Source organism: Podarcis vaucheri (assembly GCF_965113315.1).
Source record: "Podarcis vaucheri genome assembly, chromosome: 13".
Taxonomy (NCBI): Eukaryota; Metazoa; Chordata; class Lepidosauria; order Squamata; family Lacertidae; genus Podarcis; species Podarcis vaucheri.
Genome location: NC_138751.1, coordinates 35,302,617 through 35,363,564, shown reverse-complemented (window position 1 = coordinate 35,363,564; position 60,948 = coordinate 35,302,617). Strand labels below are relative to the sequence as shown.

The window sequence follows — 60,948 nt, the reverse complement described above, 5'->3', positions numbered from 1 at the left end:
GGTTGCTAGATGATGGACAGACTAGTAAAAAATAGGGAGGGAGATTCTGGCAGAGAAGGGACAGAATGTCCCGTCTCTCTACCAGAGCTTGGCTTTTGTGCTGGTGGCAGAAGAAGGGACAGATGACCAATCCCTCTCACACCAGCCTGCTTGCCTGAATGGAATGCTTGGTCCCAAGTTGTGAAACAAAAATTTATGTTTTAATGATGATGATGATATATTATAATCCACCTTGTGAGGAAATCCTTCACAAAGCGCTTACAGTATTTTAAATTACAGGTTCATTTAATAAAACCTTTTTAAAGTACATAGTGAGCAATAATAACACTAAAACTACCAGCATAAAACAGTAACCTAGCCCACACCCCAGTTAACTGCCTTCATCCATGCACCCCATCAAAAACTTACGGAAGCATTTTAAAGCCACCTTTAAATGCAGGAGGTGGGACCTGCTTAATGTCTAACTTTTTAATATGGAGTTGTGGAGCCACAACCAAGAAGGCCCAGTTATGCATTCTCATCTGTGTCTCCAAAAATTTTTACACATCACTTGGGAAGACAGGTGAACTAATTCCCCCACTGGAAAGACATGTGGATCCAGAATTGGCCTCCACAGTCACTTACAGACTCAACTGTTAAGACTGTGTTTATGGAAGACAATCTTACTCGGCTACGAGTGATCGCCAAAGAAGAAGAATTATATCTCTAAACACTTGTGTGTTTGGCACTGGACCCTGAATGTTGTGTTGCTTTTGTGACTCCCTTGGTCAGGGCAACTGCAGTTAACAGTTTGCAAACATGGCCAAAAGGTTTCCTATTCCCCCCCCCCCAAAAAAAAAAATCACCCTAGGTAATTTAAGTGAAAAAGAAAAACAATTACACAGAACTTGTGAGAACATGGGGATGAAAACTCTTTGATTGAGTCTGAAAAATGGTAGGGGGTCAAGTTTGTCACAGTTGCGTGAGTGATCAGTTTAATAATGAGTTGCATTTCCTACTGGCCTGCCCTGGTATGGGTATAATTGGTGCCATTATGCCAGTGTGGAAACTTCTTAAATATAGGGAGACCTCAGGCATTCTTTGGTAGTTGGTAGAGACAACATCTGCAGCTTTCTGGTAGGCTAAAATAGTCCTTGCAAGGACCGCACCCTGTGCTTTAATGACCCGTTTCCCTTATCTCTCTCAAACATGTGGTGTTGAATTAGAAGGTTCTGCAAAACCAAAGATGCTTTAGGTGAGCTGTCCACAGTATTTTAGGGTGGTGGTAGGGTTGTTTAACATGCCACCCATTGCTTAGAACCCTGTAATCTAATGTTCTCTGTGGCACAGTTTGAAATCTATAGTTAGCCAGGAGCAGGGTGAGGTTTTCCAGCCGTGGCAACTTTATTTTTAAACATGTCTATTTTTGTTTCTTTCATTTCCAAGTCTTTTGCTGAGTAGTGAACTGGGAGCTGGCTATATGGTACAGGTGCTGAATCTGGCTTTTAAAAATCACATTTGTTTGAGGGGTGTGTGAGGACATTTGAGGAACTCTCTAGTTTGCCAGCCTCTTAATGGGAAATTGAATAATAGGACACAAATGTTATGAACTAAACTCTTCCAGAGTGAAAGGGTGAAAAACCTTAACACTTGTTGGTGATACACGTGCCCTTGGCTGCCTGGTTAATAATAATTTTATTTTTTATAATTTCAATCATTTTAGTTTTAATGTTTAAACATTCATAAAGGTAGGAGTTACTAGAGTCATGGAATATATTTGGCTTCGCTTTAACGTAAGGGAAATCTTAGGTCCCCCATCTAGAGTGTTAGAAGTGGGCAGAGATATGTTGGAAAAATCAGAGAACTAGCTCAGGAAAGGGTAACTTTTAAAATGACCCAGTTAATTAATGCTTGTAATGATGTCCCCATCAGATCCCTTCTCAATTTAAGTGGTATGTTTCATTTGCTTGACCAAATCGTTTTTCATAAACTAAAATCTGCAGGCTGGCCTGACTTCTGCCAAAACACTGATCTGCATCCAATTATTGATCTGACTCAGATCAGGCCTATTGAGGTTAATGTAGTGAAGTCAGCTGTGCCCATTCATTTCGGTGGGTCTTCTTTTGAGTATGACGAGCATTGCATGAAACCCTCTGTCTCTAGCAAACTCTGCCTTTGTCACTTTTGCAGATCGCCTCTGGCATTTATGAAACAGGTGACGCTGCAAATTTTATGGACTGAGAACGGGGGCGGGGATGATTTGGGGAGAGGAGGGATGCCAACTCAGGAGTGAACTCAGGAATGCAGTTCTCAGGGTTCTCTGGAAGGAGAAGGTGGTTTCTTAAACCAATGTCTGTCTTGTGGTTTTGATATGCCCTCTGATCACAAAAGGAGCACAGCAAATCCATATCGGATTTAGGCCAGTGACCTGAAGAAACCTAGGGAAGTTTTTTACCGTGTGGTTTTTGTACTGTGGTCTGAATAGCAGGAGTTGGGCTGCGGTGGGTGAGTTGGTCACATTGCAGCATAAGGCTTGACTTGATGTTCTTTCTTCCTTTTCAGCGTGATCTAGGGGTGCACAATTACGTAATTCTACTGCATGTACCGCAGTGGTAGAGAGTTTTCATTTTTGAATACTTTCTAGCTTTGTCTAATGGGACAGGGGCTGTGCATGACACCAGAGCCTTGTTCTGCACCAGTGTGGCACTTCAGCTTCCCATTCCACAGGGCTTATGTCTTCACACGCTTTCAAGTGTGCTGTTGTAAGCATCAGTTCTAGAAACTTGTTTGGAAAGCCGGGTGCTGTGGCTTTTTCCTTGTTCCGAGGCAGAATCCCAGCAGTTGTTCTGCGGGGAAGGGTTGTTTTGCATTTCACCTGACCAGATAGCGAGGCGGCGCCCTAATAACGCGGAAGGAGATAATTATCAGAAACATCTTCCTTCGCCCTGGGGGCGATTTCTGCTGGGAATGCGTGGCGTTGCCTTGTGCAGGTACCACTGAGAATAAAGGGCTAGCTCAGGGCAGGTGACGATGACTCAATTAGAGCACTTTTTGCACTCTGGTCCTACCCATTGCATGTGGCTTTCACCCTCAGGATGGCACAGGTACAGGTAGGTCTTCTGCTTCCCTCTTCCCCCTTTAAAACACGTTTGCCGGTACTTTCCTTTCGGAGGCCTTAGGCTCCAAGCGCCACCTCGGCCTCTTGAACCGGTTGCGCCACTTAAGTTAAAAAGAGTGATTGCAAAAAAAAAAAAAAAGCATGGGAGGGGCAGCTGCCCCACACTTAAATCAATCAAATACATAAAAATACTTCGCTAAAAGTAGAGATTGTAGAACGGTTTTGACAGATTTTTCTGAGCACTTGGGGTCAGAAGAAATGAATTTTAAACAACTGTTGTTGAGACATTTCATTCTGAATCTGCTAGACCAGTAGTTCCCAAAGTGGCTGTTACTACCTCCGGGGTGTTTGTGGACTACCTAGGAGGCACTAGGCACCAGGGGGGCGCTGGGGGTCGTGTAAATGACTATCGGGCTTTGAAAAGCTGGCATCAGTGGATCAACTTTTGTTGAATCAATTAAACAAAGCAGTTTTTAATGGATTTTGCATGAATGCGCTATGAATGGTTGCCGTTTCGAGTTTTATTGCGCTATCATTGGCTTCCTCGGTGGATCATGCAAACTGCCGTTCCGAATGCTTTCTAATGGGCCCCAGGGGATGAGTTTATGGAACCAAGGGGGCAGTGGGCTGAGAAAAGTTTGGGGACCACTGGATAGAGGATGGTGACAGGTGGGTGTCCTGCCAGCACCCATCTCCCCTTGCCAACATAAATCCTGGCTACGCCCATGAAACGGGGACCAGGGCGCAAACTTTACGGGGATACCCTCCCCCCTCTCTGCTTGCCCCGAAGTGTCTCCCCTCGGCGTGGAGGAGGGCGCGCGCGCTCCGGGATGCACTTTCTCCGTTGCGGCGTCTCCTCTTTTGATCTCTGCCCAGGAGCCGCTGCTATTGGCTACCTCTCTTGTGACGTGCGGGGACTGCGGTTGTCCTATGTAGCAAGCGCCGGGCTTAGTTTCCGTCTCTTTCCAGAGACCCGGGATTCTCTGCTGGGTTGGTGCGGGTGGGGAGGGGGGAGGGAGAAGCAAAAGGAGGAACCCGGGGGCCGCTTTCTCCCCCCAACCCCTCCACCCCAACCCTCCTTTAAAAAAAAAATAGGAGGGGAGGGGTGGAAGGATCAGCTCTCCGCCGGCCCTCGGCGTTCAAAAGGAAGCTGGCCAGGGAGAGAGAAGGGGAAAGCTGTTTTTTTTCCCCATGGAGAGCGATGCAGGGAGCAAAGTTGGAAGTGTGAAGCGAAACTAGGGATCTCCCGCTCCCCCGCTGCCGCTTGACGGCTGGGATCCGGTCCAAGAGCGCACGTGAGTCTGCCGCACTTGGGGAGAGGGAGAGAGAGCAGAGTTGAGCTGAGATCTGGCCAAGGGCAAAAGGGACACAAGAGAAAGTGGATGGGGCCCGGGACCCTGGGGTGGGGGGCAGGAGGGTGCTGATGGGGAGGCAGAATCCGAGTAGCGTTGAGTGGCAGAGGAGATCTTGGAAGCAGTAGACCTGGGGCGAGGGGGCAGCAGTTTTGCAGAAGTTTGGGGATGGGTAGGCTTATAGATGATAAATGTAGCTGTGAGATGTCATGTGGATAAGAAAGTGATGAAGAGTTAATTGGGGGGGGGCGTTGATCCCAGCTCTTTGATGGGATCAGAGGAAGGAGAGGTTATATATAACCTTAGCCATTAAAGATCTGTGGTCCATTTATGTTGTTCTGCCTTATAAAACAGCAGCCCATTGCACTTAGGAAGAATTTCCCCCTCCAGATGCTGATTACTGGAGTGTTAGACGAAAGGAGGGTTGTGGGAAGAGAGGTGGTGATGATCCAGGGAGGTCATTTAAGGATGTAAAGGTGTGCATTGTGCCCAAGGCAAGGGCACAGATATGCCTAGAAAAGTTGCCTTCCCTTTACACTGTCCTATTCCAAAAACCACGTGCCACCCATGCACCCACCACTTGTTTTGGTGGGGAAGAAGTGACTTGTCCTTGTAGTAGGTTTTTGATTTACAGTGGTACCTCAGGTTAAGTACTTAATTCGTTCCGGAGGTCTGTTCTTAACCTGAAACTGTTCTTAACCTGAAGCACCACTTTAGCTAATGGGTCCTCCTGCTGCTGTCGCACCGCCAGAGCACGATTTCTGTTCTCATCCTGAAGCAAAGTTCTTAACCTGAGGTACTATTTCTGGGTTAGCGGAGTCTGTAACCTGAAGCATACGTAACCCGAGGTACCACTGTATTTATTTTTTAATGCTGTTCTTGTTTTGCATTCTGTGAGTACATGAAAGCTGCAGCCTCTTTGATTCCACTGTCCCATTTGGGGTGGGGCGAGTGCATTATGCAGGATCTCAGAGATGGGGAAGGACTAGGCAAGTTGTCTTACCTAATAGGGAGCGAACTCCTAAAATATTTGAGCGGGCTGTCACCGCCGCCCCAAGTTGATGGGCATTGCCATTCAAATTGTGTGTGCACCACGTCATGTGATCGATAGTGGGGCTTACCTCCCCCCCCCCATATTTTATTCCAGGGCAGGAAGGGTCCCTGCAACTGCCAGCATTAGAATGGGAGGCCAGAAGTTGCTTATCACCCCAGGACATCGTCTGGAGGCTCATGACACAGCAGCCTTGCCAAAGATCTGGCTTGTCTGTGTTTGGTTGGAAGGCTGCCTGGGGACCCAACCTGGGCATAGGCTGATTTTTCCCCCCTATAGGAACAAAGACAGGATGTAACTGCAACAAATACACAGAAGATAGAGTGGTGGTCATAGCACCTTCTGATCTAGGCACTGAGATCTTTGCGGGCTCCAAAGATGCAAAGAGGCTTTGGGGGTTTTACTCCAAGAGAGCCAGGGTAGAAAGTTGTTTGAGGGGGGCCAAGGAGACAACATTGCTGCCAGTGCCAGTTTGAAGTGCCAGTCCGCGGGCTGTACTAGGGCAAGCAGATCCAGGAAGCTTCATACTTAATCCAAGGGACTTGGATGGATCTGGGATTTGAAGGAGTCTTTGAGAGGCTGAGCAGGAGTTCTGGCTCTCGGAATGCTTTTAAGGAAGCAAGGCAATGCCTTTTGATGTGACAGGCAGCTGAGGGTACTTTGCATGGATTGTACTGAGTTCAGTGGTTGAACATCTGTAGGCCAAAGTTTCAGCTTCAATCTCCAAGTAGGAGTGACTCGTGTCTGAAATACAGTGGTACTTAATTCATTCCGGAGGTCCATTCATAACCTGAAACTGTTCTTAACCTAAGGTACCACTTTAGCTAATGGGGCCTCCCGCTGCCACTGCGGCGCGATTTCTGTTCTCGTCCTGAAGCAAAGTTCTTACCCGAGGTACTATTTCTGGGTTAGCGGAGTCTGTAACCCGAGGTACGACTGTACTGGAGAATCCCTCGCAGTCAGAGCAGGCAAGTCGTGCATTAGACGGACACAATGATCTAACTTGGTACAAGGCAGTGTAAAATGCTCCTGCAAGGCAGATGGCTTGAATGCAGTTTACAATATAACCTCACCTTGGTTCTCGAACGGAATCCGTTCCGGAAGTCCATTCGACTTCCGAATACCAAGGCGTAGCTTCCTGCACTCAACTGGAAGCCACGTTGGACGTTCTGCTTCCAAAAAATGTTTGCAAACCGGAATACTTGCTTCTGGGTTTGCGGCGTTCAGGAGCCAAAATGTTCGAGTCACATGGCGTTTGAGAACCAAGGTATGACTGTATGTTACAAGCCTTGCCTGTCTCAGAAATGTGCTACACGGGAAGGTAAACGGTGTTTCCATGCGCTGCTCTGGTTTGCCAGAAGCAACTTACTCATGCTGGCCACATGACCCGGAAGCTGTACGCCGGCTCCCTCGGCCAATAAAGCGAGATGAGCGCTGCAACCCCAGAGTCGGCCATGACTGGACCTAATGGTCAGGGGTCCCTTTACCTTTACCTTTTACTCTAGTTTAAATTATTCTTTCTTGAGGCAGGATCTAAAGCCGATATGGGGAACCTGTGGCCCTCCAGGTAATGGCCAGGGATGATTAAAGCTGCAGTGCGGCAACATCTGGAGGGTCAGATGTTCTCCAGCCCTAAAGTTATACAAGGCACTGAAACCTAGGCTATTGGAAACCCCGCTCAGCCCCCCCCCCTGCCCTCCTTAAAAAATTCACCAATCATTGCCTCTGCATCTTCAGATCGTTCCCATTTTGAAAGCTTAGAAACTTGGGTTCTCAAAAATCAAAGTAACTGCAAGCAGTGTTAAGGAGGCGAGATTATAGGCTGTTGCATCAAAAGAGTTGTACCTCTTGGCAAAAGTCCCTGTCTTATCTTGAGCGCTCTTCCTCATTCCCGAATGCCCATGGACACAGCTGCTTTCCTCAAACCCTTCGCTGAAACGTTTATCCGCATGTACGCACCCACGCCACCCTTAAATGCTGTGTGTTCCTCATACCTCTTGCCCCTGCATACCGATAAAAGTTTGCACTCATCTTTCTGGTATCCCGGCTTTGACTTCCCCATTCGTCAGTTGCTCTTAAGCTTCTCGCCCAATTACCTTCCCCATTTTCCAGCCCTTCCCTTCTTCCTCCCCATGCAAAGTTCTCAACACCCACATTCCCTGAGCCTTCTGTTGCAAGGAGAGAGTAACTCCGAATGTAGGGCATGTTTGGAAATCGTGGTTTAGACGCCTTCAAATATAGCATCCCGGAGATCCTCTCCAAACAAGCGTGCTGTTTAATTTGCTGGATGTAGACCCTTCCAATACAAATAAGAGGTTTCTCCATACAGAGTTTTATTTCATTCCCTATTAATTTTCTTTTTTGTTTGTCCTTCTTGGCCTTCTCTCTTCCATCCCCCCCCCCAACCTCCTGGTCAGGTGTTTTTCCTTTCTGGGTGGACTCTTACAGACCAGCTGCCATTAGGCAAGCGATATGTTTATCCTGTCAGTGTGGAAAAGAAGGGATTTTAGAACAGACCAGCTTCTTCAAAGAAAAACAGAGAAGGCTAAATTTAGAATCTACCTAAATGCCTCTCCTCTAAATTAAAGGCATTCCGTTTAAAATAAAGCCTCTCCAAAGCTCAGTGCAGTTCTCCTTAACATGGAGGAATGCCTGAATTTTTTTGTTGTAACTGGATGGACGTGGCAACCCCGGTTGAGGATTGCGGGTGACACGGGGCAGAAGCTATTGCCTTTTTTGTCCTACCTCACAGGGTTATTGAGAACGATAAATTGGGCAACGATTGTAAGTTGCTTTATACGCAGAGAGGGGCTGTGCAGAAAGAAAAGACATTTAGCTATCGGGCCAGTTTTCAGTGTGTCATTACTCTGGTACAACCAAGGGCAGTTTTCTGACCATTTCTGGCACGAATTGGATGGATACTCCGCCGTACGCAAGTATTCCCTCCACATAGGAAGCTAGCACGGCAGAGAGGAAGTCTGGGAGTCCTGAAATGCTCGTTTTCTGCACGGAGGGAATGTTTTTGTATTGGGGGACAGCCTTTCATACAAACCCCCTTGTTCAGGGATGGTATGTCACCGAGTAACAGTTGCTGAGGATAAACATTGTGTCTCGTCTCCGTGCAGGTCATAGAGTTGGAAGGGACCCTGTGGATTATCTGGTCCTATCTGACCTAACTTAGCCATCGTTGTTGTACGTTGTTGTTGTTGTTGTTGTTGTTGTTGTTGTTGTTGTTTTATACCCCTCCCATCTGGCTGGGTTTCCCCAGCCACTCTGGGCAGCTTCCAATCAAATAATAAAAACAATAGAGCATCAGACATTAAAAACTTCCCTAAACAGGGCTGCCTTCAGTTGTCTTGTAAAAGTAAAATAGTTGTTTATTGCCTTGACTTCTGCTGGGAGGGCGTTCCACAGGGCAGGTGCCACTACCAAGAAGGCCCTCTGCCTGGTTCCCTGTAACCTCACTTCTCTCAGCGAGGAAACCGCCAGAAGGCAGAACGATGGAGGTGGAGATGCTCCTTCAGGTATACTGGGCTGAGGCCATTTAGGGCTTTAAAGGTCAGTACCAACACTTTGAATTGTGCTCGAAAATGTTGAGAGCCAGTGTGGTGTAGTGGTTAAGAGCGGTAGTCTCGTAATCTGGAAAACCGGGTTCGAGTCTCCGCTCCTCCACATGCAGCTGCTGGGTGACCTTGGGCCAGTCACACTTCTTTGAAGTCTCTCAGCCCCACTCACCTCACAGAGTGTTTGTTGTGGGGGAGGAAGGGAAAGGAGAATGTTAGCCGCTTTGAGACTCCTGAAGGGGAGTGAAAGGCGGGATATCAAATCCAAACTCTTCTTCTTCTTCTTCTACTGGGAGCCAATGAAGATCTTTCAGGACTGGTGTTATATGGTCTTGGTGGCCACTCCCAGTCACCAGTCTAGCTGCCGCATTCTGGATTAATTGTAGTTTCCGAGTCACCTTCAAAGGTAGCCCCACATAGAGCTAATCTCCTGCTCACATATTTTGGTAGCAGAGCTATCGTCATGCGGGGGGGAGGGGGGTTTGCGCACATCATGAATGGCTTGAAAGAAAACAAGGAAGACTTATTAAGCTCTGACCAGTTTTTGGAAGAGAGATGACAATCACTAAGATTGCCAGATTTGCTTTTCATTTTATTCCGCAGCTGAGCACAGAGGTTCCTTATATAGCCATGACTGATTACTTTATTTCATATATAAAAATATGTACATTCCACGTTTCAGACAAATACTGTTTCCCAAATTCAGGTAGGTAGCCGTGTTGGTCTGACGCAGTCGAAATAAATAAAAAATTGTCCAGTAGCACCTTAGAGACCAACTAAGTTTGTTCTGGGTACAGTGGTACCTCGGGTTAAGTACTTAATTTGTTCCGGAGGTCCGTTCTTAACCTGAAACTGTTCTTAACCTGAATCATAGAATCATAGAATCATAGAGTTGGAAGAGACCACAAGGGCCATCGAGTCCAACCCCCTGCCAAGCAGGAAACACCATCAGAGCACTCCTGACATATGGTTGTCAAGCCTCTGCTTAAAGACCTCCAAAGTAGGAGACTCCACCACACTCCTTGGCAGCAAATTCCACTGTCGAACAGCTCTTACTGTCAGGAAGTTCTTCCTAATGTTTAGGTGGAATCTTCTTTCTTGTAGTTTGGATCCATTGCTCCGTGTCCGCTTCTCTGGAGCAGCAGAAAACAACCTTTCTCCCTCCTCTATGTGACATCCTTTTATATATTTGAACATGGCTATCACTTTAGCTGAAGCACCACTTTAGCTAATGGGGCCTCCTGCTGCCGCCGCACCACCGGAGCACGATTTCTGTTCTCATCCTGAAGCAAAGTTCTTAACCTAAAGCACTGTTTCTGGGTGAGTGGAGTCTGTAACCTGAAGCATATGTAACCTGAAGCGTATGTAACCCGAGGTACCACTGTATAAGCTTTCGAAAGCTTATACCCAAAACAAATTTAGTTGGTCTCTAAGGTGGTACTGGACACTTTTTATTTATTTTGACTGTTTCCCAAAGTTTACTTAATATATTGCATTTATATCTCACCTCTCCTCCAAGGAGCTTGAGGTGGCATGCGCATTTCTCCTCCTCCCCATTTTGTCCTCACAACAACAACCACCACCCTGCTAGGTAGATTTAGGCAGAAAGTGAGTGACTGGCCCCAATATCAACCTAGTTGAGCTTAATCGCTGAGTGGGGATTTGAACCCTTCTCTTCCCCAGACCCTGATCCAATTCTCTATTACCCCTAGACCACACTGCTCACATCAGTCACAATAATAATAATAATAAAGTGAGAAGCAGGCCTCTGCCCTGAGATCTACAAACTTAAATAGATGAGTGATAAAGGGAAGAGGAGAAGTGGAGGCCAAAGGTGGAGGGAGATCAGTCTGACAATGTCAAGAGCAAAGGTGCGAGCTGTAAAACAGACGGTTGGCACCTGGTTGGCGCTAGGCTCCTCTTAAACTCCCCGGACGCTTTGCTTGGGTGGAAGCGACCCAGCAGCCTTGGCTCTTTCTAACCCAGGGGTGGGGAAGGGTTGTTTTCTGACCACAGGCTGCATTCCCTGCTGTGCCGCTGGAAAAAATGGGCAGACCAATAAAAGTACATGTATGTCGCAGCTGGTTTCCACACCCTCGCCGTGCCCTCTTTATCCTCCACCCACGACAGGCATCATTATCCTCCTTCGAGGACGCGCACAAGGCAAACAAAAAAGGGCTTGGCTTTGGGAGCAGGGCTGGTGAGGGGTGAGACCTTGGGAGAGTTCTGGGGGCCACACAGAGGCCTGGGGGGAGCCCCACATTTGGCCTGGGGTTCCCCACCTCTGCTCTGATTGGCAAAGGCCAGCACCTGCTTCCCTCTACTGGCTCTGCGGTCCCCAAGGACAGGGATGGAGATGTTGTTGAGCTGCCAACCCTTGGCCATACTGGCTGGGGCTGATGGGAACTGGAGTCGGCAGACCCTCCAAGCGTCCCTGTTTTCCAGGGACAGTCCTGGATGTACAGGAGCCGTCCCGTTAATATTCTGAATATATATTCTGTAAGCCACCCAGAGTAGCTGGGGAAACCTAGCCAGATGGGCGGGGTATAAATAATAAAATTGTATTGTTGTTGACTTGACCCCGGAATGTCCCGCTTTTCCTTAGGAGGTCCCTGTTTTCATTGGGGAATTGCTGGAGGGTATGGTAGAATGTTAAGTCCCTATTTTCATTGGAGGGTATGGAGTTAAGCGAGACACACACACACACACACACACACACACACACACACACACACACACGAGCCAAGGTGATAAGTGACTATAGAACCTTTAGAAGAGATCTGAAGGCAGCCCTACATGGGGGAGTTTTTAAATGTTTTCTTGTGTTTGTATATATGTTGGAAGCCGACCAGAGTGGCTGGGGCAACCCAGTCAGATGGGTGGGCTAATAAATAAGGAATAAAAAGGTAAAGGACCCCTGACAGTTAAGTCCAGTCGCAATCGTTTCTGGGGTTGCGGCGCTCATCTCGCTTTACAGGCCGAGGGAGCCGACGTTTGTCCGCAGACAGTTTTTCCGGGTCATGTGGCCAGCATGACTAAGCCGCTTCTGGCGAAACCAGAGCAGCACACGGAAACGCCATTTACCTTCCCGCCAGAGTGGTACCTATTTTTCTACTTGCACTTTGATGTGCTTTTGAACTGCTAGGTTGGCAGGAGCAGGGACTGAGCAACGGAAGCTCACCCCGTCGCAGGGATTTGAACCGCCAACCTTCTGATCAGCAAGCCCTAGGCTCAATGGTTTAGACCACAGCGCCACCCATGTGTCTAAATAAGGAATAGGGCACCCTATTTTCATCAGATTAATGTTGAAAGGTATGAGTTGGGGGCAGGGGCAGAGGTTCCCCATCGCTGCCCCAGGCTAGCTGAGAATTGGAACAGAGTATTTGTCCTGGCTCGTGTTTAGATATCCCCCCTTTCCTTCCCTTCCCATGCCCAGGGAATCGTTGATTCATTCTCTGGAAAACTCTGTTGTGATCTCTTATCTCCCTTCCCCCAGCCCCAGTGCTGCTGCTGCTGGATGTGCCAAATATTAGCATGACTCAGCTGTGCTCCAGAGAACAGTTCTCCGGTGTTTAGGCTGCGCTTGGAGTTTCTCAGCAGGGAGGTTAAGCGGGGACGCAAACATTGTATTCCTCTCCAGCCTTTCGCCAGCTACAGAGGTAGGGCGGCCGCAAATGCCTCTTTGGAGAGGAAGGTATTTTGAAATGTTCTGAGTGCTTTCGGCGGCATTGCCCAAGGAGAGGCACTCTTGTGTTATTTGCACACCGAATGGCCCTTTCCTTCTGCAAATCAATAAGACCTCGGTGCAGAGGCGTGTGGAGGAATCCCAAGGAAGGAAGGCTGCTTTAGGGCAGAGGCTGTCCCTGAGCTGCCTTTGCACTGGCTGGAAAGTTCAGATTTCACCATTGCAAGTGCAAAAGAAGATGGAGCAATTGCAGCTTTGGGTCTGGGTCATGGGAGACCTGTGTTCAAGTGCTGCCTCCACCGTAGCCTCCATGGGAGCATCGCGCACCCTCTGCCCAAACTTCCTGCATCTGCAGAGTTGGGAGTGTGATTGATTTTACTTCCCTTTGGGGAGTGTTGGCAGGGAACATAGTGTGCCATACACTTGTCCTACTTTTGTTGCAATCCTCACCACACCGGCTGGTAAACCTGTGGTCCTCTAGATCAGGGAGGGTCAACCTCTTAGACTAAGTGAGCCGCAAGAATGCTTTGACGCAGAACCCCGGGCCCACACAGCGCAATGACCCAGAATGCAACCTCTGTGCAAATGGGGAGTTGCCTTTATTTGGTTTTTAATATGTTGTAAACTGCTTTGAGATGTTATTCTTCAAAATATAAAGTGGTACAGAAATTAAAATAAATAAAATAATAATAATCTGATCCCAAAAAAGGCACTTAGACATTCCGTTGCGGTGACTGTAACTTAGGCTTAAGATGCCACTTCACAATTAGCCAAGTACAGTGGTACCTCAGGTTACATACGCTTCAGGTTACAGACTCCGCTAACCCAAAAATAGTACCTCGGGTTAAGAACTTTGCTTCAGGATGAGAACAGAAATCGTGCTCTGGTGAGGGGGCAGCAGCAGGAGGCCCCATTAGCTAAAGTGGTGCTTCAGGTTAAGAACAGTTTCAGGTTAAGAATGGACCTCCAGAACGAATTAAGTACTTAACCCGAGGTACCACTGTACATTTTCCCCCCAGCACAAGGGCTTGAGCAGTGGGTATGGCAAACTACTTGGGATTTGTTTTGCCAAGGTTGCTGAACAACAGGGTGTAGTTCCTTGCCACCAAAATTACTCCATGTAGACTTAAGAAGTAGCTCATCTTGGTTTTACAGAAATTGTGCTGCGGTGGCAGCGGGAGGCCCCATTAGCTAAAGTGGTGCTTCAGGTTAAGAACAGTTTCAGGTTAAGAACAGACCTCCAGAATGAATTAAGTACTTAACCCGAGGTACCACTGTATGAGTTTCCAACACTGGTTGCATCGTGAAATGAGGCCTTTCACAAATGCCCAATGCACATCCATAAAACCAAATGCATGCAAGTTAGAAATGAAATATTAGGCAGTGGCATGAAATTGGAAGCTATCTGAAATCTGCATCCCCAGAAATCTGCAAACCGAACAGAGAGGCTCTGGTTCTCTAATCATTTGCAGGACAAGGATTCCTGTAGTTGCTAGGCTCCTTTATCTCTTTACCTTGACCAACCAAATTCAGACTTGCTGGAATAGGCAAAGGGAGCAAGCTGACCTGCCTTAGCAAGGCTGCGGCGTGCTTGCCTGCTTTTTAACTCTGTGCTTTTGATGCTCCGTGAACGTGACTGGTCCTGTTTTGTCGTATGACAAGCCTTGCAGGTGCAAGAATGGGAAAAGGTCGCTGCAGGCCGAGCGTCAGAGTGGTGGTGCGGCTTTGATGGGGCTGGGTTTGCCTGTGAGAAGCTGTGTCCAACCCTCACCTTCAGTGGAACTTAAATGTTCAGTATCTGAGGGGCCTCCTGCTGCTGCTGTGTCGCCAGAGCACAATTTCTGTTCTCATTCTGAAGCAAAGTTCTTTTTTAAAAAATAATATTTTATTAGCTTTTATCAATAGAAAAGTTTAAAAGAATACATAAAACAAAAAAGATACAAAATTACAAAATACAAAAATACAGACATTAAACACAAAAATAGAAAGGAAAAAACACATATACAAAATAAAAAAGCAAAAATCCCTCTTTCCTAGTTTCTCATCTTTAGTTAACTTATTTTCCTGACTTCCTCGCGTCTCCCATTTTTGTATCCCTTTTAAAAATTGGTTCAGCAAATTCATGTCCTGTTAGTTTATCTATTATTAATCCCATCTTACATTTTACCTTGTTGCTAAAACCCCTTCAATTCATTTCAATGTCATCAGCATTCAAAAATTTTACAATATTTCTGCAAATAAGTTTTAAACTTCCTCCAATCTTCTTCCACCAACTCTTCTCCCTGGTCTCGGATTCTGCCAGTCATTTCCGTCATCTGAAGCAAAGTTCTTAACCTGAAGCACTATTCCTGGCTTAGCGGAGTCTGTAACCTGAAGCATATGTAACCCAAGGTACCAGTGTATAAGCAAATGCCTGCTATTCAGAAGCACTGCACTTGGGGGTGGGCGAGAGCATTAACCCTGGTCCACCTTCCCTTACTGCAGGGGTGTCCAAACATTTTTCAAATAGGGCCAGATTTGATGAAGTGAGAGCCGACTAAAGTTGTTGGGCTTTTTTTAGGATTGAAGTTGTTGACTTTTTTTCAATTTTACCCCAGGACATATACTGTTATCTAGCTCAGTAAAGGTATCCCTGACCGTTAGGTCCAGTCGCGGACGACTCTGGGGTTGCACGCTCATCTCGCTCTATAGGCCGAGGGAGCCGGCGTTTGTCCGCAGACAGCTTCCGGGTCATGTGGCCAGCATGACTAAGCCGCTTCTGGTGAACCAGAGCAGTACACGGAAACGGCGTTTACCTTCCCACCGGAGCGGTACCTATTTATCTACTTGCACTGGCGTGCTTTCAAACTGCTAGGTTGGCAGGAACAGGGACCGAGCAACGGGAGCTCACCCCGTCACAGGGATTCGAACCGCTGACCTTCTGATCAGCAAGCTCAAGAGGCTCAGTGGTTTAGACCACAGCGCCACCCGCGTCCCTTTTAGGATTGAAGTTTACCCCAAAGTTCTTGAGCTTTTTTAAGCATTGAAGTGGTTGAGCTTTTTAACAATTTTACCCCAGGACATATACTGCCACGGATTGGGCCCCTGAAACATACTTTTGGACATGCCTGCCTTACTGGCATCCTATGGAGCTGTGCAATATGGGCACCACACCCAAAAATGTTCCCGCATCGGAGCATTTGCTAGTTCTCTGAATTCTGCCTTCTCTTTGCAGCAAGGTATAAATGGATCTGGATACAGACGGCTGCCTGCCTGTGGCATAGCCCAGTCCCAAGAATCTGACCACCTTAGGTTGCCCCCAAAAATAAATTTTAAAAGCAAAACACAAGTCATGAGCCATTGCTTGAGAGGTGCCACGTCTCGCTGTGCTTAATTGGTAGCATGTGGCACTGCTGACTCGGCACATCCCACATGTTCCGCACCGCGCTTGCCAAGCCCGGGGGCAGCCTAGGACAGGGAACATCCTGTGAAAAGGAAAGTGCTCTCCGGCCCAGAGCAGCGCTAGGACTTTGCCATCTGCTGGAGCAGAGATTCACCGTCTGTGTGTCCCAGCAGTGGGATTTAAGCTAGCGATTTTTCAGAGGCTTCTGTGTGTTTGGGGTTTTGAACCGTAGCTTTGAGGGATGTGGCAGAAAAGCAGGGAACTGGGGACAAATGGATCCCATTCATTCATTCATTCATTCATTCATTCATACATTCATTCATAGAATTCAGCCCTCCTCACTCCAAACAGGCATTGCTTCATAGACTGGGCCGGAGAATAAGTTTACATTGCAGTGACCAGCAAAGCCTTTAAACTCTGTGGACTACCTGTTGCAAGACTTTACCTGAAGGAGCGTCTCCTCCCCCATCGTTCAGCCAGGACGCTGAGGTCCAGCTCCAAGGGCCTCAGTGTCCCTCAGACACCGAGAATTGAGGTTACAGGGTACCAGGCAGAGGGCCTTCTCAGTAGTGGCGCCCACCCTGTGGAACAGCCTCCCATCAGATGTCAAGGAAATAAACAACTATTTGACGTTTAGAAGACATCTGTAGGCAGCGCAGCCCTGTTTAGAGAAGTTTTTAATGTTTGATGTTTCATCATGTTTTTAATATTCTTTTGTGAGCCACCCAAAATATTATTACTATTTATTTATTTCAGATGAGAGCAGAGTCAGTTTCAGGTCTGCTCCAGACTACAGATTGGGCACAACGTATCTGTTAATCTGCTTGATGAGTTAATAGCATATGAATTTGAGGATTAAAAAATTAGTCATCCACTTCAGTTTTTCTTGCACAAATCTGGCATCCTCAGTATTGTTTATTAAATTAGCATTCTGCCCTTTCCAAGGAGCCCCCAAAGCACCTGTGATTTTTAAAAAATACAATGAAGAGAAAACACGACCTATTGTAAAAAGTGAAACACCTGAAAACTTTCAGACATTTAAAGCTGTTTAAAAACAGATGTAACCAAATCCCATTTCTGGATAGGCCCACCGGAAAAGGCAATTTTTCAGCAGACGTCTAATAGAGCCTGGTATCAAGTGGCAGGGAGTTCCGCAGCACAAGTCTGCCATCTGTGTACCAGGGAAACCAGTCCTGCCACTTTGCAGCAGAATTTGGCTGTGGGCAGCGCTGATTGGCTGGTCCATGAGACATCACAAACCCGCTCACCACCCCAGGGCAATTTTATGACACTTAAAATTTACTTTCCTTGTTTGTTTTCTTTTAAAAAAAGAATGTTTAAATGAATAAATGGCCGTGTAGGGCTTTTTAAAAAAAAGAACACAATGAAAACAGGCAGGCAGCTTTGCAGGGGACAGACTGACAATAACCAGCATTAAAACTGTTGTTCTGTACATCTGCCCCTCTGCTATTTTTATAAGTATGCTTGAGTGCTCTCAGTGGATCAAACTGCAGGTTTCGTTCCATGAGTTATCAAGCATTTTCTTAGAATTTCGCTCTTTTACCTTTTCTGGCCACATGGTGGCAGCGGAGCGAAAGAAGATGACGCTTTTCTCTTCTGCCAATTGCGCCCATCTCTTAAGACAGAGTTCATGGCTGAATCAGACCAGCAGCCCGTGCAGGTTTATATAGAATCTTAGCTGCCCCATGTGATGGTGAGGCAATATATTATGTGAGGCTACAATGTGATGTGAGGCTGCTCTGGAGGGTAGGACTCGAACCCAATGCCTTCAATGTGCAAAAAAGGAGATTCCGATTTCCGACTGAACCTCGGGAAGAACTTCCTGACGGTAAGAGCTGCTCGGCAGCGGAGGTTTCTTAAGCAGATGTTGGATGGCCATCTGTCATGGATGATTTAGCTGGGATTCCTGAATTGCAGGGGTTGGACTAGATGACCACTGGTGGTCCCTTCCAACTCTACAATTCTATGATTCTAGGCCTTATTCCATGTCCTCCCAGAGTGCCATTGCCTAGCCGGGATGTATCCTATGATGATACCTTGATTGACGGGTGTAGAGAGGTGTGAATGACTGTTATTTTGAATATGAATATTATTGATTTGTGTAGCCAAAGCCAGTACAGTGGTACCTCGGGTTACAGACGCTTCAGGTTACAGACTCCACTAACCCAGAAACAGTACCTCGGGTTAAGAACTTTACCTCAGGATGAGAACAGAAATTGCGCGGCGGCAGCAGGAGGCCCCATTAGCTAAAGTGGTACCTCAGGTTAAGAACAGTTTCAGGTTAAGAACGGACGTCCAGAACGAATTAAGTTCTTAACCTGAGGTACCACTGTAATAGGGTTGGGTGGGTGTAGAGACCCCTCTGGCTTCTGCATGTTTTTAATGTATCCTAGTACAGAGAGCCAGCAACTTCATCAATTGCTTCACCCCGTATCCCAAAGGTAGCCCACCCCCGACGGGAGTGCCGTCCTGGGGCTGCAAAATAAAAATAAAAAATGCCCTTGCAGTAGTCTCTGATGGCTACCAGGAACCAGTAGGGAGTGGGAAGTGTTTTGCATTGTGGGAGAAAGAGTTGAGGGCGGACCATTACTTCCTTACCTTGTAGGAAGTCACTTCCTCTCTTCCAAAATGGCTTTGCCAGGCGCAAGGGCGCCACTTTTCTAAAGAGATCCACAGAAGGCAGACTTTCTCCAGGATTTCTCTCAGTGATGGAGAAGCCAGACCTTCTCTGCATCCTGAGCTCCCATGCGCTTCAATTTGCACCAGATTTATGGCACGTACATGCCGTAGATTGAAGGCACATGACTCCCCCACCAAGAACCCTGGGAACCGCAGTTTGTTAAAGGTGCTGTATCTGGGGGGGAACTACAGTTCCCAGAATTATTCCGAGGAAGCCATGTGCTTTCCATGTGTGATGTGCAGGGAGCCTTATTGATTGATTGGACTGAAACAGAGATGTCGAAAGCAAGGCTGTCTTTTAAAGAAATAACTGGAGCTTATTCAGAAGAAATAACGGGACAGGCATGTTTCAGTGTGGGCCCTTGCAAAAATGGCAGTGTGTGGTTTCTCTGGCAGCAAAGAGACCTTTCTGTGGAGAGAAAGAGAGAGAGGCAGAGAGAGAGATAACCCCGGTTGATGCAGCGTGTTGGCTACTAAGGAACTGAAGATGAGAAGGTGCTTCGAAGGTGTCGGGCTGCAATGCTTTCTTAAGGTGAGCACGAACTCCAGAAATGGGCTGCAACTGCTGCAGGGAACCAGGATCTCAAAAAGCCTGGATGTCGCCATTGCACGGAGGGCTGCAAGCCAACGTGTGCCTCCATTGCTGGAAGGCAGGGCGAAGCGAGCTCCTTTCTCCAGGGTTGGCTCTGGTAGCAGCAGGGCCTCTGGAGGTGTATGTGTGTGTGTGTTTGTGTGGAGGGGGGGTAGCTTGGACTTCAGCGGCGAAAACGCCTTGGTCCGACTCTGGCTGAAGATGCCTCTGTCTGTTAGCTTAACCACTTTGCCTCTACCGCCCGCAACCTCTAGGCCACGCCTCCGTCTCTTCATTGGCTGGCATTCCTCATTTCTGATTGGCGGGCAGGATCTATATAAAGTAGTGTGATGGCAGAGCAAAGCGCGCAGGTAAGTCGATGAGGTAGGAGAAGCGAGGCTGGAGAGACGGTGTGGGAGGGGGGCGGTCAGTCCGGTGGGGCTCAGAGGCTCCACCACCTTGACACCAGGAAAGATTTGTTGACTCTGCTAGGGGTTTCAAAGCTCTGTGGGGACTAAAACCCTGCCATCGTCATTTCTTTGATTTTCACTGAGTTCTAAAAACTCAGTGAAAATCCAGATGGTGATAACTCCTGCTGAATTCTAGGAAATCCATTATCTTACACAGATCCTCACCCAACACAAAGATCCGCACACAGATTCAAGCCATCTTTCCACCCACCTCAAGTGTATTCATTCTCCAGTTTCCAAGCCTCACATCGGCTGTTCTTTTGGGGCACTGGCATGCAGGTTTCAAGGGCAAGTAATCGTCTTGCTCGCTAAGGAGCGCGGCCTGGATTAAGATGGACGCAAACCTCTGATCCCCTTTACTTGCAGGCTAAGCCTCTTAACGGTCAGAGTTGAAGATAACATGAGGGAAAAGATTATGGCTGGAAAGATATGCTCAAAGAGGCAACCGGGCTGTAGCGATTTCGTCTAAGTAGCTGACTCGGCAGGCCTGTGGGCCCCGTTTTCTTCCCCACTCAAATTTTTCGGCTTTTTCCATACTTGAGTTTCCATTGGGAAATGAAAGGTGACTCGCTGGTAGTCGGAGACATTGAATGTACAAGGCAGGGGGAGATTTAAAAAACCCTGCCCATGGCTAGGGGTTGCCGCTGGGTACTTAAGACTCAGTGGAACCAGTGTTCGAAATTAGCTAGGAGCCAGGCGCATTTTGCACCTGGCTTTTGAGCACTTGCGACCAAGTGAAGGCGCCCGGGCACCAGGATAGCATCTGACATCTCCACCCTCTGGGCATCATCGGTTCTAGACTGTTTTCACACACTTAATACCCCATCCCGTAGAATGCAATCAGCTATATCGCACAATCAGAATGAATTTCAGGGACCAAAATGCTTTTCCTGTGCAGCCTGAGCAAGAGCAGTCGCCATTAAGGAAAAGAGGTCGGGATAGGCCAGTCTATGTTTTAGACTGTCCCTGTAATCCGGTGACTTTTCTTCTTGTAAATTCTCCAAGTTCTTAACCTAGCTCAAGGTTGTCATCTGAACTAGCCAGAGGTTTAACTGATAATTAGTCACATTCAGCCCATCCTTTGAAAAATAAAGACTTTAGAGCCATATTCCCCCAAAATGGCAACCAGACTTTCTGTTTTGGCGACTGCAACCTTGGTTTAAGGAGCCATTTGGCACCTAGCTTACATATGAGTTTCTAACATTGAGTAGGACACACCCCCTCAGGTGGTGGATTCTCCTTTCTTGGAGGTGCTTTGAACGTACTACTGTGTCCGTTTGCTGTAACGAATGAAAGGCACACCCAGACAGGACTCCGCGTAATGGATCTCGCCTCTGTTCTTGCTGCAGGACAGGGCTATGGCCATAACACAGGGCCAGAAATACCTCCTCATCTTCGACTTTGACGAGACCATCGTGAACGAAAACAGCGACGAGTCCATCCTCCAGGCCGCTCCGGGGAAGCAGCTCCCGGAGTCGATCCGAAGCACGTACCGCGAGGGTTTCTACAACGAGTACATGCAGCGGGTCCTGCAGTACATGTGCGACCAAGGAGTCAAGATGGCCGACTTCAAAGCAGCCTACGAAAGGATCCCACTCTCCCCTGGCATGGGCGACCTCTTCCAGCTCCTCTTCAAGCAGCAAGACCACTTCGAGATCATCCTCATCTCCGACGCCAACATGTTTGGCATCGAGTGTGCCTTGAAGGCGGCCGGGGCCTATCCCCTCTTCCGTAAGATCTTCAGCAACCCCTCGAGCTTTGACAAGAGAGGCTACTTCACCTTGGGCCCTTACCACTCGCACAACTGCAAGCGTTGCCCAGCCAACATGTGTAAGCACAAGATCCTGACAGAATACCTGGCAGAGAGGGCACAGGAAGGGGCCAGGTTCGACCGCGTCTTCTACGTCGGGGACGGAGCCAATGACTTCTGCCCTTCCACTGCGCTGAAGTCGAGCGACGTCGCCTTCCCTAGGAAAGGCTACCCCATGCATCAGCTCATCCAGGAGACTGGGAAAAGCCAGCCTGGGACTTACCAGGCCACGGTCGTCCCCTGGGACTCTGCCGTAGAGATTTCTCGTCACCTTCAAGAAGTTCTCAAGAAGAAATGTTGAGGGCGGGGAAGACCTTTGGCGGGAGGAAACAGCTGCTCTCGTTTGGAAAGATCTGAACGATTATAGCATCACGGCTCTCTCACGCTTGGCTTAAGGCTCTATCTCGCTCTCTCTGGGCTTTCTCCACCTCAAAATCTCTTGTCTCTGGGTCTCCCCTTCCTTCAGCCGAGAGATAAGGGCTCACTATGCAGTTAGGAAATCCATTGAAGGAAGGGTGGGTGGATGACAGGCCACTTTAAATATTTTTGATTGCCTTTTTGGAAAGCAAAAGCAAAATACTTTTGCATTTGCTAAACCCACGCATCTCGTTTCGCTCGGGCTGGTTCTCAGTAGCGCTCTTAGCGCATGGGGAAATTCTGTCGTTACCAAAGCATTTTGACTGCTCACGGGTGTTGAATATAGTTCTCCTCACTTAACGAAACACCCTTTAAAAAAAATAATTACATTTCCAGATCCTACTCCATCTAACAGGATGTCAGAATTGTCTTTAATTGTTTATCTAAATCGGTTGGGGGGCACCTGGCATCTCCAGAAAAGAATGGGAGAGCCAGAAAGATTATCCCAGCTACATCTTCTGGTTGGACTTGATTCCTGGCATCATTGCTCATCTTGTGGCTGAGATGACCCACTCTGGTCAGGGACGGAGAACCTACAGCCTCTGGATATTTGCTGAACTACAACTCCCATAATCCCCGACCATTCGCAATGCTGGCTGGGGCTGATAGGAGCTGTGGTCCAACAACAACCGAAGGACTATAGCTCCATCCCCACTCCCTGACTTTGGCCGAGCACGTCGGGAACAAAAAGGGAAAGCACTTTTGCTGCAGCAGCCTATGAATGGTGTTTTCTACTCTCCCTTCCTTGCCTGGCAAGACAACCTCTTCAAGGAGTACAGTATTCCTGCTGCTCAGAAAAGGCTGGTGTCTAAAATGAAGGGGGAATGAACAGGGTCGGGAGGCCTGTAGGTTGCAATGAATAGCAAAACAAGCAGAGTCCAGTGTGTTGAGAACTGAATGGGTCGGAAGAAGAAGCCAGTCAGGAACGGTGTGCACTTGAGTTACAGAGTGGGCAAATGAGGACAAGCAAAGATACATTTGAGGCACCATTTTTCTCTAAGGGTGCATCATCCTGGTAAGCACCCAAGTTGTGCTCCCGTTGCACATTTTGGCTCTTGCTGGCCTGGGTTTCACCTTTGGGCATTTTCCCATTCCTACACAGCTCTTTTCCTTGCAGATTCAGGCTGGGTTTTTCTATTCCCCATATGCTGAATTTGTCAATTTGCAGCAGCTACGTCCTCCCAAACGAATGGCGGATTGGGGGCAGGGGTTGCGGAGTAGAAACGGATTGTTTGGCAAGGTGGGAAATCCACGTGGAGTTGGGTCTTGTGCTACAAATGCATCATTTTAAAGAAAAAGGTGGCTCTTTCTGCTACATTTATATGATGTTTTTTGTACCCACTTACCCACTTACCCATCAGCTCCCTCGGCCAGTAAAGCGAGATGAGCGTCGCAACCCCAGATTCGGCCACGACTTGACCTAATGGTCAGGGGTCCCTTTACTTTTTTACCCACTACTGACTTCGCACAAAGAACCCTAGGCATGGTAATTTGATAAGGGTGTTGACATTCTCTCTTCAGTATCCATGGATGCCTTTGCAGAACTGCATTCCCCTAGGAACATGAACATTTATGGAGAGGGGGGGGGTGTTCCTTCCACAGATAATCTCCCATTCTCTAGCCTTCATTTTTTTTTTAAAAAAAGAGCAAGTATTTAGCATTTGTAGAACCTGAGATACGGGGCAAAAATGCACATCTTCTAGTCTTACTTTTTTGGTGAGAACCAAACTTGCTTCTTCCACCCCTTGAGAACCCCATGCCTGGGAAGAAATCACATCTATTCAATCAATAGCTACAAAGACTTTAGCAATGGGGGAAACAGGTACCGGACAAAGTTTGGAAAAAGGGACCGTGCAAAACTTTTAATCCGAGCAAAGCCTGTATCTTTCTAAGTGAGATACATGCCGCTGCCGCAGAAATCCCAAGGGTGTGCTTAACGTAAACAATAAGTGATGGTCCATAAGATCATACGTGGGTCATACGGTCCTATGTGGATTGTGTGTCCTGCCCTTGTGTGCAATGATCATCAACAGATTGCTTCGAGAGACACTTCTGTGAGTGCAACCCAAGACCTGCCAGATTCTTCTCTATTTATGATATTTCTATTGCAGCCTTAAATTTCCCTCTCCTGTGCTGCTTTCCCTGAAACCAGCAAGATGTTCTTGTCCTTATGCTTGCCGCCTGCTCATCCACCGCAGATTGCACAACCAACCCATTTGTCAGTCTGTCTTGCTTCGCCTTCGCCTGCTCCTTAATTCTGTTTCCTCTGCAAACCTGCTTTGTTGTCAACAACTCCCTCCCTTTCCCCCACTGGTCTGTCAATGCTTGTCGGAACTTAAAAGCCATGGAAACTCTTTTTGTAAGCGTGCAAAAAAAGAAACAATTAGCAAACAATTTCGATTTATTTTGTCTTGCGTACACTTCAACAATAGCTGCATGCTCTGTGACTACATTTCCAAGTGTCCAAAGCGCCCTGTAGCCTGTTAATTTTGTTTTTTGTTTTGTCCTGCAATGTTGAATGTATGAATCTCTCTACTTGAGACCCTGGCAAGCATATTGAGGAGAGGGGGATATCCTTCCCTCCTGAGGAGTTGCCCTTTTTGTCCTAAACCAATCTCCCTAGACAGTGGAACCTTGGTTCTCAAACGGCTTAGTTGATGAACAAATTGGCTCCTGAATGCTGAAACCCTGGAAGTAAGTGTTCCGGTTTTCTTTAAACATTTTTCAGAAGCTGAACGTTTGACGCAGCTTCCGCTTGAGTGCAGGAAGCTCCTGCAGCCAATTGGAAGCCATGCCTTGGTTTTCAAACATTTCGGGTGTTGAACAGATTTCCAGAATGGATTAAGTTTGAGAACCAAGGTACCACTGTATCCGTTGGCCTGTGGGGTGAAGCCACTTATAGTTTGCAGTGAATGGTTTTATAAGCCATCTTTTCGACTGTATACCTCCCTCTTAATGTGCTTCCCTCCCTTCTCCAAGAAGAAAAGAAGAACTGAAGACCAGAGAAAATGAAACCATTCTCAGGCAGCTGCCACCCATCCTTGCCAGGACTGCTGGCAACTCCCAACAGTCCTCACCACCTTGGCTGCATTGCCTGAAGCTGATGGTACCTGGAGCCCAACATCACCTGTCTTAGCCCGGCACACATTGCTGTTTACTCTGGCTCCAGTGTGCTCCCACTGCTAGCGTACACATGACGTTAGCCACACAAGTCACCTGTATGCTGTAGTTTCTTGAGAAATGCTGCTGTTTGGTGGCATTTCCCCTCAAACTGGTTCGCATCCCATTTGAAAACATAAGCCACGTCCACTTCACCATGAAGCTGAGGTGTGTACATTTGGGACTGCCATTGCACATGCTCAGATGTCAAGATTCATGAATAGAGAGTTGTTGGGGGAGGATGCATGGGGGGAACAAACAGGTAACGTGCAGCTAGTGAAGGCCACCGACACCCCACCCCCAGCTGTGTACACACAATGTGCAAATATAGCTTGAAATGGGGAGGAGGAGGAAGAAACAACCTCACTGTGTTTGAAGCCACTGATGCGCACATAACCTTAACCAGCATCTTAAGCCACTTCTATATTTCCAGCCCTTCAGTTCCTCTCTTCATTCTCAGGCCCACAGCTTCCTTTTAATGGCATTGGTGGTTAAGTCATACATATTCTTGTCTCGTCACGTCGACAGATATTCATCCCTGTCCACAACACCTTTTTAACCACAGCGTGTGCGAAAAGCACAATTGCTAGGCCCTTCACAGCCCAGACCCTTAGAACCAGCTCCCCCTCCTCCTGTGAAGGCCTAGGACTACACAACATGGCACCCTTCAGATGTTGCTCAACTGCATCTCCCAGCATCCTTTGCCCCAGAACCTGGCCCACCCATGAGGCAAGCTGAAGCAGCTGCCTCAGGCAGCGGAAGCCTCAAAGGCAGTCCCTGCACTGCCTCCACCACACAACCCAGGTAAGGGGGGGCTGAGGTGGGGCAGGACTGCACTTTCTCATTTTGGCGAAAGGGGGCAAACTGCTTCTGCCTTGCCCCTGCTGACTCTGGTGACTGGGGCTGATGGGAGTTCCAACACCTGCAGTGCCCTTAGTTCTCTGTCTCTGCGTTAATGGGTTCAGGAGCGATGGACAAACCGCTCTGATGATCCATGAGCTGCAGTCAACATGGACTCTGTCAGGGAGCTGACAGGCAGAGCAGGTCATTTGCAGGTCTCAGAGAGAGAGAGAGAGAGAGAGAGAGACGCGCTTGGTGAACGTGCAGTTAGTTTCTTCATTAAGGAAAAGAAAGCACAGAGATTACTAAAGGCTGCTCCTGTATTAATGAAGCAGTTGTTCAGATGGGCTTGTAGCCCCTCCTTTACTCCCTAGCCCACTGTCAGGCCCCTCTCGCCAGTGGCGTAGCGTGGGGGGTGCAGGGGGGGGCGGCCGCACCGGGCGCAACATCTTGCCTTGCCCCGGGTGCTGACAACCCACGCTACGCCACTGCCTCTCGCTGTGATATTTGGCTACGGTGAGCTCCAATGGACTCCCTTTGTGTCTGCCTGGCTCGCCACTCTCTTGGCAACATGCAATAAACCAGGCATAGGCAAACTCGGCCCTCCAGGTGTTTTGGGACTACAACCCCCATGATCCCTAGCTAACAGGACCAGTGTTCAGGGATGATGGGAATTGTAGTTCCAAAGCATCTGGAGGGCCGAGTTTGCCTATGCCTGCAATAGACATCACGTTCTAGGATTGTAGGGGGGGGGGTTTGAAAGCTTTCAGCAAAGAAGCTGTCAGAATGGCCCCAAGAGAAAACTGCAAGGTCCGCCTCCCCTCTGTCATCGCTGTTGGTGCCTACATCCAAAATGGAAAACTCCTCGCTCTTTCTGGTCTCTTTGCTATCCCTCAAGCACCCTGTTTCTAGCACTTCCCAACTTGTCCCCTCCTCAGGTGTGTCCCGTGTCCCACTACCAGGCCCAGGTTCAAAATCCTCTTCCTCTGCGCCTTCCCCGGGGAGCTCTTGATTGGGCAGATTCCACCATTCTTCCTCATCCAACCAGTCCCTGACAGACATTTGGGTGCACAAATGCCACCCAACATCTCAAATGGGAATGACAGAAATTCAATGTTCACTACTGGAAGAGAATGTCTCTTTTGCGAGTATCTAGTCAAGTAGCTTCTACCTTCCCTCTAGAGCAGCCTTTCTCAACCTGTGGGTCCCCAGATGTTGTTGGACTACAACTCCCATCATCCCTGAGCTCTGGCCTTGCTAGCTAGGGGTGATGGGAGTTGTAGTCCAACAACATCTGGGGACCCACAGGTTGAGAAAGGCTGCTCTAGAACAGTGTTTCCCAACCTTTTTTGGGCAAAGGCACACTTGTTTCATGAAAAAAATCTCGAGGCACACCACCATTACAGCCCCATGACGTCAACGCGCAGCGTCACGCCGGGAGGGACATGAATTGCTAGCAAATTACATAATCACCTCCTTGAGGGCTGGCTCATCTTCTCCGAAGGCAGAACCCCATTAATTAACAGCACAGACTCACACCACAGCCAAGACGAGGGGGGAAAACCTCAGTCATGCACAGTCATGCACATGTGGGGGCTAAATGAGGACAAAGACCGGGCAGAGAGCAGGGTTCAAATCACCCCACCTGGCCAGGACAATCCCTGGGTGCTCCCTTGGGCCACTCGCCTGACCCACCTTGCAGGGCTGTTGTTGCGAGGATAACACGGGGAGAACCACGCGCGCCCCCGGGAGCTCCTTGGAGGAGAAAGTGGGCGATGAATGCAATGCACGAAATATATGAGAGGCGACCAGGTTTTGCAGGTGAGGGGCCCCCGCCAGCCTCCGCTTCCAACACCCGGCGCAACGACGCCGAAGTTTCCCCCCGGGCTCGGCTCGGGGAGCAGCGCTGCTCCCCCCGGCTCCCCTTCGCCCTCCCGGCTCTCTCTGCCGCCCACTGGGGACCCCCCTCACCTGCCAAGTCCGGAGCACTGGTGGAAGTTGCATGCATGCAGGGCGCCGCGTTGCCATTGCATTGCACTGCACTCCATGCAACGCCTGCACGCATGCATTGCCTTGCACGCCCGCCAAGGGGTCTCCCCGCGGTCCGATGCGTCCCCTCCGGCGCGGATGCAGCATTGCAAAAATAAAAAACCCCGATGCAGCCCTACCTGGGGGGCAGCCTCCGCCGCTCCGCCTCCGCGGGGATCCCCGTGCTCCATCCTGCCGCCCGATCTCCGCGGGGGCGCAGGAAGAGCCCCTGCCCGCCCGGCCACCGCCGCTGCGCTCATTCCATGGCCGGGAGAAGAGCGCTTCAAACAAAACGCCCGGCCCGCCAGGCCACGCTGGGAAACGTAGTTCGCGCACCCCGCGCGGGCGCGGAGCCCAAGGGCGAGGGGACTATGGATCCCGGCAGCCCCCGCGCCGGGGACGGAGGGGGAGAGGCCGGGTGCAGGGATGGAGGGACGGGTGGGCGAGCGAGTGAGTGGCAGCCGCCAAGCCTTGGCCGAGAGCCAGGAAGGGCCTCCCCGGAGGAGGAGGAGGGAGGCGCAGAGCGGGAGGGAGGGAGGTAACCCCAGGGGTCATCTAGTGACGGCGCCCCAATCGAAAATTTGACTTAAAAAAAACAAAACTTTCAAATTTTTTAATTTTTCCCGCGGCACACCAGGCAACATCTCGCGGCACACTGGTGTGCCGCAGAACAGTGGTTGGGAAACACTGCTCTAGAATCTAAACCAGGAGTCAGCCACAAGCGACCCACAGGGTCGTTTAACCGGCCCACGAACCACCCCCGAACCAAGCCGCCCACTCTGAGTCCCTGCGCACTGCACTAAACTGGCACAGCACGGTGCAGGGACTTGCTTTCGTGGCGCCGGAAATAGCATCTGCGCAGACACAGACACTGGAAATCGTGCAATCTGGCCTACAGAGGGGTCTCTGCTGGAGTGAACCGGCCCAGGCAAGGTAAACCTTGCTGACCCCTGGTCTAGACCATGAAATCCAAAGAGCGCCACCAGCTAGCAGGAGCAGGGCAGCGCAACATACCTAGCCTCCTCCAAAGCACTTTGCAGATGCTTTTCTCAATGCAGGGAGCTAAGCTTTCATTCATTTATGCTGTATCTCCCCCCCCCCCCATGCCCAACCTTTCCGTTGAACGTATATTACAGAACTGGCTTTTAAATCAATTAAAATAACAGCAGTATAACAATGACGCTATGGAAATATAAGAGTATCCACACATGGGATACTCAGGGCAGGCAGAGTGGATGCATCACAGTGTTACACTAAAACTGAGACGGTGTTAAGTGATGGTGTTGATGACGATGAGGCAATCGTTGCTTCGGAAACAGCTGCTGCGGGTTGCAATCCTGTACGTGTCAAATCGGAACTCGGCCCCTTGGTGTTCAACAGGACAATCTCCCGCCTAAGTGTGTATAGGATTGCACACACTTAGCACAGCTGTTGCACAGACTTTGTAGAGGAGGAGGAGAGAGAGGAACCACAGCAGATATTTAACCCGACATCTCTGCATTCCAATCAATTGAGGTGATGAGGATGCTCTGATATTCTTAAATGCCCCCCTCCTAGCTATTACTTCAGCCTGGCTAGCATGAAGTGGAGTGGGAGGGAAATATGGCTGTTGATATGCCAACACACCAACTTCCACCCAAGTTTCCTTCTATGAGACCAAGAACAGAGTAGTCGGTCTTCACCAGATCTCACATTTTAAGTATCTGCATTTTTTAAAAAAATATAATAATAATCTCCAGCATCCATTCTGCTTCCTTCATGGCAAAGGCTCCGCATAGTTCCCTGGGAACAATCCCTTTGCATCACTTGTCACCCCCTCACACCAGCCATCTGAGTATCTTCGTGTCACGTAAATAACAGTCCCCTCTGCGAACGAGAGTTCTTGTTCCTGCTGCTGAGTATAAGGGTAGAGGGTCACCACTGAAGGCAAAGGGGAAGAGAAGGGGGAAAGGAGGTCAGCAATGAAAAGCAAAAAAAAAAACACCAGTCCCGAAACGCATTTATGGAAGGAAGGGAACCTGGGAATGGCAATTTGGGGATCATCCGGTCAATAAGAAGAAGAAGAAGAAGAGTTTGGATTTGATATCCCGCCTTTCACTCCCCTTCAGGAGTCTCAAAGCTAACATTCTCCTTTCCCTTCCTCCCCCACAACAAACACTCTGTGAGGTGAGTGGGGCTGAGAGACTTCAGAGAAGTGTGACTGGCCCAAGGTCACCCAGCAGCTGCATGTGGAGGAGTGGAGACGCGAAGCCGGTTCACCAGATTACGAGTCTACCGCTCTTAGCCACTACACCACACTGGCTCTCTCAATAGGATACATGTCACCCATGGCATTCACTGAATGGCATAAACAGCAGAGGCTTGGTGCTGTTGAGGATGGCGGGTGGAAAGCCAAAGGCCAGTCCACTGGGAAGTTCTGCCGTGGCCCTGTGCAAATTAACAGGAGCTCCACGAGAAAAGTAATCAGATAGATGGATAGGTGTTTCTCAATGGGGCTCACGCATTAGAGCTTCCCAGCAGACCTGTTAGTACAGTTGTACCTCGGAAGTCAAACAGAATCCATTCTGGAAGTCTGTTCGACTTCTGAAACATTTGGAAACCAAAGCGCAGCTTCTGATTGGAAACCGCAGAAGCCCCGTCAGACGTTCGGCTTCCAAAAGAACATTCGAAGACCGGAACACTGACTTCCGCTTTACGATTGTTTAGGAGCTGGAATGTTAGACTCCCAGGAGCCGAGGTAAGACAGTATATACAAATTGGATTTTAAACCTCGGGGACTCAAATGTCTTTGTACAGCCCCAATATAAAGGTAAAGGTAAAGGACCCCTGACAGTTAAGTCCAGTCACGAACGACTCTGGGGTTGCAGCACTCATCTTGCTTTATTGTCCATTTACCTTCCCGCCAGAGTGGTAGCTATTTATCTACTTGGCAGGAGCTAGGACCGAGCAACAGGAGCTCACCCTGTCGCAGGGATTCGAACCGCCGACCTTCCGATCGGCAAGCCCTAGGCTCAGTGGCTTAGACCACAGCGCCACCCGCGTCCCCTATTTAGAAAGCCCCAATATAGGGCTTTCCAAACAGAAATGCAGATTGAAAAGGAACAGAGGAGAAATCCACTGCAGTGGTAAGCAGAGAAGCACAACATTTGTGCAGAACAGAGAAAATGCAGGCAAATAAAGAGTCTTGCAGAACTGCATAGTTCTCATTGCGGAACAGGGCTGGGCGATATATCAATACATGGTCCAAAAGCGGTTAGAAATCCATACTAAGATATCAGTTTCATAGTTTTTGACCTGACAATATATTACGAATCATGATGTCTGTGCTATGCAAAAAAATCACAATGCGGGGGAAACCCTGAAGCCAGTCAATGCCTCTACACAGTTCCATCCTTATTTCAGACATTGTGATATATCAGTATATCACAATGTTTAGCTGGCGATATATCACAACCAGATATTGCCCAGCCCTACTGCTGACTAGGTCAAAGGCTAGTCAAACACCTGGGATTACAGGTAAGTGTGTGCACAGCAGATGGTTTCAGGTGGTTTAGACCCCCAAACATATCAGTGCTCATTGTCAGAATGCGAACCGAATGCCCTGGTAGCCGACTCCAGGAGTTGTCTTATATTTAGCAAGGTACCTTTTTCCAGATAGGTGTCGGGGGCCCATGGCAATTTCTCTGGGGGTGGCGGAGGGGGAAGGAGCGGAGGCACCAGCTGCTCCAAATTAGAGGCGTCCAACGGTGGAGGGGTCATTGGAAAATCAAGGTCTGCAAGCAAACACACACACACACACTACTGACTCTTTCACAAACAAAGAAAATAAAAAATGTGTTCCTGTGTGCTTGGCCTTCTGTGCCTGCTTGCCATAATGGGAGAGAAGTGCATTGAAACGGCATCACACTCACTCAGAGGAATATGCTTAGTGAAGTGAAGTGTAGATGGGTTCCCACAAGGCAAGACATAGCGATAACAGCAAGAACCTTTTATTGAGCTACATAACTGGGAAACAGGGGCAAAGCAACTGCTTATATACATTCCTGAAAGCCTGGGCCACTCCCACTCCCAACGCGATTGGCTGTCTAAACTTCGAAGCTGCGAATCACGACTCAAGAGTTCAAGGGCCAATGGCAGAGGCCCAAATCCTGAAATGTTCTTTGACTGGACATTGTGTATCCAATCAGAACACAGGAGCTCAGAATCCTTAGTCCAGGCTCAAGCTCAGGCAAACATAGACCACTGAATACATAACATTTAGCATTTCAGGTCACACTGTGACCAACCAAAGGACTCTGGGAAGCAGAACAGGGATGCAATCGGACTCCTCTGTTCATTTCCCCCGGCAACTACTGCCTCTGCCTGAACTCAGGGTGTCCTGGAAAGTGTACTCAGCTATGTGGGTTCTGAAGCCAATTCCACAGGCCTGCACTTGTGGGGTATATAAAGCCAGCATGCAACTACCCCAGCTAATTTTGAGTTCAGTTTTGTTCTGGCTTTGAAAAAGAAGGAGGAGGCAGCCTTACCTGGGGTGACATCACTGACTGCAAAAGGTGGTGGCGGTGGCAACAGATCTTCTGGAAGAGGAGGAGGAAGAACATCACTTGCCTCTGCCAGTGGAGGAAAAGGCGAGAGCGTAGGCGGTGGAGGTGGTTCAGTAGATGCGATCATACCAGTCTTCTCCATAGCTTCTGTGGGGCTGCAGTGACATTCAAAGGAGGAAGATTTAGGTGAATTTAAGGTAAACTGCCCCTGGGCAGGGATTGGGAACCTTTTGGCCTTGTGGATGTTGTCGGACTACAGCTCCCATCATCACTGGGGCTGATGGGAGTTGGAGTCCAACAACATCTGGAAGCCCCAGGTCCTTTCCTAGTGGAGGGTCAGCACAGAAGACGCCTGAGCTGATGATACAAGAAGGAAAGACCATTTCTTGATGCTAGAGAGGGGAGGCTGAGCTAGATGCTTTCACCCAGCTGGGCTCAGGTGGATTTTTACTTTCGTTGCTGCACTGTAGATGTTGCAATGGGGGATGTTTCAAAATGGCAACCCCATCCCAGCAGTCTCAGATGGTTCAGCTGCAGGCTTCCGTTGCCTTATGTTGCGGAGCAGGATTAAAAGCGTCATTTTGTGGAGCCCAAACAAAGCTAAGAAGGTCTGAGATGCAAGTCATTTCACCATCTGTTGTCTGGAGCCATGGCTGAGCGGTAGAGCATCATGCTTTGCACACCAAAGGTCCCTGGTTCAATCCCCAGGCAGGACACCCAATTTAAAAGCCTAGAAAGCTGCAACCAGCCAGTGTAGACAAATACTAAGCTCGGTGGACCACTGATGCAGCTAAGTATAAGACAGCTTGCTTGCCTTGGAAGGAAACAAGCTGGTGAGAAGCCCAAATCTGCAGCTGCCCTCCCCTGAGCTGAGAGGAGCAGGTTGGAATAGGAGCTAGGTTCCAAGTTCCCAGCTCTGAACTCCGTAGAACCTGTAGAGATGGAAGGGACACCAAAGGTCATCTAGTCCAACCCCCTGAAATGCAGGAATCCTGCCCACTCCCGTCCCTGTGTGGGCTCAAACCAGCAACCTTCTAGTTCACAGCCACACACCGACCAGGGTTAGGGTGCTCACTTGGGCATCACCCAAAAAGAGAGAGAGCATAACATTTGCTAATTTATATGCTTTTAGAGAAACAGTTTGTTTAAAATACTGTGGTACCTCGGGTTAAGTACTTGATTCATTCCGGAGGTCCGTTCTTAACCTGAAACTGTTCTTAACCTGAAGCACCACTTGAGCTAATGGGGCCTCCAGCTGCTGCTGCGCCGCTGCTGCGTGATTTCTGTTCTCATCCTGAAGCAAAGTTCTTAACCTGAAGCACTATTTCTGGGTTAGCGGAGTATGTAACCTGAAGCGTCTGTAACCTGAAGCGTATATAACCCGAGGTACCACTGTAGAAAGGCAACAGATCTCGCTGAAGACCCCTTGGAACAGGAACTTATCTTCATTTTCCATAGAAAAGTAGCCACCAGTTTTCTCCCTAAGTTTGTCTTTGCCACCCACACCCTGTCTCCTTTTGTGCTGAAATATAATCTCACAAACGGTACCTCAGTGATGACAAAGATGAAGCAGATGTGCAGGGTTTGCCCTCTGGGACAACTGGTGGCCGTATTGGCTCTGGAATCCGTTGACTTCTCCTAAAAAAAACAAAAAGAAAAGTTTGAGTTGAATGTTTATCTTGATCGTCCTCTCTTATCTACTTTGCTTTGGCTTATGAAGCATGTTGTCCAATCAGGGGACCTCCTTCTCTACCAGCAGACAGGTTAGGATTGCAGACAAAACCTGGCACACTTTAGATCAGGCTTCCTCAACCTCGGCCCTCCAGATGTTTTGAGATCAGTTCCCATGATCCCTGACCACTGGTCCTGATAGCTAGGGGTCATGGGAGTTGTAGGCCAAAAACATCTAGAGGGCTGAGGTCGAGGAAGCCTGCTTTAGATGTTTTGGACTACAAGTCCCATCAGCCCCAGCCGGCTGATTGGGGTTGATGGGAGTTGTAGTCCAAAACAGCTGGACTGCAAAACACCTAATGGAAAGAGTTTCGGTTCCAGTTGTGTTGGGAAGAGGAGGAAGGCAATAGCGAAGGTGTTATGTACTAAGTTTGGATCCTAGAACAATAGGCAAGTAGGATCCTAGAATGCTACAACTGATTGGCCTGCAGGAAAAGACCAATCAGGCTCCAGGAGGAAATTAATCAGCCTATTAGGCTGGTAAAAGGTACCCCTGCCCGTACGGGCCAGTCGTGTCCGACTCTAGGGTTGTGCGCCCATCTCACTTAAGAGGCCGGGGGCCAGCGCTGTCCGGAGACACTTCCGGGTCATGTGGCCAGCGTGACGAAGCTGCTCTGGCGAGCCAGCACCAGCGCAGCACACGGAAACGCCGTTTACCTTCCCGCTATAAAGCGGTACCTATTTATCTACTTGCACTTAAGGGTGCTTTCGAACTGCTAGGTGGGCAGGAGCTGGGACCGAAAGACGGGAGCTCACCCCGCCGCGGGGATTCGAACCGCCGACCATGCGATCGGCAAGCCCTAGGTGCTGAAGTTTTACCCACAGCGCAACCCGCGTCCCTATTATGCTGGTAGGATCGTAGAATGCAACAACTGACTGGCCTGCAGGAAAAGACCAATCAGGCTCCAGGAGGGAAGCAGAATCAGCCAATCAGACGGGACTCATTCTGTAAATAATGTATATAAAACCCTGAGGTTTGGGGGAGCAATTCAATCACTGTTTTACAAGCTGCAATAAAGAGCATGAAATCACTACAGGACTCCGAGTATATTTCAGAAGGGCAATCTTTGAGAAGAAATCTTGGCTGCGCTAGAAGGCAAACTAGGACTTCATGCCTCTACTTGATGCAATCTCACCTAAGGCTCCCAGATGACTGCCCTGATGATGTTGCATTTCCTCGCCGGCAGAGAGTCCCTGTTTTGGCCAACTGTGTGCCATGATCCTAAGAGAGAGAGAGAGACCAGAAGGGAAAGAGGTATGTGAAAGAGAGAAAACAAGGCAGTGCTGCTTTTTCAGCAGAGGATTAACCTGTTGTCAGTCACCTTCTCCTTGGCCACTAACTTCGGCGGTAGCTGCAGATTCTGAACCACTTACAAGGACAGTCCCACATAAGGCATGTTAACAGTAGTCAAGGCCGCTTTAGGTTACCAACGCATGCAAAGGCGTAACAATTTGACAGCTGATGCTCGAGCGCTGCTGCAACGTTCTAATCAACAGAGCTAAAGATTTGCGTCCGTTCTAAAAGCGTCTCTCCTCTGAATTCGAAAAGTGCTCTCGCTGTAGCAAAAGTTCCTCAGGTGTGGAAGCAGCCTCAGTTCGCTGCCTGTGTGTGAACTTTGCTCTGTTGGTGTACATAGGAAGTTGAATTATACTTAGTCAAACCGTTGATCCATCTAGCTCAGTAAAGGACTCCTGGACAGTTGAGTCCAGTCAAAGGCAAGTATAGGGTTGCGGCGCTCATCTCGCTTTCAGGCTGAGGGAGCCAGCGTTTGTCCACAGACAGTTTTCCAGGTCACATGGCCAGCATGACTAAACTGCTTCTGGCGCAATGGGACACCGTGACAAAAACCAGAGCGCATGGAAACACTGTTTACCTTCCTGCCGCAGCAGTACCTATTTATCTTCTTGCACTGGTTATAAATCTAGCGCTGGTTATAAATCATGGCTAGAAACTATCCCAAGCTGTTGTCTTGCTTCACATCTTGCTGCCCGCCATAAAGGTAAAGGAAAATGACACCTGGACAGTTAAGTCCAGTCAAAGGCGACTATGGGGTTGTGGTGCTCATCTCACTTTCAGGCCGAGGGAGCCAGCGTTTGTCCACTGACAGCTTTCCGGGTCATGTGGCCAGCATGGCTAAACCGCTTCTGGTGCAACGGGACACTGTGATGGAAATCAGAGTGCACGGAAACACCATTTACCTTCCCACTGCAGCGGTATCTATTTATCTACTTGCACTGGTGTGCTTTCGAACTGCTAGGTTGGCAGGAGCTAGGACTGAGCAACAGGAGCTCACTCTGTTGCAGGAACCGCCAACCTTCTGATCGGCAAGCACAAGAGGCTCAGTGGCGTAGACCACAGCACCTTCTCCTCAGTATTGTGCACCGACTGCCAGCAGTCAGTCTCCAGATTGTCAAACAGGGATGCTCCCACCCATACCTGGGGATGCTGGGGATTGAACCCAGTACCTTCTGCCTGGGAAGCAGAGGCTGTCCCCCTGAGCTATAGCCCTCGCTTGCCCCATCCTGCAACCGAAGCTCACGTTCCACGCCTACTTAGACCTCTCGCTGTCATCTGACATGTGAAATAAAAATGTTAAGGTCTTATATTTTAATAAATGTTCATAAAATGTACCAACCAAGCACGTACATATGTGGACCACATGTCTGGAGCAGCACAGGAAGACCGCCCTGGAACCATTTTGACTCCCAAACTGACCAAATGTTTTCTCTGCAAGGAGGGAGGGGGTGAGGGAACCTTCCCATTGTCTCAGGAATTGGGTAATCACCATCTCAAAGAAATGGCCAGACTACCAGGAAAGGCAATCAGATAAGGCATTATCAGATAACCTGACAGGAAAAACAACAACATTCAAATTTCTGTTGTAGACCACCTTTTCTGTGATGTATGTATGATGTATGGAGGGGTGGTCTTGAGCTCCAGTGCAGGGAATTTAAAATGTCTATATAAGGGCAGGCACACCTGGGTTCTGGGTCCTCCGCCTTTTCTGCATGTGAGGGGAGCACCCTGTTGCAACAGTTCAATACAGATCAGGCTTACTAGCTGCTTTGCTTCTCAATATTCTCTGGTTGGCCTCTGTTATTTTCTCCTACCGATGGAGAACCTACAATGGACTCTGTAAGGGCTCTTGTGTCCCCCATAAGGGAATAAGGGCAGATTTTGTTTATTACATGTGTTTCTACCAGGCTTCTGCACCTGTTTTTAGAGAGAGGGAGGGCTTTTCCTTTCCAGTCTTCTGGACTTAGCATCAAAGGGCCAAGCTTGAAAGCCTCCCTTCCACAGGAGCGCACCTTTTCGTGAAACTGGGTCATGCATCTTGGGGGCCCCTCAGTCACTGAGCCAAATCTGCGTGCCAACAAAGGGCAGCAGCCAAAGTGGCGCAAGGCCCCTGCTGTGGCAGCAGCCCCAGCTGCAGAGAGAACGCCGCTGGGGAAGCAGACGCCAGTGTGGGAACCGAGAGCCCGGCAAATCTTTGCCTCATCAGTTTCAGGCCCTTGTGGTTGAGATCGGTCTCGATGGCTGGCCGCAGCTGACAGCACAATTCTCCTTTTTCTCTTCACGAGAGAGTGCCCAGTGGGGAAGGAAGAGAGAAGTGCTTAAATTTAACTCGCAGGCGTCCTTATGTAGCTGCGACTTCTCCGTTTGCGGCAGGCTGAATTCAGAATGGTATTATTGCTCTGGGGTGGTGTGGAGAGAAGTGTTTGAGACACGTGAAAGTGTGTGGGTGCTTAAATTAAAGAAAGGTCCTTTATTTGGCAATACGGCATTTGGGTCATATCCCCACACCATACGGTTAAAGCAGTAGCATACCACTTGAAACCGTCATGGCTTCCCCCAAAGGATTCTGGGAAAGACAGTTCATTAAGGATGCTGGGAGTTTTTAGGAGACCCTCCACAATTCCCAGCATTCTGTTTAGGGAAACTTTTAACGTTTGACGCACTATTGTATTTTAATATTTTGTTGGAGGCTGCCCAGAGTAGGTGGGGAAACCCAGCCAGATGGGCAGGGTATTATTATTATTATTATTGTCAGGGAACTGACATCGGAGCGAGAGGTGAAGGGGAGGCTCCCAGATGATGCTGGCGAAGGACCCAGCAGCAGGGGGAGAAACAGCTCAGTAGAGGGGGGAGCCAATCAGCACAACACCGGGAATAAAGGGGGGCAGATGGGGGAAGTGGAGAGAGGGCTCCAGGACTCTTCACTGGACATCAGTGAGGAGAGCCCAGGTCCTCCGCTACCCACGCCTTCCCTGCGCAGAAGACTCCCGCGCAGTGAGAGGAGGAGGAGACTGGGTGTCAAACAACTTTTATGTTGGAAGAGGTTCAAGAAACACCCACTGACGGATTCTGCCAGCGACTGAGGCAGCCGCGATGAGCAAGGGCTGTGCAGTCAGAAAGGTTTGACAAGGCAAATTAACCGAGAAAGGCACCAGTTTACGCACGAGTAACTCATACCTATTACAATTATTATTATTATTAAGCCATAGCTCTTCAAGTAGGATAAGAGTACTTTGAATGTGTGCTGTGGATGTGACCTGTAATCCTCTTTAAAAACAGGGATCCCTTTCTTAAAATAAATAGCAGGTGGAAACTCTATTCTAAGACTCGGTTTCTCCTCCTTCAGAAGCTGCCATCTGCATATATATATTTTCTTTTTTAAAAAATTTAATATTTTATTTTGAGCTTAAAAGTCACGTTTTGTCACTCAGCAGTTATATCCAATTCTACCACATTTTTCAATATTTTCTCAGCCATCATGAGGGTTAGAAACTTGTGTTCAGGAAGTCGACGTCATGCAAAACTCACATGAGCCGTGAGTACAGTTACATTAATTAAGTCTCACTGAAAGTGATACTAGTTACTTGCAACTATTCTATCTGCCATTAATTTCGATATAACCTTTTGTGATTAAATTTCTTTGGATTTGGGACGTTGCTTTGTTTTGTTTTTTGACTACTAAAGATATTGCTGTCTGAGTACTCTCTTTCTAATCTTTTTTTTTTTTAAAGGAAGAAAGCAATTGCTTGGTGGTTCATCAAAAGACGTACATTTTCCACAGAGGAAGTGCTTGGAGACTCACTGTCTGTTACTGAGTTTCGGTCTCTAGATAAGTCATCAAATCTTCTGGGTTAGGCCACAGCACCTCTCGTTTTGAGTCCGAAGCAAACCACACACTGTGCAGCAAGTATTACCACAGCCAGACATATGAATAAAACTTATGATATATTAATTTGCTTGTTTGCTTCCTTCTGCCATTGATGCTGCTCAGTAATTCTAGTGGCGATGTGATCTCCCAGGATGCCCATCTCTGTTGCTCAGAAATTCCCTGGCTTTGTGATAAGTCCAGAGAACAACAGCATTTTTTTCTTTTAGTTTTAGGGTTTTTTGCATTATGTTAACAGGAGTGATGGCACATATATTTTCTCCACATTTTGCCTCAGGGTATACCAGCTGACCTATATGGCTGGTATGCGGACGCACGTGGCGCTGTGGTCTAAACCACTGAGCCTCTCTTGAGCTTGCCGATCAGAAGGCTGGCGGTTCGAATCCCCACAATGGAGTGAGCTCCCGTTGCTCTGTCCCAGCTCCTGCCAACCTAGCAGTTTGAAAGCACACCAGTGCAAGTAGATAAATAGGTAATGCTACAGCGGGAAGGTAGACGGCGTTTCCATGCGCTCTGGTTTCCGTCACAGTGTTCTGTTGTGCCAGAAGCGGCTTAGTCATGCTGGCCACATGACCCGGAAAGCTGTCTGTGGACAAGTGCCGGCTCCCTTGGCCTGAAAGCGAGACGAGAGCCACAACCCCATAGTCGCCTTTGACTGGACTTAACCGTCCAGGAGTCATTTACCTTTACCTTTATGGCAGGCAGCAAGACATTGGCTTGGGATAGTTTCTATCCACAATTTAGAACCAGTGCTAGATTTTGGTAGTTTGCTATTTTAATTCTCAAGGTATTTATATACTCTGGTGTTTAGTTATTCTAAATGCACACATACACACACACACGGTGTTAAAGCCAGTGTGGTGTGGTAGCTTGTGTGTTGGTCTGGGACCTGGGAAACCCAGGATCCAGTCCCCACTGACTGGGAGAGCCAGTCACTGCCTCTCAGGCTAGCCCCCCCATAGGGTTGTTGTGAGAATAAAATGATGAGCAGGTGGAGCCACATACACCACCTTGAGGTCCCTGGAATAAAGGCAGGATAGAAGTGTAATAACAATACAGCAACAACTGTCTTTATCAGATGTATGATCTGAAGTATGCAAAAGGGTTTGGTTGTTTGTTGAATTTATATCCTGCCCTTCCTATCAAAGGAGCCATTTATATTCTCTCTGTCAAGATAGGATCTAGCCTGCCAGTACTCCTATGCTAGCAGGCAGAAATTCAATAGGTGTGGCTCCCCCCCCCTACATTCCATAGCAGTACAAAATCCAGCACAATTTCCCCAGAAGATTCAACAACATGTACTCCTTTTCCTCTCTGGATAAGGACCCTTTGGGTGGTGCTGTGGGTTAAACCACAGAGCCTAGGGCTTGCCGATCAGAAGGTCAGTGGTTCGAATCCCCGCCACGGGGTGAGCTCCCGTTGCTCGGTCCCAGCTCCTGCCAACCTAGCAGTTTGAAAGCACAAAGTGCAAGTAGATAAATAGGTACCGCTCTGGCGGGAAGGTAAACGGCGTTTCCGTGCGCTGCTCTGGTTCGCCAGAAGTGGCTTAGTCATGCTGGCCACATGACCCGGAAGCTGTATGCCAGCTCCCTCGACCAAGAAAGCAAGATGAGTGCCGCAACCCCAGAGTCGGCCACAGCTAGACCTAATGGTCAGGGGTCCCTTTACCTTATGGCTTGTCAGCATGGAAGATGACTACAGCTAGGGGAGCAAAGGAGGCCATGCCCAGCTCTTACCTTTATTCCGTGCCCAACATCGTCCAAACTGTTGAAGTTCAGCGGTTTCCTGTAATACGCCTCCAGGGGCTCCACGTGGCTTGGGGGGATGATTTTCTGTTGGTGCGGAAATCTCTTGCAAACAGAAAGGGCCCCAATCTCTCGGCGGGACACTTTCTCCATGTGCATCTCCACCACCTGGGGCAGAAAGACATGGTGAAGGAAAAATAAAAAATTCCTTCCAGTAGCACCTTAAAGACCAACTAAGTTAGTTGTTGGTATGAGCTTTTGTGTGCATGCACACTTCTTCAGATACACTGAAACAGAAGTTGCCAGACCCTTCTATATAGTGAGAAGGTGGGGAGGGGTATTACTCAGAAGGGTGGTGGGAATGGGAGATTGGCAGATAGCTGAGATGAGCCTGTTGACGACTCTTAACGACTGTAATAGGTCTTACAGGAAAAGGCAAGGGGTGAGAAGGTGAGAAATGGCTTAGTCATTTATAATGAGATAGGAATCCAATGTCTCTGTTCAGACCAGGTCTCTCCATGGTTTTAAGTTTGGTAATGAGTTGCAATTCAGCAGCTTCTCTTTCCAGTCTATTTCTGAAATTCCTTTGTAGTAAAACAGCTACTTTGAGATCTTGTATAGAATGTCCTGGGAGATTGAAGTGTTCTCCTACTGGTTTCTCTGTTTTGTGATTCTTGATGTCAGATTTATGTCCGTTTATTCTTTGGCGTAAGGTTTGGCCTGTTTGTCCAATATAGAGAGCTGAAGGACATTGTTGGCATTTGATGGCATACACAATGTTAGAAGATGAGCAATTAAATAGTCCCGAAGGTGAAGGTGAAGGTGAAGGAAGGAGGCCATAGCTGGGCCAGGGACCATTTGCAGGAGCTGGTTTAATTGTATTTCTAGTCAACACACAAACTGGCAGCACCCTACCATTTTGGGGGGGGGACAGGTGGCAAAGCCCACTCCCCAGGAAGCTGTTTTTGGCTTCTCCTCTCCCACAATTGACTCCTCATTGGCCCTCTCTGCTGGTCACGGTATCCTGCATATTTGTGGTGTACATACCGGTAGTTCTGTCTGATCCCTGCCCTTTAATATCTGTCGCCTGAGGCAACCGCCTCACTCTGTCTAATAGTACAGCCGGCTTCAGTCATCTGGGTTTTCTACCCTCAAGCACCAAAATATGGGCTTGGAGTGTGGGGTTTGCAGGTATATTCCCCAACATGTCACTGAGGCAGAAGTAATGCATTGTGGTGGATTTATAATGAGCCATCCACACTTCATTCTGCTTTAATAGCTGTTCTACGAAGGTTCACCAATGTTATTGCATTATGGCCGTCTGGAGGGACACTCTCAGGCTATGATGCAACAAAAAAAGAAACCACAACCCTGAATATTTGTGATATAAAAAAATTGCAGGATTACTGCAGGAAGCCAGAGGGCATGCACCAAATGGATACAAAGCAGTATATCCACCCCCAAAAACCTTTGCAGGTGCAGGCCATACTGAAAGCAGGATTGCGTATGACCACCCAAACGGCTTCGGGAGCACAAATCTTCACGGATGCATAAGAAAAAGGACATTTGGAGACTGTTTGCTGGTAATGCCGCACTGGAAGTACGGCACTGAATTCTCTGCATGGTGGCCCCAAGAAGATATGGGGAAAGATTCAGAAGAGGAAGCCAAAGCCATAATGAGGGGAACACTGAACGAGGGACTTGTCCTGGCCAGAGCTTTGTAAATACTGCGGTTGCATGACTGCACAGCTGTGAACATGGCTATATACTTAAGAAGAAGAAGAAGAAGAAGAAGAAGAAGAAGAAGAAGAAGAAGAAGAAGAAGAGGAGGAGGAGGAGTTTGGATTTGATATCCCGCCTTTCACTCCCTTTAAGGAGTCTCAAAGCGGCTAACATTCTCCTTTCCCTTCCTCCCCCACAACAAACACTCTGTGAGGTGAGTGGGGCTGAGAGACTTCAGAGAAGTGTGACTGGCCCAAGGTCACCCAGCAGCTGCATGTGGAGGAGCGGAGACACGAACCCGGTTCCCCAGATTACGAGACTACCGCTCTTAACCACTACACCACACTGGCCCCCAGCAAGGGAGGAGACTGAGAGGGGTGTGTGACAGCCATCTTCAAATATCTCAAGGGCTCTCACATGGAAGATGGAGCAAGCTTGTTTTCCCCTGCTCCGGAGGGTAGGATTCGAACCAATGGGTTCAAGTTTGCAAGGAATTATTGTTCAGTTATTATTATTTGTTAATTTAGTTTGAATACCGCTATATACCCGCAGGTCTCAGGGCGGTTCACAGATTCCGACTAAACATCAGCCTTCCTTGGAGGTTTATAAGCTGACGTTGGCTGCTTTAGCTGAGATTCCTACATTGCATGGGGTCGGGTTATATGACCCTTCAAACTCTACAATTCTATTATCCTACTCCCCCTCCCCCAAGAATCCTGGGAACTGTAGTTTACACAATTCCCAAGATTCTTAGGGGGTAGTCGCGGCGCTGTGGGTTAAACCACAGAGCCTAGGACTTGCCGATCAGAAGGTCAGCGGTTCAAATCCCTGCAATGAGGTGAGTTCCCGTTGCTCAGTCCCTGCTCCTGCCAAACTAGCAGTTCGAAAGCACAAAGTGCAAGTAGATAAATAGGTACCGCTCCAGCGGGAAGGTAAACGGCGTTTCCGTGCGCTGCTCTGGTTCGCCAGAAGCGGCTTAGTCATGCTGGCCACATGACCCGGAAGCTGTACGCCGGCTCCCTCGGCCAATAAAGCAAGATGAGCGCCACAACCCCAGAGTCGTCCATGACTGGACCTAATGGTCAGGGGTCCCTTTACCTTTACCTTACTCCCCCCCCAAAGAATGCTGGGAACTGTAGTTTACCCCAAACTACAGTTCCCAAGATTCTTAGGGGTAGTCGTGCACTTTAAATGTATGGGGTGTATGTCTGCAGCATACCACCAGGGCTGGTGGTGGTAGGGAGGTACCCCCACCTCAATGACACATTTATTCATTCATAAAGAGCGGCAAATAAATTCAGTTTGCATCTCCCAGCCCTTGGTCAGGTTCAGTTGGAAGTTCATTCCCACTGAGTTTGATTAGAGTTGTTAGCTTGCGACTACGGGTGCGAGCTGTAAACGAGGGCGCTTCCACTTCAAACTGGACCTCGGACGTAAACTCATAAACCCTCTTGCTGCCTTGGCCTCTGCTCTTCCCCAAACAGCGTATGGCACTTGGCAATGTGAAGATGGGCAGCGTGGCCTTGCTGTGAAGAAATGCACCAGGCAAGGCAAGCAGATGGAGATGTTGTTTAACAGGCAATTCCCAAGGTGTTTGCGTCAAAATATACTGCGCGAGGGGAAGCCGCAATGAAACTACACAGCAGTTATAAGTGGGCACAGCATTGCATTCCTTCCTTTGGCAGAATGGCTGTGTCTCCATGCTTGTTTTCCAGGGACATTTCAGGGGACTTAAGGTGAGGCTTCAAACTAGTTCAGGGGCTGAGCCTTGGTTCAGATTAACCTTTTGCCCTAGTGAAGCAGGACATCCGATCTAAAGCAAAGGTGGCTGTTGCCCGTTAATCTCTTCTTGGCATAAAGTGATGAGGAAAGACTCAGTAACCTCTTACCACAACATCCAGAGAGCTAGTTATGAGTCTGTTGCAGAAAACAACAGCAGACAGGGCTCTTGCAGAAGACCTGTTTATCGAGCACCTGTCCTTATTTGCAGGGAAATCTGACAACATTGGCTATTTGATGAGCCTTCATTCCGATTTGTTTGCGGGAAGTTTGGATGATCATGAAGTCAAAGTGAGGGTTGTGCCAGATTTTCCACTGCATTTCAGCATCCCTATCCTTATTGCCGGGATGCAGGTGGCGCTGTGGCTTGAACCACAGAGCCTAGGACTTGCCGATCAGAAGGTTGGCGGTTCAAATCCCCACGACGGGGTGAGCTCCCATTGCTCGGTCCCTGCTCCTGCCAACCTAGCAGTTCGAAAGCACATCAAAGTGCAAGTAGATAAACCGGTACCGCTGCAGCGGGAAGGTAAACGGCGTTTCCGTGTGCTGCTCTGGTTCACCATGCTGGCCACATGACCCGGAAGCTGTACGCCAGCTCTCTCAGCCAATAAAGCGAGATGAGCGCCGCAACCCCAGAGTTGGTCACGACTGGACCTAATGATCAGGGGTCCCTTTATCTTTACCTTTCCTGATTGCCAGAAGTCAGACATTTGGGGGAAGCAGGTGTGTTGCGGTCAATTGCACAATATGCAATTTGTTGGGATGTGATTGAATCCTGTCTGAAAACAGCAACAGCCTGGAAGCACCCAGAGGCCTTTAAGGCAGGTGAGGTGCAGAATGCAGATTGGAATCTACTGGTAGATCTCTGGATTATCTTCAGTAGATCAGCAAGGGTTTCTGACTCCCAGTTATTCAACAAGAAGGTTACTTTCCCCACCTTAATTAGGCAACTGAAATGAAGAAACCTATCTAGCAGTAGACTTTTGTGTGAAAGGCTTGTGAGCCCAGTTGCGTTCGGGTGCTAAAAACAGTCTCCTAGCCTCACACAGTTCCAAGGCACCTTGGACACTGGAAGCTGCCATAAATGGACTCACTGACTCATCAGTCCCGGACAGGGTTTTCTCCCATCCCTGCCAGGAATTGAACCTGAAACCTTCCTCATACCAAGCAGATGATCTACCACTGAGATACAGCCCTTCCCTCATTATATCTGCTATCAGGGCCGTTCCCACTCATGAGGCAAGGTGAGGCAAGTGCCTCAGGTGACAGGATTCACAGGGAACAATTCCACTGAAGACGATAACCATGGTTACCCAGACCTAGTTGCTGGTAGCAAAGGACCCCCCACCCTATAATGGTTCAAGCTTCAAGAACCCAAAAATGTAGGTCCACCACTGGTCTAAGTCATCTCCTGATGTTCCTCTGTCAACGATGAGATTTGAACCAGGGTTAACCAGCTCACAGCTCACTCTCTTATTCTCTGTGCTATGCCAGCGCACTCTGCCTCTCAAAAAGCTCGCCCTCCCTTTCTTTGTATTGTTACATGGTATTTGAGGAGCCTATGCCCCTCTTGTTCATCAGCACATAATGGTGCATATGCTCAGAAGAAGCTCCCTTTCTGGACGAGAGAGACCTGCAGGCGCAGAAAAAAACCAGAGGTGGTAAATGCACGATTTTGGCAAAGTGTGCTCTAGGATCCAGCAGCAGGAAGTGCGGAAGGCAAACAGTTATTCCTTACCATTCCCCGCCACACCTCCCTCTTGTGCTGAGCTAAAAGTGGATTTCATCAAAGTGTTTGGAGATACCAAACTGGTGACACGACAGAGGTGATTAATCCATTCCACGGATGTTTCCTGATCCATTATGTTTTTATTCTCTGGGAAACAGGAAAGCCGTCAAGCAACAGGAAGAGGTATCCGATGTCCAGGAACATTGTGTATGCCTCCCTATATTCCAGTATGAAGGGAAAGCACAGGGAGGGGGAATCTCTTTCGGCTGGTTTGTAGTCAGGGTCAGGGGACAAGGCGGGGCTGTCTGCTTTGGGACTTTTAAACAGTGACACTGCAAAGGAACACACCCAAAAGGCTGGGAAGCACAGAGCAACTCTGCGTGGTCAAGGGGCTGGAGCAACTCCCCTGTTACAAAACAGGTTACAAAATATTCCCCCATTGCAGAGGGTTGGACTGGATGACCCTCGTGGTCCCTTCCAGTTCTTCAATTCTATGGTGGAAAGAATTTGTTTCGAATGCGCTTTAGTGGAGCAGCGTGTGTATGGTCCCCCAAATAAAAGTGATTTAAACAAAAAAAAATGCATCTCATCTCCTAGGAAGCAGTTTAAGCAGCCAAAACAAAGCAGCCAGGGTCCCAATTCCAATCACAGAGGGCTACCAACTAGAAAAACAGGTTCTGGGGCAAATAAAGCCCTCCCGCCACACCTCTTCATGTTGTCTTCTCACCTGCGCAATGGAGCAGACTTTGGCTTCCACCTGCCGGACTTCAGCCAGCTGCAAGTCCATCGTTTTGAGGATGTCGCTCGCCAGGTTGCTGATTTGGTAAGCCACGCTGGCTAACGACTGGGTTGCAAAAGCCATGGTTTCCTCGAGGGCTTTCCGCTTGTCCTTTGCCTAAGAGGTTTATGAAAACGGAGGGGAAAGAAGTTAGAACTCTGCCATAAATCAGGACAACTGAATCGGTTTTTTAAAATATTTTTTGTTCTGTGTATACTGCAATGTTCTTTTGTTGCTATGGCCGTTGGCTGACGCAAATAAAGTTTCGTTCATTCAACATTCAACTGTATCGTGGTATAAGTGGCTACGATAGCTCTACCTGCTACACCCAGTATCGCATCCTGCACGGTCACAGCCACACTGCCCATGTACATAAAGTGTGTTTAAAGTTCTTCAGATTCAAAGAATCCTGAGAACGGTTGTTTGTTAAGGGCGCTGGGAACTGTAGCTCTGGGAGGAGTAAACTGCAGTTCCCAGCAGCGTGGAAGTGCTGTTGTATATCTACGAACACAGGAAGCTGCCAAGACAGAGACTCCTGATCCATCGAGCTCATAGCTCAGTTGGTTAGAGCGTGGTGCTGATGATGCCAAGGTTGCAGGTTCAATCCCCGTATGGGACAGCGGCATATTCCTGCATTGCAGGGGGCTGGACTAGATTATCCTCAGGGTACCTTCTAAGTCTATAATCCTATTACTATAATATGGACTTCATATACTGTACTGACAGCAGCTCTCCGGGGTTTCAGCCAAGGTTCTTTCCCTACCCTACCAGATGCCAGGAATTGAAGCTGGGAAGAAAGAAGAGGAATTCAGGGATGGTTATAAGTTGTGTGTCCTTGCTTCTCAATTTGATCCTTTTATGCATTGCGACTTGCTGTTATTTTTTATTATTATTATAGTTTATTACACGGGTAGGCAAACTAAGGCCTGGGGGTCGGATCCGGCCCAATCAACTCCTAAATCTGGCCCACGGACGGTTCAGGAATCAGCGTGTTTTTACATGAGCAGAATGTGTCCTTTTATTTAAAATGCATCTCTGGGTTATTTGTGGGGCATAGGGTTCATTTCCTCCTCCCCCCAAAAAAATATAGTCCAGCCCTCCACAAGGTCTGAGGGACAGTGGACCAGCCCCCTGCTGAGAAGGTTTGTTGGTTTAGTAATTCCTTATTGCAATTGATAAGTGTAAACTGTTTAAATTATTATTTGCTGATATTTAATTTTACTGTTTACTATTTATATTCTAAGGGATTATTGAGTAGTGCTTTATTTGATATAAGTTGTTTATTTTAAAGTTATTGTGACTTTTTTGTATTGGATCAGATTATTACACATGTCTTCTTTGCTGTCTGTTTTGTTGTTTCTTCAGCTTGCAAACTGCCTTGTGCAAGGTTGCCGTATTCTGAAAAGCAAAAAAGAGGACGCTTTTCAAAGCAAATACCATATTGGCACGAAGATAAGCCACACCCGTATATAAGCCACACTTTTAAAATTCATGGGGCGGGGAGAGAATACCTGAATATAAGGCGCTCCCTTAAAATTCCACGGGCACTCACACCCGTTCTGTTTTATCATATGTCTGTTTCAGCAGCGATATCGCAAAAGTCAATTTTTGATAGGTCACGAATTTAAGCCACACTTTAACTTTTCACAGTCAGAATTTGGGGGTGGGGGGAGTGAAGCTTTGTATTCAGGCCAATACGGTAAATGCAATTTGTCCCCAATTTCACACACACACCCAAAAAGGAGGATGCATCCTGGAAAAAGAGGACACATGGCAACCCCTTGTGTATAGCAATATAGAAAGGTGATATGCAGATCAAAAGATAACTGAAAGTGAAAATGAGCTGCAAGGAACTCCCACCCCCACCCCAGTAATAAGAACAATATGGACCTATTTTCAATGCCATCACATTGCTGCTTTCTGAACAGACAGTGGTCTGAATGTCATGGGGGAATGAATCCAAGTGAATAGGCCTTGCTGTTTAAAAAGCTGTCTGGATATAATAATCTTCTGGCCAGAGCTGGATTTAGGTTTGATGAGGCCCTAAGCTACTGAAGGTAATGGGGCCCTTTATATGTCCAGCTGTCCTTTGTCAACAACAAATTGCCGCTGTTTTTTGTGTTGAACATATGCTATGTGGTAATTTACAGACCTAATAGGTATCTAAAGCCATTTGCACATAACAAAATATGTATTTTATCAAAGTAATTGTTGAACTGAAATACAATTAAGAAGATGTATATTAATAGTGAAATACAATGTTTTTGGGGCTATTTTTAAAAGTCTGGAACGGATTAATCCGTTTTGCATTACTTTCTATGGGAAGACGTGCCTTGGTTTTGGAATGCTTTGGTTTTGGAACAGACTTCCGGAACAGATTAAGTTTGACAACCAAGGTACCACTGTATATAGAAATGGGCAAAATGGGATATTTTAGGGAGCAGGCTAGAAGGCGGGGCCCATTACTTACATCACAGGAGCCTACACAACACACAAAAATTGTTGCTATATGTAGGTTTTATTTGTTTTCTATCTTATATTTTGGAAATGTACATCCAGGTTTGTTTTTTCCTTTAATTTTTTTTTTGGGGGGGGCAAGAGAATAGGGCCCTAAGCTATAGCTTGTGTAGCTTATACGTAAATCCGGCACTGCTTCCGGGTAATTCCAGCCAGGCTAGGGCAACATTCATAGCCTCCAAAGGCAGAGCAGGGTGGTGGCATCTCTGCGTAAACTCAAGAGTTCTCCGAGCTGAATGGTGTCTCTCAGGGATAAGGTGTTCCTACCTCGCAGGAGGTAGACAGCATTTAAGATGTCTCTTAAAAAGTAGAGACATCACCTTGCCAACAAAGGTCCGTATAGTAAAAGCTATGGTTTTCCCAGTAGTGATGTATGGAAGTGAAAGCTGGACCATAAAGAAGGCTGATCGCTGAAGAATTGATGCTTTTGAATTATGGTGCTGGAGGAGACTCTAGAGAGTCCCATGGACTGCAAGAAGATCAAACCTCTCCATTCTGAAGGATCATAGAATCATAGAATCATAGAGTTGGAAGAGACCACAAGGGCCATCGAGTCCAACCCCCTGCCAAGCAGGAAACACCATCAGAGCACTCCTGACATATGGTTGTCAAGCCTCTGCTTAAAGACCTCCAAAGTTGGAGACTCCACCACACTCCTTGGCAGCAAATTCCACTGTCGAACAGCTCTTACTGTCAGGAAGTTCTTCCTAATGTTTAGGTGGAATCTTCTTTCTTGTAGTTTGGATCCATTGCTCCGTGTCCGCTTCTCCGGAGCAGCAGAAAACAACCTTTCTCCCTCCTCTATGTGACATCCTTTTATATATTTGAACATGGCTATCATATCACCCCTTAACCTCCTCTTCTCCAGGCTAAACATGCCCAGCTCCCTTAGCCGTTCCTCATAAGGCATCGTTTCCAGGCCCTTGACCATTTTGGTTGCCCTCCTCTGGACACGTTCCAGTTTGTCAGTGTCCTTCTTGAATTGTGGTGCCCAGAACTGGACACAGTACTCCAGGTGTGGTCTGACCAGAGCAGAATACAGTGGCACTGAGTGCTCTGAGTGCTCGCTGGAAGGACAGATCGTGCAGCTGAGGCTCCAATACTTTGGCCACCTCATGAGAAGAGAAGACTCCCTGGAAAAGACCCTGGTGTTGGGAAAGATGGAGGGCACAAGGAGAAGGGGACGCCAGAGGACGAGATGGTTGGATAGTGTTCTCAAAGCTACCAGCATGAGTTTGACCAAACTGTGGGAGGCAGTGGAAGACAGGAGTGCCTGGCGTGCTCTGGTCCATGGGGTCACGAAGAGTCGGACACGACTAAACGACTAAACAACAACAACAACCTTGCAGGATCTTCACAGAGACTTCTGAGAGGGCAGGGCAGTGTGAGAGAACCCCAATTCTTCCAGCAGCCAGCCCCCCACCCAAAGAATGCTCCTCAACATTCATCCTCTGCAACATTGCCAGGAACTCCAGTGACCACACTGTGCGTGGCTGTTAACACTGCAGTTGCCAGCATGCCGGGCAACTCCTGAAACTTTGCTGCCCTGGGCAGCTTGCTAATAATAATAATAATAATAATAATAATAATAATAATAATAATAATAATAATTTTATACCCCGCCCATCCCGGTTCAAAAAGCAGGCTCAGGGTGGCTAACAACAAATTTAAAACACTTAATTATAAAAGCAGCATAAAATACAGTATAAAAACACGAACAACAATAAAATTCAAAAATCAATTTAGGGGAAATAAGCATTAGATAATCCCCAGGGCTAGCTGGCTGAATTGGTCCTACTTGGGCCAGCGAGGAGGCCAGGGGAGAATTAGCTGTGGGGTCTCAGAGCGGGTGATCTTCATAAAAGGGGAGGGGGAGGGAAGGGAAATAAAGGATCAGCCTGAATTCAAATTAAAGGCCAGACGGAATAGCTCTGTCTTACAGGCCTGATGGAAGGAGGTTAAATCCTGAAGGGCCCTAGTCTCATGGGACGGAGCATTCCACCAGGTCGGAGCCATCACTGAAAAGGCCCTGGTGGAGGATAGTCTGACTTCCTTAGGGCCCGGGACCTCTAAACTAAGATTATTCATGGACCTTAAGGTCCTCTGCGGGGCATACCAGGAGAGGTGGTCCCGTAGATACGAGGTCCCTAAGCCACAAAGGGCTTTAAAGGTCAAAACCAGCACCTTGAACCTGACTCTATACTCCACAGGGAGCCAGTGCCAAGTCTGCCCGCCTAGCAGATGCAATGCCCTCTTGCCACTCACCTCCTCATAGTTGCTCTCACAGTAATCTGCCACTTTGAGAAGGTTGCTGTAGTTGTCCTTCAGGGTTCCCCTGGCGCTGGGGATGGCGTTCTGCATCAGCTGCTGCAACTCAGACATATCGCGGCTCCCCACTTCCTTCTCTGAGCGCACGGTCTCAGCAGCAGACAGGTTTTGAACCTCGCAGCTGGGCTGGTGGACTCTTTTTGTACTTGAGTTGCCTTCTGTGGGCAGAGTTGATCCCTCCCCCTCAGCCTTCTGTCCCAGATGTCGTCTTGCTGACACCCTGAAATTTATTGCTGCCCTCGCCCAGAAAGCATGTGTGTGGATTCCTGTACGACACCCTCTCTGGCCTCCGCCTCTGTAAGCGCAGACATCTCCATTCCGCACAGGAGTCTTGAAAAACCGCTCGCATGCCCAGAACAAGGGTCATGAGAATTAACAGAGGAAATTAACAGAGGCGGAGGACCTGTGAAGAGAGGAAACCATTATTTTTAGAACCATTTTGCTTGGCTGATTGCAGAGATCTTGGGAGCAGAGTGTTGGCTTTTATTACTAATCAAGCTGTGGTAAAATGCCCTGGAATCTACTGAGGGTTGAATTAAATATTAATAATAATTATAATAACAACAACAACAACAACAGTGGTACCTTGGTTCTCAAACTTAATCCGTTCCGGAAGTCCGTTCGAAAACCAAAGCGTTCCAAAACCAAGGCACATTTTCCCATAGAAAGTAATGCAAAATGGATTGATCGGTTCCACACAGCAATTTAGCATGAACTTTACTATCTAACGAGACCATTGATCCATAAAATGAAAGCAATACTATAAAATAAATAAGACAGTATTGTAGATAATAATTTTATTTTATTTTTTAATTCTTACCTGCACTGATGATAGTCATTTTTTGGATGGGGGGCTTTTATCCATTTCCATAGTCACGCAATCAATCAATCAGTAACTGAACTGGGTTCCACACAGTCACAAAAACAAATTAACCGAAAAAGTCTCAAAAACCAAAACACATAAATAAATAGCAAAAACAAAAGCCCCCAAGTTAATCTGTTCCGGAAGTTCGTTTGACTTCAGAAATGTTCGAAAACCAAGGCGCAACTTTTGATTGGTGCAGGCGCCCTGGAAACAATCGCTGACAGCTGCATCGGGTGTTCAGCTTCTGAAAAATGTTTGAAAACCAGAATACTTACTTCTGGGTTTTTGGCATTTGAGAACCAAGGCATTTGAGAACCAAGGTACCACTGTAGTAGTAGTAGTAATAATAATAATAAGGCTTTTTTCCAGCTAGAACTCGCTGGAACTGTTTTGCCACCTCTCAGGTGGGTGCCATTACCATTCTAAGAGAACGAAGGAGGTGTTCATGATGGGTTCAGGCATCTCTTTTTCTAGAAAAATAGCACTAATAATAATAATAATAATAATAATAATAATGTCTAGATTAGCTTTGGCAGGGACTGAGCTTCTGTTTTTGTTAAGTTGTGGGTGAACATATCAGACGATACAGTGATTCTTCAGACAGCTCTTGTTTATTCACAGGCCAGAACAGAACTGAACTGAAGGGTTCAGCTAGCCTGCTTATATAGAGCTCCTCTACAATGCAACTGTAACCACTTTCTGTAACTATCCAATCACTGAACATCACTTTCAATCCCTTATTTGCATATGTAGACCTGAGTGAAAACTACCTACAATATCCCCCTGCTGGCCCAGGGTGAGAACTTCGTACATAACAGTTTTCATGGTACAGTGGTACCTCGCAAGACGAATGCCTCGCAAGACGAAAAACTCGCAAGACGAAAGAGTTTTTTGTTTTTTGAGTTGCTTCGCAAGACGAATTTCCCTATGGGCTTGCTTTGCAAGACGAAAAACGAAAATGTCCTTTTTCTTAAAACCGTTCAATGCATTCCTATGGGAAACCGTGCTTCGCAAGACGAAAAATTCGCAAGACGAAAAATCTCGCAGAACGAATTAATTTCGTCTTGCGAGGCACCACTGTACCTGAGATATTGCCTCTTCCCAAGTCACTTAAGAGCACATGTTTCTACAGTGGTACCTCGGGTTACATATGCTTCAGGTTACATACGCTTCAGGTTACAGACTCCGCTAACCCAGAAATAGTGCTTCAGGTTAAGAACTTTGCTTCAGGTTAAGAACAGAAATCGTGCTCCAGTGGCGCGGCAGCAGCAGGAGGCCCCATTAGCTAAAGTAGTGCTTCAGGTTAAGAACAGTTTCAGGTTAAGAACGGACCTCCGGAATGAATTAAGTACTTAACCCGAGGTACCACTGTAATCCTTATGAACATATATCAAGCCCAGTGCTAGTAAAGGGAGTCAGAGGGCTTGAGTGAAGGAAAGAGGGAGTGGGGTAAATGATTAGTCCTTCAGGACTCTGGGTTGAGAAGACCTCTGTATTCACACATTTGATTTGGTACTACAATGAATCAGATCCACATCTGAGGTCCATTTCTCTTTCAACAACCACTAGGGCCTTTTCTGTAGTAGTGCCAAAATTATGAAATGTCCACCCAGGGTAGATCTGCTAGGTTCTTGTTTTATTTTCACTGAGAACGTCTAAGCAACCCCTAGTGCAGCCTTCCCTGTTTCTGGACTCCAAGTCCCATCATTCCTGACCATTGACCATGCTGGTTGGGGCTGATGGGAGTTGGAGTCCAAACCATTTGGAGAGCCCCAGGTTGTGGGATGGCTGTCTTGGTGCCTCCCTTTCCCATATACTGTGGTCTGGATGAAAATAAGCAGAGCTGGCCCCTGGTAAGTAATAATAATAATGATAATAATCCTGTCTGTTTACTGACCACGCAATGAAAGCAACAGGTAGCTGGACCCTGAGGTCCAGACAGAACCTATTGCCCAGAGATTTGTACACTTACAGTTTCCACTGAAGAAGAAATCAGTGTTCAAGTAAGAATTTACGGTATGTGCCGAGAGGGAGGGGAGCTGAGATATTCCGGATGTTAAATCCCTAATCAGTAGACCAAATGAAACAGAAGATTGCTGCAGCTGGGCCAGGGCAGAGAGAGAGAGAGAGAGAGCGCGCACTGCCCTCTTGACATCTATCCAGCTCTGCTTGCGTTAAGCCTCTAAGTAACTCTGGAGGATAACTCATACAGGGATGCTGTGCCCACAAAAACAACTTGAATTTGACCTTGGGTCTTCATGAGCCAGCTTCTGAAGTTAATTTCTCCCCACCCAAAAGAGAGAGGTCTGGGGCTGATCCCTACCTGAAAGCTATTCCTCTGCACCTGCAGGCGCTACAGACAGAAGTACCGTTTTGAGGGGACAGGGGACAGGCAGGTGTGGGGGACTCCCTGGTCCTGAATGGGATAACTGTGCCCCTGAAGGACCAGGTGTGCAGCCTGGGAGTCATTTTGGACTCATACTTGTCCATGTCCTCTGTGTCCAGGGCAGCTATCTACCAGCTCCATCTGGTACGCAGGCTGAGACCCTACCTGCCCGCGGACTGTCTTGCCAGAGTGGTTCATGCTCAAGTTATCTCCCGCTTGGACTACTGCAATTCGCTCTACGTGGGGCTACCTTTGAAGGTGACCCGGAAACTACAACTAATCCAGAATGCAGCAGCTAGACTGGTGACTGGGAGTGGCCGCCGAGACCACATAACACCAGTCCTGAAAGACCTACATTGGTTCCCAGTATAATTCAAAGTGTTGGTGATGACCTTTCAAGCCCTAAACGGCCTCGACCTAGTATACCTGAAGGCGCTTCTCCACCCCCATCATTCAGCCCAGACACTGAGGTCCAGCTCTGAGGGCCTTCTGGTGGTTCCCTCCCTGTGAGAAGTGAGGCTACAGGGAACCAGACAGAGGGCCTTCTTGGTAGTGGCACCCACCCTCCCACCAGATGTCAAGGAAATAAACAACTATCTGACTTTTAGAAGACATCTGAAGGCAGTCCTATTTAGGTAAAGGTAAAGGAACCCCTGACCGTTAGGTCCAGTCGTGGACGACTTTGGGGTTGTGGCGCTCATCTCACTTTACTGGCCGAGGGAGCCGGCATTTGTCTGCAGACAGCTTCCGGGTCATGTGGCCGACATGACTAAACCGCTTCTGGCGAACCAGAGCAACACACGGAAACGCCATTTACCTTCCCGCCACAGTGGTACCTATTTATCTACTTGCACTTTAACTTGCTTTCGAACTGCTAGGTTGGCAGGAGCAGGGATCGAGCAATGGGAGCTCACCCCGTCACGGGGATTCGAACCGCCAACCTTCTGATTGGCAAGTCCTAGGCTCAGTTGTTTAGATTTAGGGAAGCTTTTAATGTCTGATGTTTTATTGTATTTTTAATATTTTGTTGGTAGCTGGCCAGAGTGGTTGGGAAACGCAGCCAGATGGGCGGGGTATGGCGATGTGCCGTAGTTATTTATTGGTGATGGGCAGGCATGGGCAAACTCGGCCCTCCAGATGTTTTGGGACTACAACTCCCATCATCCCTAGCTAACAGGGCCAATGGTCAGGGATGATGGGAATTGTAGTCTCAAAACATCTGGAGGGCCAAGTTTGCCTATGCCTGGTGATGGGCATGCAGTCTCGTTTTGCTCCAAGGCCACCTGTCCTCCATCATTATGTAATGCAGGTTTGGCCCCTCAGAAGTTTTGGACAACTCTCCTCCCATCTAGCCAGCACAGTTGTTCTGGCTGGGGCTGATAGTGTTTGTGTTCAAAACATCTGGAAGACACAAGGCTGGTGAAGGCTGGCTTAGTCTCTCCCAGGTGGAGTCAGTCCTGGCAATGGAAACAGGTTTGGGCACTGAGTCAACAATGCTGTCACACCTCTGACTCTCTAGAGCAGGGTTTCCCAAACTTGGGTCTCCAGCTGCTTTTTGACTACAGCTCCCATCATTCCTAGCTAGCAGGACCAGTGGTCAGGGATGATGGGAATTGTAGTCCAAAAAAACAGATGGAATCAGGTTTGGGAAACTCTGCTCTACAGTAAATGGGTGGCGGGCAAAACATAGTGGTCCATGAATGGCTATAGAGACCTTGGGGGTTCAGAGTTAGGGATTCCCAAGGTCTGATTTTGCAATGTTTTAATGTTTGTCTGCAGATAGATCTATTGATCTGCCTTCCCCCCCAAATGTGCCATCTGTTGTCTCCTCCCCCCCCTCTTCCCCCTTACCCTGAGTTTGAGGTTAAGTCAAAACACCTGACCAGTTTTAACTTGCTGAGTCTATTATCAGATTAAGGACAGGAGACAATCAGTTCCAAAGCAAGTCACCACCTAATACCGAAGACGTCTTCGAGCCGACAAGTGGACACGGCAGAGGACATCATCTCACCAGCGCAGGCAAATGTATCTCTAAAACACAGTGGAGCTTTGGAGGGGGGAACACATCAAAAGAGGTAGGTGTTCTCTCCTTGAACAGACCAGGATTGTCTTGTGATGGGAAAACAAAATTGCTGTAGGTCACCTTACCCAGTGCTTTTTTTCCTGGGGGAACGCAGGGGGGGGGTCACATACCCCTAAACATTTTGTGAATCTTTGTCCATTTACTGTATTTATTTTTCCTGATTTGAACTATAAAATGGTGATTTTCTTGAGTCAAAACGAGAGTACCCCTAAACATTTTTTAAAGAAAAAAAGCACTGACCTATGCACATTTTACTGGGGCAAAGGGATGAGTTTGAAGGAGTTTGCGTTAAGGGTATTTGGGGTAGAAGTTTTATACGTCAAATCCACCTGCTGCTACCTGCATGCAGAGACAGGTTCCTACAGTCTGATTTTGGATGTGGAGAAAGACAATGGCTTGATGGTTTTAAAGAGAAATGGAAGCGGTGTGACAGAAAGATTAGTGCCACTGGTATGCATGCCCACAGATGCACATGCACACACGCATTGATGGGAGGAGTGCCTATTAAAAAAGCCACAATGCCCCGATGATGATGATGATGATTATAATTTCATTATTTATATGCTGCCTACTTGACTTTTTTTGTAAAGTAAAAAGCCTTCCCAACATGGCACAGAACATATAATATGCATTGCATTCAGTAACGTACGTCAGCACTGTAGATGGGGTTGAAACTGAGTTATTTCCGTTTTATTTATTTATGTACTTATTGCCCTGGAATATAGATTCCCCAGGCAACAAATAACAGCTTGATTTCTTAAAAAGAAAAACCCCTGTAAAATATTTAACAGTGATACCAAGGCACACCAGAAACCAAGGCAACACAAAATACCGGTAATAAACGACGGCAAATTCAACCACTCAAGTCATACGTCAGAGAAGCTTTGTAAACTGTTTGAAAAGTTAGAAAACAAGCAGCCACTAAAATGGCAGGGGGACGCGGGTGGCGCTGTGGGTAAAAGCCTCAGCGCCTAGGGCTTGCCGATCGAAAGGTCGGCGGTTCGAATCCCCGCGGCGGGGTGCGCTCCCGCTGCTCGGTCCCAGCGCCTGCCAACCTAGCAGTTCGAAAGCACCCCCGGGTGCAAGTAGATAAATAGGTACCGCTTACCAGCGGGAAGGTAAACGGCGTTCCGTGTGCTGCGCTGGCTCGCCAGATGCAGCTTTGTCACGCTGGCCACGTGACCCGGAAGTGTCTCCGGACAGCGCTGGCCCCCGGCCTATAGATGTGAGATGGGCGCACAAACCCCAGAGTCTGTCAAGACTGGCCCGTTCGGGCAGGGGTACCTTTACCTTTACCTTTTAAAATGGCAGGGGCAAGACTAAAAAATGATGGTAGGTGATACCTAGAAAGAGTAGCTTTTTAAAAGTTATTTTAAAACTAAGCAAAAAAACCGCACAAATCTTTGTCATGTAGAAAAGACATTAATGTGGTGACAGGCAAGCCTATGAAATCTCGTGTTCCACATCCCTGCCACAGCTAGGCATATGAAGGCCTTGTGAGGTGGTGGTGGGGAAATTGGAGGTTTTTTCCTGTTCCCCCCGCATCTTATTTGTTACCAAAAAAAATTGGCCAGGGACCTGCGTTTCTCCTCCCTAAATTTGAAGTTTTTCCAGGCCTTCACTTCTCTAGCCATAGCTATGTTTTGGGATTAGGGGTGGCTCAATGAGGCAGAGAGCCGATTTAACAGAAATGTTTCCACAAGCCCCTGTAAATTCATAAAAGTATAAAACATGCCTGGGATTGGAAGTTCAGCCATTGCCCTTATCCCCACCATGCTGCAAAATGCAGGGCTGGTGTGATTCCAGCCGTCCTACCATCTTAATATTCTCAGAGGCATTTTATATATTTATGCACATTCCTGTGTTGGGATTGTGCCCTGAGACCTTTAAGTACCTAACAAGGTACTTAAGGTCCTGAGAAACAACAACAACATCTATCTATCTATCTATCTATCATCTATCTATCTATCTATCTATCTATCTATCTATCTATCTATCTGTCTATCTATCTATACATCATCATCATCATCAATCTTCATTACACTCCAGAGACCCAACAAATCATTACAAAACAATACACAATTCATACAGCCTACTTCCAGGTTAAACAAGCATTTTGTTTAGAATATAGGGCTCCTATATATAGGAAGGCTTTCCTTCAGGCACTTCTTTTTTGGGCAAATCTACACCATATATTTAAAGCAGTACTTCAGCAGTCATGCCTTCCTGCAAAGGATTCTGGGAACTGTCACTTATTAAGGGTGCTGAAAGTTCTTAGGAGACCCTGCTCACAGGGTGATGATTCCCAGTGTCCTTAGCCAACTACAGCTTCCAGGATTCTCTGGGTGAAGCCATGACTGCTAATGCAGTATACGAGTGCTTTAAATTTATTGTGTGGATGTCACTCCCAGGGTCAGGCTAAAAACGCTCTGCACTAGGCAGCATAAGAAGTTCTCCTGTCAATAGGTCCAGCTGCATACCCCCCAACATTTCTCCAATGAAAATAGGGGTGTCCTATTCAGCAACAACAACAATTTTATTTTTTATAACTCACCCATCTGACTGGGTTGCCCCAGCCACTCTGGGTGGCTTCCAATGTATATAAAAACATTCTAAAGACTTCCCTATACAGGGCTATCTTTAGATGTCTTCTAAAGGTTGTCTAGTCACTTATCTCCCTGGCTCAGGGCGGGTTGCATAACTCCTACCCTCCAACATTTCTCCGGTGAAAATAGGGAAAGCGGGACATTCCGGAATCAAATCAGAAACCGGGAGAGTGTCTGTAAATCCGCAACTGTTCCTGGAAAATAGGGACACTTGGAGGGTCTGGCTGTGCCACTTTAGACTCTGGACATGGTGGTCTTGCTGGGGCCTCTCTTCAGATAGCAAGTGTCTTGCTTCATTTACAGCAAAGTTTTGGTCTTTCCTGAACATTCTGCTGACTGTAGTTCTGCCCTGATGCTGTCAGTGGCTGGGTTCACGACAAAACTCTAGTTGAGCGAAGGGGAAAGAGAAAATGAGGAATTGTTTTGACCTCGAAATGCTTTTAGGGTGGGGCACTGTTTCACTTACGGTCAATAAACACCCCAAACGCCATACAACTTAGGAAATCATGTTCTGCAAACTGGTTTTGAGCAGCTTTGGAAAGACACACATTGGACCGACATGTCAAGTACAATTAATATGATCTTTCCAAATCAGTTCCATCTAATGCATTAGATGGGAACTGTGTTGGCATTGGCGCAAGCAGTGCTGGTTTATCTGAACAGAGCTGTGCAGATTGGATTAAGTATTTTGGCCCATTGGCAAAACAGTACAAGAGTAGAGGAAAGGAAAAATGGTGCCCATGACAAATTGCAGGGAAAGGGGAGAGCCTATGGGGCAGGAGAGTTGGGATTGGTTCTTACAATGTCTACAGAAGAAGACAACTAAA

General features: G+C 47.8%; 3 protein-coding genes across 7 annotated transcripts in view; 2 read left to right on the top strand and 1 right to left on the bottom strand.

The window, feature by feature from the left end:
- Positions 1-2,948: 2,948 nt before the first annotated feature.
- On the top strand, positions 2,949-24,492 carry PHOSPHO1 (phosphoethanolamine/phosphocholine phosphatase 1). 4 transcript variants are annotated; one of them, XM_082194530.1, is made up of 3 exons: positions 2,949-3,089; positions 19,227-19,362; positions 21,221-24,492. In XM_082194530.1, exons 2-3 carry the CDS (start codon positions 19,318-19,320, stop codon positions 21,980-21,982), a joined length of 807 nt encoding a protein of 268 aa, XP_082050656.1. In that variant the 5' UTR covers positions 2,949-3,089; positions 19,227-19,317; the 3' UTR covers positions 21,983-24,492. The 4 variants fall into 4 exon arrangements, with proteins under 4 accessions (XP_082050656.1, XP_082050658.1, XP_082050655.1 ...); XM_082194529.1 differs by lacking the exon at positions 2,949-3,089 and adding an exon at positions 4,059-4,392; XM_082194531.1 differs by lacking the exon at positions 2,949-3,089 and adding an exon at positions 19,677-19,772.
- A 5,310-nt stretch (positions 24,493-29,802) lies between these two features.
- ABI3 (ABI family member 3) lies at positions 29,803-52,365 on the bottom strand. Of its 2 annotated transcripts, XM_082194488.1 has the most exons (8): positions 52,119-52,364; positions 47,286-47,453; positions 41,320-41,496; positions 35,537-35,622; positions 34,218-34,307; positions 32,652-32,824; positions 31,770-31,898; positions 29,803-30,045 (listed from the first exon to the last, which is right to left on the bottom strand). In XM_082194488.1, the coding sequence occupies exons 1-8, from the start codon at positions 52,233-52,235 to the stop codon at positions 29,882-29,884; spliced, it is 1,104 nt and encodes a 367-aa protein (XP_082050614.1). In that variant the 5' UTR covers positions 52,236-52,364; the 3' UTR covers positions 29,803-29,881. The 2 variants fall into 2 exon arrangements, with proteins under 2 accessions (XP_082050614.1, XP_082050615.1); XM_082194489.1 differs by lacking the exon at positions 41,320-41,496 and having other exon boundaries at positions 52,119-52,365.
- A 4,979-nt stretch (positions 52,366-57,344) lies between these two features.
- Positions 57,345-60,948, top strand: part of GNGT2 (G protein subunit gamma transducin 2) — a 13,158-nt gene continuing 9,554 nt past the window's right edge. The window contains exon 1 of the mRNA XM_082194575.1: positions 57,345-57,507. The gene's annotated coding sequence lies outside the window, so the exon portion shown is untranslated. The remainder of the gene's footprint in view (positions 57,508-60,948) is intronic.

What these genes read in the sequence shown, in the direction of transcription:
- PHOSPHO1 (XM_082194530.1), top strand. Translation starts at nt 19,318, where the DNA reads ATGAGAAGGTGCTTCGAAGGTGTCGGGCTGCAATGCTTTCTTAAG. An exon ending in GGCTGCAATGCTTTCTTAAG is followed by an intron (nt 19,363 to 21,220) that starts GTGAGCACGAAC and finishes TTCTTGCTGCAG; the next exon opens with GACAGGGCTATGGCCATAAC.
- ABI3 (XM_082194488.1), bottom strand. Translation starts at nt 52,235, where the DNA reads ATGTCTGAGTTGCAGCAGCTGATGCAGAACGCCATCCCCAGCGCCAGG. An exon ending in ATGTTGGGCACGGAATAAAG is followed by an intron (nt 35,623 to 41,319) that starts GTAAGAGCTGGG and finishes TCTCTCTCTTAG; the next exon opens with GATCATGGCACACAGTTGGC. An exon ending in AGTCAGTGATGTCACCCCAG is followed by an intron (nt 31,899 to 32,651) that starts GTAAGGCTGCCT and finishes GTTTGCTTGCAG; the next exon opens with ACCTTGATTTTCCAATGACC.